This window comes from Leptosomus discolor, chromosome 3, assembly GCF_034619465.1.
Source record: "Leptosomus discolor isolate bLepDis1 chromosome 3, bLepDis1.hap2, whole genome shotgun sequence".
Classification (NCBI taxonomy): Eukaryota; Metazoa; Chordata; class Aves; order Leptosomiformes; family Leptosomidae; genus Leptosomus; species Leptosomus discolor.
The window spans coordinates 17,307,690-17,379,778 of NC_141393.1; the positions used below are offsets into that span (position 1 = coordinate 17,307,690).

At 38.5% G+C, this 72,089-nt stretch overlaps 1 protein-coding gene across 2 annotated transcripts; it reads left to right on the forward strand.

Moving 5' to 3' along the window:
- The first annotated feature begins 3,683 nt into the window (after window positions 1-3,683).
- DICER1 (dicer 1, ribonuclease III) lies at window positions 3,684-41,105 on the forward strand. 2 transcript variants are annotated; one of them, XM_086461923.1, is made up of 26 exons: window positions 3,684-3,827; window positions 4,688-4,850; window positions 5,273-5,403; window positions 6,543-6,677; window positions 7,406-7,566; window positions 8,894-9,062; window positions 11,096-11,568; window positions 15,450-15,582; window positions 16,634-16,876; window positions 16,975-17,129; window positions 18,729-18,861; window positions 19,357-19,432; window positions 20,559-20,698; window positions 23,085-23,264; window positions 24,104-24,317; window positions 24,699-24,852; window positions 27,085-27,267; window positions 27,589-27,694; window positions 27,791-27,966; window positions 28,222-29,005; window positions 30,446-30,601; window positions 34,463-35,345; window positions 37,390-37,658; window positions 40,244-40,406; window positions 40,509-40,584; window positions 40,863-41,105. In XM_086461923.1, exons 1-26 carry the CDS (start codon window positions 3,684-3,686, stop codon window positions 41,026-41,028), a joined length of 5,766 nt encoding a protein of 1,921 aa, XP_086318049.1. In that variant the 3' UTR covers window positions 41,029-41,105. The 2 variants fall into 2 exon arrangements, with proteins under 2 accessions (XP_086318049.1, XP_086318051.1); XM_086461925.1 differs by lacking the exon at window positions 11,096-11,568 and having other exon boundaries at window positions 8,894-9,061.
- Window positions 41,106-72,089: the final 30,984 nt, after the last annotated feature.

Here is a 72,089-nt window from a genome sequence, read left to right on the forward strand (position 1 = left end):
ATATACTTCAATACAAATAATACAAATGAAGGCCAGGACTAGGAAATTTTGGCACAGCAGGAAGTAGCATTGATGGTTTAGGGAGCATAACTTTTTCTTTTACCTGAGTTAGCATACAGTGGGAGGGAATTTAAGCTATTTCAAGTGTATTCTGTCTCATGTGAGCCTAAGTCTGTTATTTTGCTAATTAATTGTGCCGTTTCTCATAGCTGAATTCTCCCTTTTTTTTGGTCAGATTGCAGGGTAATAATGCTATGGTTGACAGTGGCAGGCAATGTTGTTTTGCTTGTGCTTACTTTTTAAGTTACAAATGTGCATGTATGTCATCTTTTGCACTTCAAAGGTGTTTTTTGAGAATGCTTTTTGATCTCGATGAGATGATTGTACTTTAGAGCAGGTCTTTCACTGAAGATATACAGAAACCAAAAGAACCATTTAGAGTATACATTGTTCACAGCTCTTCCAGATCAAGCTGGAACCACACGTAAGTATAAATCCCCTTGCTTCTTGCAGTGGGGTGGCTAACCTAGTATCACTGTCACAAAGTGTGTAGCAAATGAGATAATGTTTATTTGTGAATATTAGATCCTATGGTGGTATTTTATTAGCAGCCTTCTCAAGTTAGTTTTCTTCCCTTAATTCCCTGCTGGTTATGTGATACAGCTGTTTTACATGTTCCCAAAGTTGTATTTATGATTTGGAAAAGAAACACAAAATAAGTGGAATCATAAGCAAAGAGGGGGCACTGCTGATCTGAGGTGGTTTATAAAACTGAAGTGGCTGGGCTGAGATACAAAAATAATCGGGGAACTGGCTTTCGTTTTTATTATGCAAAAGGTTTGGTTTTTTTTTCCTCGTCCCTTCTAGCCTTGAGCAATTATAATGGCTGTGACCAGGTCTCCTTTTAAACAAAGGAAACACATGAGTTGCTGTATGGAAGTAGAGAAAAATGCCTGAGATCATTTCAACAAAATATTGTAGTCATGATAAAGACTTCTCTGTTCTTTGAAGGATTTTTTTGTATGTGTTGCCAACTAGGATGATACTCTTTGGAATGTGAAAAGAGAATAGGTATATTAAAGGGGAGCTTCATCTATAAGCTTGGGGGACGATGACACAGCTTTCCCTACGTTTTCTCCCTTCTCCCCTGCTCTCATACACCGAAGCTGTCAGTTCATACAAAAGCTTCACTTACGTTAGCTGTGCCCAGAGTTTCCAGATGCTTTCTGCCACTGTCTGGCGAAGGTTGTGTATCATGCTACTGTCCTTACTACGTGACTGATTTAATTTGATTAGTCAAATACTGATTAACATCAGTACATTTGATGTGCACATGCTCTGGAGATCAGAAGGTCAAGGATGACATGAATGTTTTTGTTTTATAACTGAAATGAATAACGATGTATTACTGATTTTGATGTGTGTAGACTGTGTTGTTTTCTATTTGCAAGTAAATAAAGCAATATCATATTGATCCATTTTATTTATTTAGATAATCTGAAAGACTTGGGCTGAAATGGTAGTTTAGGTTACAGAACTGAAAAAGTAAATGAGAAGATTTGCATGAGTTTGGAGATTGATTCAAAAGCAACTGAAAAAAAATCAGATAAACGGCCAAGAGCATTCTTTAGTATATCCTGTGAAAATATACATTTGTTCCTTTTTTTTTAAAAAAAAAAAAAAAACAACAAACATTTGAATATATCTCTTCTTTCTGGAGTTTTCTTACCCTCACAGTTTCTGTGAAGCTTAAATTAAAATACCAGACAAGATTCCAGCAATATCAACACAATTCTGTTAGTAAAGAAATGCCATTTTTGATGGAGGGGGAAGTACATTGATGGCTGAGCCAAAGACCAAGAAGTTACGTTTTACCCTCTTTCGCTAAGTAGCGTTTACTACTGAATGTTTGTCTTCAAAAGAGAAATCATTCTTTACAATGGAACAAAACAACATTACTTCTACTTAACCACGCTGTCCTTGAGGACTTCCCCTATACCTCTGGAAAAAACTGAGACAAAGCTTTATATCTGACTGCTTTCTGTAAAGTGGCATTACTTCTGCATGAATCTGCAAGAGGAGTGATCATTTAATTCAATGTATTGCGTTTTCCTTATTTTACAAGATATGCCTGAGATGGAAAACTAGAGAGAATTGGTTTGATCTCTTTTGTCAGAGCTTCCCCTAGTTATTTAATATTAGTTAAGTTAGAATAGAAATCAGTGTTTAGACATGGCCCAAATTATAGTATTTAATTTAAAAATGTGAATATACAACAAAACTGCAATGTTTTATTAGTTGAAGACTATGTTAAATAAAATTTTATCTTGGTATAAAAATAAATGAATACTCTTATTAAATTATAAGTACTGCTTTATTTGTAATCTCTCAAAGCAGTTATTTCTCATAAGCATTAGTGGTTGATATTTTTTATTAGATACCATATCATATTTTTCTCAGGTTTTTTTTTTTCCCTACTGTGTATTTGCTAAACTTAACCAGCTTTCCAGTTATACAGAAAATCAAGGACATTTCTATGCAATAGGATAATTAGCTTTTCTTTGTGTATTTCTAATGAATGATTAAATTTGAAAGCATTGTCGATTTTATGCATTTCTCATTTTGAGATTGATGCTAAAATGAATATAGAGCATCTAGGAATTTTGAGGAAAACTAACTTTTGAAAATACTGTATTGTTGAATAGGTTATATCTGGGGGGAAGTATTCAAAATTGCTTAGACTTGATGCAGTGTGTTTGTATTATACTTCAGTAACATTTTTCTATATCATCAGGCCTTAATCACTTTCGCTGGGTAAAGTAAAATTGATTATTTTTTTTTTTTAACTTTGACAATTCCTGACATATGGCAAACATTTTTTAAAAAACCCAGTGAGGTAGTAGGAAAGTGTTTTCCAGTGCATAATTGCCATCAAGTTGTGAATAGTTGGTTTATCAATTAGAATATTTTTCTGGAAATTGGTAGTTAACCTGATAAGGGTCCCTTTCCCCATTAGTCCTTATCAGAGTCATGAGCAATTTTTAATACCTCTGCGAGTTCCTTAAACAGATAACTGTATCAGAATATGTTGATTTGGAATACAGAGGTCCTTGTGTAGTTCCTGTTCTTTACCCACTGATTAGAATAAAGTTCCTGTTGCATGTGTGTACGTAAAGCTCTAATTGGTCGCAGGGACTTTCTGGGTGGAAAGAGAAATGGAAAATGTGATGCTTATTTATGCCCGTACTCTTGAAAATCAGTCTTTCTTTCTCGAAGTAAAGCTAAAACAGCTTTATTTTTTTTTAATTTGTTCTTAAAGATATTTTAAATGGGGTTCTGTCAGAATGTAAATGGAACTTTATTCTGAAAAGTATGTGAATAAATCCAAATGCCTAGAACGAACTTTGCCTCATAAAGTACAGCTCCTTTCAAATTTCTTTGGCACTTTGATAAACGCATATCTTTATGTGTAACAGTGCCTGTAAATTTAAAATTAATATTTTCTGCTGAAAATAGTATGAGATTTAGCAGTTACTGGAAGTAAAATCAAATAATGCCCTTTTCTTAGAATAAATTTTCACTTCTTGCTTTATATTATGACTGTATCTAATACTGTTTCTTTTTCTTCTCATAGTAGGCTGTGCTGGAACAAAAATGCAATGAAAGAAACACTGGATGAATGAATGAAGAGCCCTGCTTTGCAATCCCTCAGCATGGCGGGACTGCAGCTCATGACCCCTGCTTCCTCCCCAATGGGTCCATTTTTTGGACTACCATGGCAACAAGAAGCAATTCATGATAACATTTACACGCCAAGAAAATATCAGGTACTAGTATTAATACTAATACAGTAATATAAGAAAAAAGTACTATTAAATCTATTAACTTAATAGAAGAAGAACCAGAGCAGCTGGAGAAAGTGCAGTGTTTGTTATATCCTCCATTCTCTCTTCTCAGTTTGTTCTAACAAGTGAACTTTTGTGCTGAGTGTTCTCTTGCTGCTCTCTGCAAAATGCTGTTGGGGACAAATATAGTAAATATTACACTGTGCATCTCAATTGTATGCATGCGGTAGTGTCTCCTTCCCCCTCTGACTGTCTTCTACATGGTAAATCTTGATTTTTGGTCCACATACTGGTCAAAGCAGCTCAGTAATATCAGAAAACCCATCAGGGCACTCTTATTTTAATTTTGTTAAGGAAACCTATTTCTGAGTTGTAGAACTTAATTTCTCTCTGCAATGCAGAAGCACCTGAAAGATAGCATTTGGTTGTTGTTACTGAAAATCTTAGATCACCTTGAGCTAATACGCCTGCTTATTTGGCTGAGTTGATGTGTACAGTTAGATTTAAAAGCTCGAGCTTCTTTCTTCACACAATAGATCTAGCAGCAGAGTCATCTATTAAAAAGATATAGTTAGAAAGCTACTTAAAATAGCAGCAAATTGTGGTACTAGAAGGTTTTAGTGTAGGTGATGGGCTGTATATAGTGTGTATTAGTGGTTTGTTTTTTTTTTTTAAAGACTGTGACAATACATTGTTATGAAAGAGACGTATTCTGTGGCACTGGAAAGATCTCTGGGGATAATACTGACTTGTTTGTAGTTTGCTTACCACTTGTGTTATTTTTTTGTCAGCTTTTTCACTGCATTGCTGCGAGTAAGGACATTATTATTTTTTAAACCTAGGTTGAACTGCTTGAAGCAGCTTTGGATCATAATACAATAGTCTGCTTAAACACTGGCTCAGGGAAGACTTTTATTGCAGTACTACTCACTAAAGAGCTGTCCTATCAGATCAGGGGAGATTTCATTAAAAATGGAAAAAGAACTGTATTCTTGGTCAACTCAGGTAAGATGAAAAGTATACTAAGTTCCTAAACAAGCTGCTGATATTTTCATGGAATATTCCTTAATAGAAGCTGTGTGAAAGCAAAGTTGGGAGAAACTTTTGCATAAAGTCTTCAACAGCAAGGACGCTAAACTCATTAAAGAATGTGATACTTTTCATCTTTTGCTTATAATCCAACCTGTTTATGACATCTTATGTTTCCTGGTTTAAAATCAAGACATTGAATCTGAAGTGCAGTTCAGTTACCAATCTGTTTCCTTGCTGTGGTTTTACATGGAGGCAGTTGCTGTGTACACGTGATGCAACATTAGTCTAAGCTAGAGATCATGTGATGAAACATGGTGCCAGGTAATGTGACATGCATCTTGAAAATTAATATATGAAGTGACCTTTGTGATTGATATTTTTGTCTTTTTTCATAGCAAATCAAGTTGCTCAACAAGTGTCAGCTGTCAGGACTCATTCAGATCTTAAAGTGGGAGAGTATTCAAGTTTAGAGATAACTGAATCATGGACAAAAGAGAAGTGGAGTCAGGAGTTCTCTAAGCATCAGGTGATGTATTAAGTATAAACTATAAGTATAAGCACTATCTACAGTAAGTTAGGCTTGATCAGAAGTGATAATTTCTTCCAATTATACCTTTTTTCCTAACAGAAATTCAGCATATTAGTATTATTTTTATGTGAATTTTGAGGAGAAGCGTGTAGGGCTTCTCAGGTTGTTTTTAAGAAGCTGTCCTTTTAATCCTTTGTTTCCAGTCTCTGTGACTTTTGGTTCATGGTGATGATTGCAGAAGAAATTTTGAGTGTGCATAGTGTACTTAAATGCCATTTAAAGATGTTTAAATATTAGGTAATAAAAAAGATGGTAAAACTGAATGTTCTCTGGGGGTGCAGCACATTCTCTTTGATGTGCATTTGATATCTGCCTTTATGGGTATACAGTTTCTGTATAGTTTTCTTAGATGGAAAATCATTAACTTTAATGGTAACATTTTCCTTGGTGGTTCTTGGACCCTTTCTGTTATAAACTTTTTTCCCATGCTGAACTAAGTATCTTGCAGTAATGCAAATATTTGTAATTTCTGGGGTTTTCTCTCCAGCATCTAGTAGTGGCCTATGAAATATACTTGAGGAACTCTGACAAGTAAAAGAGTCATTATATGTAGTGGAGTTCAAAGTTAGCACAAAAATAGTGCATAATTTTATCAAGACGCTCAACTTTTTGTCTGTGATAATGTACAAGAAATGAGTTTTCCTTTAAAAAGAATTGTGGTAACATCCTGCTCTTCCATTACAGCTGCAGGTGGTTATGAGTTTATGAAGAATTATCTTTCTTGCCAGAGACATGATGATGGGACACATAAGGAACATTAACTTGTTACGGGTTTAATGTTCTGTGTTTGTTCTGCGTAGTCTGGCTGGTGTTGATATCATCTGCTTGTTGTATTCTTTTTTTTTTTTTTCCTAGGCACGTGACTAGAGATATATATAAAACCTTCAGACAGATTACTTTCTCAAGTAGAGAATGTTTTATTCTCTTTTGTCCTTACCTGGGGTATGTAGATGAGTAGGAGCTGATATTTGCTAATACTGTCTAGCAAGACCTGAAGAAGTCTTTCCTACTTCACCTTGACCTAAGACTGCTTGCACTTTCCTTATACTGACACTTTTTTTTTCTTTTCAATCTAGGTTCTGGTTATGACATGTCATGTTGCTTTGACAGTTTTGAGAAATGAATATTTATCCCTGTCAAATATTAATCTTCTGGTGTTTGATGAGTGCCATCTTGCAATCCAGGATCACCCATACCGTGAAATTATGAAGGTGGGTTTCAGTTGCATGAATGTTCTAATACTTGCCTGAGGAGGAGGAGTCAGGTGGGAGGGCTGGAGAAGGGGGAACTATTTAAAGCAGCTTTTGCTACCAAGGAAAAATATCAGTGAAACTGTAACATGTTCTGGGACTATGAAATTACTGTAACGAATTAAAACTTCAGTGATGATATAAAAAAATAGTGTATGTACTGTATTTTACAGTGGAGGTTAAAGAAAAATCTAACATTAAAAGAGAAGAGAAGCTAAATTTAGGGGAGTTTTGTAGGTTCACTGATAAAATATTTGAGTTTTGGAATGGGATGCACTAATCAGTTTTTATTGTTTTTAAAATACTGATTTCTAAAGATGTTTGTAGCACTCTTGGGATATTCTTGGCTCCATGTGGTATTGATATTTTAGTTTTTGCATGATGTGGAAGTATTATGTGTGTGTTTGTAAATGTGGCAAGGATATTCTGTGCAATGCTAATTGTTTATTTCTTTATATTTTTCCACATTGTAAATATTCACCTTTAAAGATGGTTGCTGTATAATGTAATTCAGTTCCTAGTTTGACTTGCCGTCAATAGAGTAGAAAATATTCATTCAACATTTGGTTCCTTTTTCCAACATCTACTATTGAAATACTAGTTTCCAACTGAGCATCTGAGTTTGCAGTCTGCTAGCTTGATGGTAGATTTGCAATAACTAAGGTATTTCATTATGTTTTACTTCACAGATCTGTGAGGATTATCCATCATGTCCTCGAATCTTGGGATTAACAGCTTCCATTTTAAATGGGAAATGTGATCCAGCTGAGTTAGAGGAGAAGATCCAGAAACTGGAGAAAATTTTAAAGAGCAATGCTGAAACTGCAACTGATTTGGTGGTCTTGGACAGGTATGTTGTACAATTATGGCTGTTAAACCAATGCCTGCATTTTCATTTTGGATAGAGGAACAAACCGGCAGAAATATTGGCTCTTTTAAATTTTAGCAAAGTTTGTGTGTGTGTGATGCCATTACTTCCATTTGAAGTGGGGAAGGAATGTTAAATTGCTTTTAGAGCAACCAGTGTTGAAGTACGTGTTTCCTTAAAGTTAGGTCAAAGGCTGATTTGCCTTGATATTCAGAGATTTTCTGTTGTTGTTTAAAAAACCAAAATAAACCAACAAAACAACTAAAAAACCCCAAAACCCAAGTGAACCAAAAACCCAACCAACAGAAAAAACAAAGCAAACCAAAACCAACACACTACCAACCTAAAAAATTCACATTATTCGACACGTTTCTGAACTTGTAAAATGCACTGTCTAATGTTGGGAGAGTAACTGGTTCATGTTCAATGTATGCCATAATGATGCTATTTGATTTAGAAAAATGTTGCAACATCCGCAGTACAAGATGTTCTTAATGCTAGAAAAGTTGCATGATTTTTTTTTTTTCCTTCAGATAGTCTGGGTTTAGAGACTAATGAAAGACAGAGGGAGATGTGAGGAAGCAGTAGAAACAATATTGAAGTAGCAGAGCAAGTGTTTTCCTCTTGTGTTCTTACCAAATGTAGAATCCTGTGAATGATGATTTGTTGTAGAGGAGAATTAGTGTGACACGATTCATATGTAGCATGTTTTTCTTGCACCAGCTGCACTGTGTTGTGTGAACTGAATTTCAAAGTCAGATATGGTTATTTCATGTTCTGGAACAGATGTTTTGTGGGTGTATTTTTTGAATGCATTTTTCTGAACTTGTGTGAACCATCTGCTTTTAAGAATTTCTCACTCGTAGCTCTGCTGTTTAAGAAGGGTAATTACTTGTGTAAGTGTGTTTAGGTAGACCTGATTGACATTATGTTGATTGTATGTTTGGCATACTAAGAGTACACTCTAGAAAACCAGAAGTGAAGGTGGTGGTCAAGTAAATCCAATCTACTTTGCTTAAGATTTCCTTGAATTTGACATTAAGATAGTGATACTATTCTCTTTCTTTAGGGACTGTATTAGAAAGACCAGTATTTTAGAATGAAGTGTGTGGGGTGGTGGAGGTTTGTTTTTTTTTTTTTACTTGAAGTATTTAACTGTGTAACTATTCATCATTATTAATTCATGGTGGGGAAAGAAATGTACTTGAATACATTTCATGTTGCTGCTATTTACTGTATAACCTTAACAGGCTGAAATAGCTCTGACTTTCAGAAGTTGTGTTTAACTTGGTCTTTGCCCTCAATTAAGATATACTTCTCAGCCATGTGAGATTGTTGTAGACTGTGGACCATATACTGACAAAAGTGGGTTGTATGGAAGATTACTAAAGGAACTGGATGAAGTGCTTACTTTTCTAAATGACTGCAACATATCTGTACATTCAAAAGAAAGAGATTCTACCTTAATTTCGAAGCAGGTAAGGACATTAAGCTATGTGAAAAACCTGGGGAATAGAAATCTTACTACTGTTTTTCTTTGCCATGTATGTTACATTACTGAACCTTTCTAAGCTAGCCATCCTAGATTGTCTGAGCAAAAAGACTTCTTTCATAAATGAGTGAGGCTAGAATGTCAACCATTGAGTAGAACTTCATCTAGTTTGAGATTCAAATTTGCTTAAGGCAGTAAATTCTGCAACCTAATGTGGGTCGTTATTTCTGAAGTCAGGAATTTGATGTCTTTGTGATCTCCTGTGACCTTTGAATAATTCAGTACAGAAGTAGTAATGCCTCAGGAAGTATTTGGAAAAACTGTACCCAGGTGTATAAAAAGATGATAAAGTAAGAATTCAGGCAAAAATTCCAGCCATAGATCTATAATTTCTGTAATTTATTTTAGAACAATATTGGACTAATGCCACACCTTGCTGAAATGGAGTTTGAACCTCAAGCTTATCCCTAACTTTCTATGTGTTTGCCCTTATATTGTCATGCGAGACGGCAGAGTAGAGCCCGGAAGGCATGGTGTATTGAGCAGGGACCTGTCACACGTGAGGTCCAGGCAGCTGCTTTTCCCTCTTGGGCTTTGTGGTTTGGAGTTGCCCCCTGAGGTACAACTATGTAGGTATGTAAGAAAGAAGTCAGTAATGAGTCACATTTCTATAATATTCCGTGAGGAAGTTGGAGAACGTATTTCTTTGTTCAACGCGAAGCATTCCAGTTTCTGTTAACATTCACAGAAACAAGGCACTCTGACGCTGTCCAGAAAGAGCTAATTTGGGACAGAGGGAAGGATGATACATTAGGCAGCCTATCACAGCTGCATGGTAAAAGAAAGTCCTGGTTACTTCTGTGCTAAACTTAAAATATAATAGGCTAAAATATATAAGGAATGCTGGCAGGTGGGGGCAATCCCAGGATTTGCACAGTCCAGAAGAGTAGATTAGCTGCTATGCTTCTTATGCACATAACCCTCTGTGCTTGTTTTCTGATCCAGTAGCTCTCTAAGAAGACGGAGGCACTTGTATTAAGAAAAACAAATCAGTTTTCAGCCTGAGGTGTCTTTTGTCTTGGCACTGGAAAGCATCAAGCCGCTATGTGCAGTTAAAATTAGTTTAGATAAATTTTGCCCTTAAGTCTTGCAGCTAACTTAAGGGAGTAAAGCAGCAACTGAAAACTGAAAAATCATCCTGACTGTTGTTACAGTTCTAATGTAGTTCTTCTGTTGTAATAGTACATCTAAACCCTGAGTCTCTTTAATAGTGTTATCAATGTACCCCACTTCTGTGTTCCTATTTTATGGTTTGACCACTTGACTTTTCAGGAGGAATCAACTTGCCATCAGATAAGATGTTGATGGTACTCCCTGAGTAGGGTATATTTGTCTCTGTTCTTTCTATTCCACGCATAGAAACCCCTCATTTTTTTTCCTTTGAGAGGTTAGACTTGCTAAGATTACTTTAAGGCCACTGTACAACTTTCTGGTTAGTTACTTTTGAAACCATGGCAAGTAATCAGTAACAAATACAGTAAAAATGCCCAGTAAAACATTTATTTTATTAGTTCTATGTTAAATATAAAGGATGATAGTTTCTGCATTATCTAGCTGCCTCAGGTAGTATTCTCCTTTTTAGCATAATTATCTTAAGGTCACTTCAAATTACAATTCCACAAAATTGTAAAATACTTTTTTTTTTTTAGTGTCTTTTTTTGAGTTTCACAAATGTACAAATACTTTTTTTTTTAGTGTCTTTTTTTGAGTTTCAGAAATGTACAAAGTTCAAAATGTAGTTGTAGTAATTTGGGGGGCGGGGGGAAACTTGCTCCGTTAGCAACACCAAAGTTCCCAAGGTCATCTAAATAACAGAAGCAGACTTCTAAATATGTTTATAATAGAACAATTGTCATAATCCTTGCAAAGATTGTGCTACATGAGAAACAAGATCCCAGTCTTAAATGAATAGTTCGTGAATGTACTCTTTGAACTGATATTTGAATTCATGTGTTGTAGATATTGTCAGACTGTCGAGCTGTGTTGGTTGTTCTGGGACCCTGGTGTGCAGATAAGGTAGCTGGGATGATGGTGAGAGAGCTACAGAAGTATATCAAACACGAACAAGAGGAGCTGCACAGGAAATTTTTATTGTTTACAGACACTTTCCTAAGGAAAATACATGCACTCTGTGAAGAGCACTTCTCGCCTGCCTCACTTGACCTGAAATTTGTAACCCCAAAAGTAATAAAGCTGCTTGAAATCTTGCGCAAATATAAACCATACGAACGGCAGCAGTTTGAAAGTGTTGAATGGTATAACAATAGGAATCAGGATAATTACGTATCTTGGAGTGATTCTGAAGATGATGATGAGGATGAAGAAATTGAGGAGAAAGAGAAGCCAGAGACTAATTTCCCATCTCCCTTTACTAATATTTTATGTGGAATTATTTTTGTGGAAAGAAGATACACAGCAGTTGTTCTAAATAGGTAAAGCTTTTTATTTAAAAAAAAAAAAAAAAAAAAGAAAGGCAGACTCAGCTGCCAGCACATGGATGTTAATATCGTGAATATGTAGGGGATTGTCTTCTATATTCAGAATCTGTTTTAAAGTTGGTTTAGGAGATCATGCTGGATCTGTGTGAAGAATAACAAAAAAAACCAAATTCAGGCTGTGTGTATACGGGGTGGTGGGAAGAGCATGTGTCTTTTAAAATTGTACTCAAGGGCTTGTTTTGGACCCAAGTTTGTAATTTGATTCCTTTAGAAAGCAAAATGTGAAATACTGTACTTCACCTGTAAAGTAGCCATATACTGATTTGTCTTAATCAGTCTTCAGATTTGCAATAGATGCTGGAAACTTCTCTAACCTTCTGAGTGCAGTACTTATGGAAAGTTTACCATTACCTTACTAAATCACGTTATTAGATGATCCAAGTCTAGGGAAAATCAAATTTGCCCTTGCACAAATGTTTCTTTAAGATTTACCAGTACTATTTAACAGTTGGTGTTTATAAAACACCCATTCAGTGAAACACTAAGCTTACAGTCTGTAACAAGAAAAATGAGCCCTGGCATATTTGCCAAGATATACTATGCAATACGCTATCCTTATCAATTTCTTAGCAGTTCTTACTCCTGAATGTGATCCGTGTTAGTTGTACATAACACTTAATTATTAAATGCTATTTGTGATAAACCATAAATGACATCTGATTTATTCACCTATCTTGATTTTGGGGTTTTGGTAGAGTTTTTTGATAGTGTGCTAAATGTCCTGTGCAATTTGTTAATTGTGTTCCGGGTACCTATGAATCTGACCCTTCTTTTATTACGTTTTTGCATGAGTCAGTGGTATGAGTGCCTAATACATTCTTTGGTCTATAGACTTGCCTATGAACTTCATCTTTTTTCTTTGCCTTTTTTGCATTTTTAAATATGTTTACATAAATATGCATTATGAGGCAAACTAAGCCATTCAGTGAAATGAGCAACAGATTCTGATAAGTTTTTGCTGAGCTGAAATGAGTATTTCCTTAGCCTACAGAGAATGAACAGAACTGTGAAATTTCTTCATTCTGTTATGAATGTGATTTAGATTATACTATTTTTTTCCACTTGTAGACTGATTTATGCACTATACTGTATTCTAACTGGTGTTGAACCTGACAGAATATGATGTCTAAATCAAATAGATAACCAAATTCTGCCATCTTTAAGCTTTAGGCACCTTTGGTACAAGTTATTGGCAGCAAAAAAACCCCACAAAAAACAAAAACCAAAAAAAACCCAAAAACCAACCAAACAAAAAACAACCAAACTATAGCTTTTTATCTACTTCTGAGTCCTAGCTAGCAGACTCCCAAAATGCTCCTTTACCTTGTGTAACGTACCTGGCCTCAAAATACCTGAATGATCAGCAGACCTGATAACTCAGAGTGGAGAACCTCGCTGTAGACTCACTTCAATGGAGTGGATTTAGTTCAAGGGCCTCTGCTGATTGTAGCTATGCTTATGCTGTACATATAGGTGGAAAGAGTGTCTTCTGAATAAGGAAGTCATGAGTGTTTGAATTAGTATATCAAAACCACTCGAGCTTGCAGTAATCCAGTATGGATCGTTATACAGAACTAAGTTAAAGCAGAAGTATATTTTTTTCTTAAAATATGTTTGTTATGCTAGTATTTAGAGACTAGCATCCCATTTTACGAAGTCCATGATGACCAAGAAAGGGCAAAATTCATGGCATGTGTTATACTTTTTGGGAGAAATGGGTAGGAATTTTCTCTGAAGCAGTAAATGGAGCTAATCTCTTTAGAGGACTTTAGCAACAGCCATATATTGTAAATACTACGAATTAGGGGAAAAAAAAATAAAAACACCCAAAAATCTCAGCTCACTCTTTGATTATTATTATACACAAATGATGAACTGCCTCACTTGCTGTTTTATTTGATGTGTACAGTTAAGTTCTGGTGCCTGTAAGCTCCTTTTCAGAAGAGAAAACATTTTCTAAAGCCCAGTTTCCTTCTATTTTCATTGCAGTGCTTCTCAGCTTCCTTAGAGGGATCTGAAAGCAGAAGTTTTTGTATTTATTTGAGAAAAAACACTAGTTACTACCACTAATAATAGTTTTTTTAACCACAAGTTTGAAGTCTTGAATGTTTCTCAAGAACTTGAAGATGTGCACAGTGAAATGTTTATTGAGATGTTTTTAATTGTCCATTTCTGTAAGTGAGATACAGTAAGAATGTTTGAGATGTTTAGTAGGTACTCAGACTGAAGCTATGTGACTTGACAGAAATGCCGTGTGGAAAAAGAAATATTAAAAAAAATAATTAGGGGTTTTGTCCAGTTATTAACTCGTACTTTCTTACTATGTCTGTCTCAAGAGCCTAGACTCCATACAGAAACATGAATCTGTTTAGCCTTGAACTAGCAAACCACATGCATTTTAGTACAGGAGGATCCTTCTAGTCTGTTTCCGTAAGGGTAGCGAGCTGTTTGCCACTTTTCCATTCGCTTACCTGTATTCCCTACCCATTCCAGTTTTAACAGATTGCAAAGGAAGGAGGTCTTCAAGGTGTTTTATGTTCCCATAAATCTTGTTTAAAACAGTGATGAGGTAAAGGGGAGAGACTTAGTTATCCAAGGGTAGAAATGGCAGGGAGAACTTTGCCATTTTCCATCTGGTTTGTCGGCAGCTCACTGGGCAGGTGATAGGCACGTAGCTGGCGACTGGCACAGCACTGATCTTGTATGTGAGGCGGAACTGCTAGAGATGTAATTGGGACAGGTGTGAGTTACTGTTGGAGATATAGAGAGGCAGCCCATCCTTTGGATATGAGGAGCACCTGGTAATGGGTGTGGTGGATGTGCTGTGAGCAGGTTGGTACTGGACAGCTGTAGTGAGATACGCAAGGGATGTAATTTTTTTAACATATGATCCCTTATTTTTATTGGCTGTGCTGCTCAAAAACCTGTTATGGTTGAGAAATCCCAAGTTCTGTCCATGCTGAAAACAGGTCAACTAAGAATGCTACAGCATAATTACTTTGATTGCACAATGTAATTATGCTTTAAATTTATAAATGCAGAGTTCTAGATTCAGTGCATTATTTATACGAGCAGTCTTCTACCTTGTCTGTGAAATCAACATGCTGCAGAGGCCAGCCTATTCTGCTCCTGTAACCTAAAGAAGGATGTGGGGAAATAAACTGAGAGCATGGATGATCCTCACCTCCCTGTTCAGTGTTCCTTTTAAAGAACTGGATTAAGTCCTCCAGTTGTAGATACATTTGGGTTAATTTCAAAAGTAGTAAACATCTCACTGGCTAGGCTGAGCATCACTCTTCAGAATAACAGGTCAACATTTTGTCACTAGTATACCTGAACAGAATATGAATTTTAATATTAAGGAGAATAACAATCTATGTTTTAACCTAAAAATTAACACCTTATATTGAGGAAATACACTTTCTTGAGGGAGTAGTTACAGGTCTGTCTTCTAAAATCGGTCATAATTTACAGAAAGTGAGGTTAACTAAGGCGGTTGTGAGTAGGGTGCCTTAACAACAGGGAGCCTTAGAGTAATAGTTTGTTTTTAAAATACCTGGTTTTACCATGATAGATCTGAAATGTGTGAAGCATGCACACTCATGCTGTGCGTGTATGCAGTCTGTCTTTTATTATCCTTAGAGGTTTTCACTAAAACTAGTGTTTTTAGAGAAGACCAAGGTCAGTTTATGTCTTAATATGACATAATTGTTGTGCTTCCATCGTTTCTTTTAATGTAGGTCTGTCTTGCAAACAAAGATTGCCTTCCATTTTCTGGATTGTGTGACTTCTAAAAATGCACATAATATTTTTAGGTTGATAAAAGAAGCTGGCAAGCAAGACCCGGAACTGGCTTACATCAGTAGCAATTTTATAACTGGACATGGCATTGGCAAGAACCAGCCTCGTAACAAGCAGATGGAAGTAGAATTCAGAAAACAGGAAGAGGTAACTTCAAGAAAAATAGTTGAAACTAGCAGTACCTTCAGAACCTTTTGTTTTCTTCTCTCTTTTCTTCTTTGTGGTTTTTTTTTTTTTTTTTATGTGTGTATCTTAAAAAGAAGACAAACCAACAGGCAGAGACAGTCACTGGAAGTTCAGGGAATACCCTTGGTTTAACAAATATGCATACTTATTGCGGATACAGATGTTTTTCATTTAAAAAAAAAAAAAAAAAAACAAAAACGAACACCAAAACCCAAACATGATTGGAGACATTACTATGTCACATTACACAAACAGAAATTAAAACATGTAAAATCATGTTTATGTCTAGTCAGATCATCAACCATGTAATTATTCTGCATGGGGTTAGTAGTAGTACAGTAATACTGTAAAGAAAATCAAGGTGCCTGACATTTTCAACAGTTAAGCTGGTTTTAATATTTATGTTTGTTAAAAGCTAGTTTGGTAAATCGTTAAATTATATAAGTTGTTAAATTATATAATTCCATAATTTTGACCTCACTTAAAGCATGTAAAGTATTTTGAAAGCAAATGCATTTATCCTTTACCCCTTGCTGGTTTGTCCTTCTGACCTCCCCCTGTCCCCCCCCTGCCCCCCTCAGCCTTTCCTTAGTATTGTTTAGTAGTTAGTATAAATATCAGAAGTACCAGCTCTAGAATATGCTCCACCCCTGAAGATGTTTTCAACCTCAGAAATAGTTGGAAAAGATGCCGTCCTGAAAGCAGCGGTTTTTTGTACTGCAACTGAAAAATTGTAAATAAATAGGTGGGATCCTCTGCGTTGCTGTGCTAACTTCTTGGACTCATGTAATTCCACGTATAAGATTTGATTCCTAGAAATCTGCCTATTCTGATAAACAGTCTTGCTGTGTTTCTGGAAAGATGTTTTGTTTTAATACTTTTATATCTGCATACTTAGACAAGTTTTTGCCATGTCTGATCCACTCTTCTTTTTATTATTCCTTTTGATGAATCTGATGATGGAAACAGATGTCAGATTAATCTCTCAAATTTGTCTTCGTTACCTTTGCAGGTTCTTAGAAAATTTCGAGCACACGAGACCAACTTACTTATTGCTACTAGTATTGTAGAAGAGGGTGTTGACATACCAAAATGCAACTTGGTGGTGCGTTTTGATTTACCCACAGAATACCGTTCCTATGTACAGTCAAAAGGGAGAGCTAGAGCACCAATTTCCAATTATATTATGTTAGCAGATACAGACAAAATCAAAAGTTTTGAAGAAGATCTTAAGACATACAAAGCAATTGAGAAGGTATGAGGTCAAAGGAACGTGCCTGGTTTTGTTAAGTGTGTCATAGTATTTTTTAAGATAAACACCTCTCATCATGTTCTGTTTTTGAAATCTTTAAGATCCTCAGAAACAAATGCTCAAAATCTGTTGATACCAATGAAACTGAAACTGAACCCATTGTTGATGATGATGATGTATTTCCACCCTATGTGTTGAGGCCAGATGAGAACAGTCCGAGAGTTACTATTAACACTGCTATTGGACACATAAATAGGTAAGAGGTATATTCACTTCTTACTGCTTGTCTTTGAATAAAAACTTTCTTAGTCTGTCTTGCAACATAGAAGCATAGGCTGGGGCATTGTACACGTTTTCTCTTAGGAATCTTGACAGGCTCTTGTCTCCTAAAGAAAGTGGTCACAGCAGTTTGAAAGGATAATTTGCTTTTTGTCTCTTTATCCTGCAGAGGTTCTAGCTCTGATAGTAAATTTAGCGAAATCAGTTCCTGTTTAATTAAAAGCTGTCCTGAAAACATTCTGTTTCAGGGTGGTTAGTAAGATCATTTTTTTGGTTTTTCTTTGTTCTTGACAAGCTAGCTTTAAAAATAAAGTGGCATGTTAAAACTGTAGTAAAATCTTCAAGTTGTAATACTCACATTTGTAATAGCAATCTGTTGTCATGTTTAAAAACAAACATAGTAAATAACCTGAACATAATACAAGTCCACAAGACAGAATGGTATGCTTCCAAGGGAACTAGCTAATTATCATCTTTATAAGGCCATGGCAATTAGAGTTGATACTCAGTGACAGGAAAAGGTAGATGTTACGACATTTTTAGAAAAGACAAGGAAGACTATCCAGGATGCTTATGGACTGGTTAATTTTTAACTTAGTCATCCGGAATATTATGGACCAAGTACTTATGGAAGCACTTTCCAGGCACATAGAGAAAAAGGGTTGGCAGAGCCAACGGAGTTTTATTGAGGGCAGTTTTTGCCTTGACCAACCTTGTTGTCTCCTATGTGATGAAGTGATGGACTCTGAGCAGGGAAAAAGCAGTGGAAGTTATTTACTTAAGTAAAGCTTTTAATGTGATTGCCATAGTACCTTAGTAGCCAAATTCTTGAGATGCAGACCACTTCAGTGGACTGCCTGGTAAATAAAACCTGGTGAAGCAGTCTGATTCGAAGGGTGTAATGATAGATGGTTCAAAGCCTAGCTGGCAGCTGGTTATACGTGGTATTACTCATGAGCTGTTAGGAGGTCCAGTACAGTTTAACGTCAGCACATTTGCATTTGATAGAGAGTTGGGAGAGGGGGAAGTGACTGCGGTGGAAAAAAGGCTATCATTCAGAGGGGGAACCATGACAAATGGGAATTCGTTATTCCTCCTATGGCAAATAGGAGGAATAGGACAACAGTAAACTCAGGAGATTAAACAAAGACAAATGCAAACTCTGGGACTTGAGGTAGAATAGTCTTGTGCATCATTACAACCTTGGAACCACCTTCACAGAATCACAGAATGGTAGGAGTTGGAAGGGACCTCTGGAGATCATCTGGTCCAACTCCCCCGCCAAAGCAGGTTAGCCTAGAGCAGGTCACACAGGAGCACGTCCAGATGGGTTTTGAATATCTCCAGAGAAGGAGAGTGCGCACCTTGCTGGACACCAGCTTTGTACTAAAGAACTTGGAGGTCTTCTGCTCAGTAGTTAGTTGAATATGAGTCAACAGTGTACCCTTGCAGTGCTCAGTGTGGCCTGAAATCATCTTCTGTAGCCCTTACACCAGTAAGGCAACATTCCACTGAAATGTGTTCGGGTTTCAACTTTTCAGATTTTGATGACTTGTAAAATGTTTTGTCAACTTAGGTACTGCGCTAGATTACCAAGTGATCCATTTACACACCTAGCTCCCAAGTGTAAAACCCGAGAACTTCCTGATCATACGTTTTACTCTACTCTGTACCTGCCAATCAACTCACCTCTACGAGCTTCAATTGTTGTAGGTATTTGGGGAAGCATGGAAATAAGTGAATATGTTGATATAGATGTCTGTGATGTTTCTAGAATTAGTTTCATTGCTGTTAATGAAAAATCACTTTTTCTCTTCCTGTATTGTGCACTGTAACTAGATCAATGCTTATTTCTGTTATAATCTGTTTTCCAGCAGTTACTGTTTATTCCAAAGGCAAAAATATTTATAAATTCTTCCCAATGCCTCGTTTTTTTGCACATTTATGTATCAGTTGTAGGAAAACGTCCTTTATTGGTTTTGATCAATAGTATGTTGAGTTCTTGTAATTTTGGCTTCTGGAAAAATTATGTGGAATTATGTGAAAAAAAGCATAAGCCTGAATATCTTCACAAACCTGTCATGAATGTATTTTTTTTTTTAAGTTTTGCTTATCTAATATGTTTGTGTTAAACTAATTAACCATGTATAATAAGTAATGTACTGATGAACTGAAGTTTTTAAGAATTATTTAAATGTTTGTAGGGTCCTCCAATGAGTTGTGCAAGACTGGCTGAGAGAGTTGTAGCTCTTATTTGCTGTGAAAAACTGCACAAAATTGGTAAGAGCTGGAAAAGCAGTAAAGTGTGTTTTATAATTGTGAAATTGAACATGGTATGGATATTATGCATATACATGCATGTCTGCTGCAGCCATCTACTATAGCTTCCTTTCTCTTGCCTTGTTTTGTGATATGATCATGTACTTACTAATTTAGCTTACACCCTGTAAGCTAAAGTTAAATTTTCCAGGAGAATCTTGATATTTAATGTATTTTGTCCTAGGCAGCAAATGCAACATTAATACAAGACACACAGATTTTGACATTGAATATGCTTAATAAAGGGGAAAAACAAGACAGTAGTCTTAATCTCTAGAAGATGATGAATATAGGTCAGGGACTACATCCTGCAGCAAAAAAATAACCTGGTTCTTAAAGTAAATTGTAACAAATTAAGATATAAAATACACAGCCCTAAATTTATTGTATCCTCTACTGTGTCACAAGTCATGTTCCAAAAACAGCACATCGCAGGATTACTTCAGCTCTGTTGTCTCTAGTAAGTGTAAGGGAGCGCATTCTTTATTGTGGAATGTTTTAAAGATAATTCCATGTTATGGGTGCTTTGATGAAGTACAGAAGTATTTCTGTATCTTTTAAGCAAAAAAATTGTAGGTCTGGGATTTTTATTTTTTTCCTGAGTTAAACATTTTGATCACTGAATTCATACCAATGAAAGTATCCAAGAATAACGCCATGATGGCTCAACTCAGCGTTGAGAGTGCACATTCAACAGTAGTAATTCCTGTTTGAGAATGATACAGAAATATAACTGTGCCCGCTTTCTTGGCATAATGCCATGTTGAGGGATTTTTAAAGCAGTATTTCAGTCACTGGTGGTTTTTTATGGGCAAAAAGTGTATTTTTCTTTGATATTTTCATTATAGAATTCAATTTTTTAAATAAAATTTCAGAGGTTTTTACTATAAGAATTTTTTTTTCAGAAATTTACCCTTTATCACTCTTTCCCAAAAGTTGCACTTTCAGAGCCTTGCAGTAGTAAGTGTATTTTAAAAACTTAGGTGAGCTGTTTTCATGAGCGGTCACATCTACTGTGTAGTATCTGAAGGAACCAAGATTTGATTGATTATAGAGCTGTTTCTTTATACTCTTTCATAATATTCAGGTGAACTGGATGATCATTTGATGCCAGTTGGTAAAGAAACGGTTAAATATGAGGAGGAGCTTGATTTACATGATGAAGAAGAAACCAGTGTTCCAGGAAGGCCAGGCTCTACAAAAAGAAGACAGTGCTATCCTAAAGCTGTTAGTATCACTCACTTCTGTCCACTTCTCTGATCAAATGCTTTATGTACTGATAAGACAAAATTGGCAACTCATAATCTAATCTGATTTCAGTCTTTTACAACAAGTCTTGCATTTGTAGTGGAAATATTTTGCAGTTTTAACTATGGAAACTTGCATTATTACTTGCATGAGCTTATGGGACCATACGCTTTGGAAGCATGCCTGTGGTTCAAGGAATGTACATTTTTCTGTAAAGCTTGTTGACTGTGTTTGCCTAGTATAGAAATAACTGGGAGGAAGATTTGTCCTGCATTTGCAATCTAGTAAATATACTACAGCAAAGAAAGAATTACTGGCTTTCTAGACAAATAATGGAAGATTGAAGGAGATGCCCAGGGGCTCAAAGTTACCTGCCAGGTGCTAAACACAAATTTTATTTATCTTTTTTTTCCAGACGTTTGGTTTAGTTTAGCGACTTTACTGATCAAACACAGGATTTCATAATTTTTTGTTTCAATCTTAGAATATCAAATACATGTATATGTAATATTTTTTATTTTTAAAATAGTTTTAAATATTATGCTTAATACACTAAAGGTGTCACATAAGGTATTTACTGTAGTTCTGCATTAGTAAGTAACTTATCCGTGGTTCTGTTATGACAGATTTCAGCCACATCAGTTTGTAGAATTGGATTTAGATAGTATTTATAGGGGAACAGCAAATAACTTTAAAAAGTAAGAGAAAATGGAGAAAAAAAGTGTTGTCAGAACATTTTGCAACTACTCCAGCACCTTTCTTTTTCCCCTGCAGTTGTTACAGGGTCCGTCTAAGGTCCTTTCAATAGGACAAATAACTGGTTCAGAACAGATTGCATGGTAGCTTCTGATAATCTTTGCATTTCACAGAGAAACCGGTAGCCTTTGGTCATGTGTAGGAATGTCAACATATACACTTGCAGTAATAGGGTACAGTGCTTGGTGTACGTTCGTATGCAGCCTCAGTTATGGTGATAGCCCTTAAATAATTCTGTTCTTGGCATCCCCCACATCCCCCCATTTTATTAGTAGTTTAAGTAATTGGTTATTAGGAAAGCTTAGGAAAGGATACTGTGGCATTACATAGTATATTAGAGAGAACAACAGATGAGAACCTTTTTCTTGCAAGACTTCACAAAAAGTTTGAATCTTTGCACAGTGTTTCTTGGTGCTTCTTGTTGCAAGTGCCTTTCTCAGTCCTCTTACCTCACTAGTGATGGAATAGGGGTGGCTCGTATAATGCATGAATGTTTTCTCTCATTCAGAGCAGTTGATTTGTCAAGTGATGCATCATTCTTTCTTCATTTTTTTAATAAAGAATCAAAGAATACTTTCTCTTGCTTTTGTATCAGCTTTTTATATCTGGAAAAGAAGCTTTGGCAAATGTTGAAGGTCTAGAAGATCCTTTTGGGCTTAATATAGTTATTAAACTTCTGAGTAGTTTTCCAATAAGCCAAGGCCATAGTTTTGGTATGGTATAACTTTAAAATCCAGGACTACATATATTGCAATTTAGTTTTAGATAAACAGGAGGATCATTTTTAAGACCTACAAAGTAATGAACTTGGACCAAACATAAACCACGGTTTCTTGAGGTCTATGGCAAATATGAGCAGCAGAGTTAAAAGTGCTTGTGGCTGTTTTGAGTATTTACATCTGCAAGCTAGAACTGTTACTAGAAAATGTCTATTGTGTAGTGCCTGGGCAAAGGGGCAATGTATCAAATTTTGTTTGTATGTTTGTCCTGAATATATAAAAAAAACTTTTGATACTTTTAAACAGTTCTGCTGGGGAAAAGAATCTGTGTTAATGAAGCTGTAAGTTCAGCCAAGCTTATAAGAAAATTGAATTACTGGGATGTGGGTTTTTTCTTGTGTGCACACACCTTTCTTTTTCTTTCCTTTTTTTTTCCCTCCATCCTTACTGTTAAGGTCCAAAGAACTTGGACATAAACTGTGCTCCAGCGTTACTGGGTTAAATAGGGAAGTTGGCATCAAAACTTCAGTCATATTTATGGTGAAGTACTTTCTGTGTTCTACGGTTAGACTTGTATTTCTAACACAGGAGTGGATACAGAGGAAGTAATGGAAGTTGACTCCTGGCAAATAGGAAGATCTGGAATCATTGTGCTCCATTGATGCAAGTGTATGGACACATCTCATGGCTGCCAGGCCAGTGTGTTGACCAAGCATTTTTGCTTAAGAAAGAAAACGTCACTTTAGTCCAGATTAATTTTTTTTTTTATTCCTCATTTTTAGCAATGCCGTTCCAAATAAATATGTGAATCCTTGTTCAAAGAATAGTCTTTAGGTCAATTTTGCTAATTTTTATCATAGTAATGTTTCTCTTTTTTATTTTATTTTTAGATTCCAGAATGTTTGAGGGATAGTTATCCCAAACCTGATCAGCCCTGTTACCTGTATGTAATAGGAATGGTGTTAACAACTCCTCTACCTGATGAGCTCAACTTCAGGAGACGAAAGCTATATCCTCCTGAGGATACAACACGATGTTTTGGCATATTGACAGCCAAACCTATACCTCAGGTAATTAATCTAGTTCCTTTCCTTAGTCTACGTGCCTTACAACCTGTCATTTTCCACTTACCTCCCCAAGACTGAAGATTTGGAAATGACTATATGTGCTGTTTGTATCAAGTAGCCTTCAGAAACTAAGCAGTAATATCCATCCAGTCCAGTGAGCACTTCATTTTCTTTCTTTAGTGATGGAACAATCTGTTCTACTTTTGTCAGCTTTTTATTTTACAATTTTATTTTTTATTATTTTGCAGTAGCAAATTCAAGACGTTCCTCCTTTTTTGTATGAGGTATGATAGGCGTGGCATATCAGCTACAGAGATGGCCTGCAGCACTACCTTATCCATGAGGGCTATGGTAACAAGTCCTCTCAGCATTACTAATCTGCAACAACAGAAAAAAAAGTCCACGTTAACTGAAATTGGCACCTCTTGCTTCAGAAAATTTTTAATAGAAAGGCATTTTCTGTAGATGAGACTTGTCCGAGGAAGATTTTTTCAAAGTCTATTTTCTGTTGTCGGCAGAAGAAAACATTTCAGGAATATTGCTGGTTTTCACGTTTCTTCTTCCGTGATGGAAGAGACTTCTAATTTCATTTGATCTTATATATAGAGAAGTGTAAAACCCAAGGGAGACTATTAAAAAAAAAAAAAAGGCACAAAAGGCACTCATTATTTATGCCTTCAAAATCTTACCTATAATTGAAGGTCATCAAAGGTCAAAGTTTTGATCCAGTTTGCTGTTGAGTCAGGCAAGCGCTACCTCAGCATCTGAACTAAACTGGTACTCTCTAGAGGAACCTACTCTGGATTTTCTCTCTTAATTTCTTTTGTTTTTTTCTTATTTAGATTCCTCACTTTCCTGTGTATACTCGCTCTGGAGAGGTTACAATATCTATCGAGCTTAAAAAATCTGGTTTTACTCTGTCTCTGCAAATGCTTGAGCTGATAACACGACTTCACCAGTACATTTTTTCACATATTCTTCGTCTTGAGAAACCTGCACTAGAGTTCAAACCCACAGAAGCTGATTCAGCCTATTGTGTTCTACCTCTTAATGTTGGTAAGAACAGAGCTCTTGTTTTTTAAATATTAACTTTGAATTGCTTTAGCAATGCATTTGTTAATATTTATGTTAAATTTCAGGTGTTAGCTGTAGAAATAATACCATATGTCGTAGTATGAAAATGTTAGCTATATTTTTATTACTCCTTCACAATTCTAAATTAGTTTTAACTTGGTGATGTGAGTTGATTTATAGTAGGTTTCAGCTGACTCCATAAGGGTCTGAAGTCGTATATATGTCGTCTTTAAAATTTTTTGGAAATACTCAAATATGTGTATAGAATAAGAAAAAAAAATTTGTAATTTACAACTTCCCAGAACAGTTCAGCCTGGAAAACTCTCCCCTGAATAACTGAGTTATGTGGTTTTGATTTTTAAGTTGATGACTCCAGCACTTTGGACATTGACTTTAAGTTTATGGAAGACATTGAGAAATCTGAGGCACGTACAGGCATTCCCAGTACACAGTATACAAAAGAAATGCCTTTTATTTTCAAGTTAGAAGATTACCAGGATGCAGTTATCATTCCACGGTGAGTACTGTATACATACGTCAGTTATATACCTATTATATTTATACAAACAGTTCTAACAGGGAATGTTGGTATCTGCAATAGAATTGCTTGTAAGAAAGATATGCTATTAATCTGAAGGTATCTGGTGGTGTCTCAAATATTTTTTAGTCAATATTTAATCTTATATAATAGGATTTAAGTATTTAGGTCTCTCAAGACTCATTACCTTTTTATTAGGAATAATAGAGTTCACCACAGAACGTAGTATTCTGATATTATGTGGTATTCTGATATTGAGACTTCATCAAGAAATGGCCTACTGAAACCAATTTTAATTTGGAAGATTGAGTGAGAGTCCTGTTCTCTGGTTACTTCTTATTCACACCAAAGGCCTACTAAAGGAAGATATGCTGTTGGTAGATGGAAAAATTAGTATGTGAAAAAGACTGGTTAAAAGAATCTTTCTGTTGACTGGCATTCAGAGGAGAAATTTACATCATTTTGTGTGTTGGATATGCAAAGGTTCTCCAGAATTGGTAGATTTTGTGGAGACTTAATTATTCCTGATGTCATGTTCGACATGATGTGAAAAAAGAAAATGGACTGACTGACTGTTGCTTGTACCTAGTATGTTGTAAACAGCAGTAGTTGCAGAATGTATGTGGAAGATAAATATTAGTACTTTGTTTTGGCCTCACCTGTGTTAGACTTTTTTTAAAAAATGTTTTCCTACCAGTGCTGATGAATACTGTGGTAAAAATACTAGTGTAAAAAGAAAGTGGTGATGGACCATGACTGTATGTAAGCGTTACTTAGAGTCATAGAATCATAGAATGTATTTGGTTGGAAGGGACCTCCAAAGGTCATCTAGTCCAACCCCCCTACAATAAGCAGGGACATCTCTAACTAGATCAGGTTGCTCAGAGCCCCATTGAGCCTGACCTTGAATGTCTCCAGGGATGGAGCTTCCCCTGCCTTGCTGGGCAACCTGTTCCAGTGATCCAGCACCCTCGTATTAAAGAGCTTTTTCCTAATGTCCAGCCTAAATCTACTGTTTTCTAGCTTAAAACCATTACCCCTCGTCCAGTTGCTACAAACCCTTGTGAACAGTTCTTCCACTGCCTTTTTGTAGGCCCCTTTCAGGTATTGAAAGGTCGCTATAAGGTCTCCCTGGAGCCTTTTATTCTCCAGGCTGAACAACCCCCACTCTCAGCCTGTTTTTGTAGGAGAGGTGCTCCAGCTCTCTGATCATTTTCATGGCCTTCCTCTGGACATGCTCCAACAGGTCCACGTCCTTCTTGTGTTGAGGGCTCCAGAGCTGGACGCAGTACTCCAGGTGGGGTCTCACCAGGGCAGAGTAGAGGGGAAGAATCACCTCTCTTGATCTGCTGGCCGCATTTCTTTTGATGCAGCCCAGGATGCTATTGCCCTTCTGGACTGCAATTGCACATTGGTGGCTCATGTCCAGCTTCTCATCCACCAGTACCCCCAAGTCTTTTTCCACAGGGCTGCCCTCTAGCATGTCGTCTCCCAGCCTGTGTTGATACTGGCAATTGCCCCGGCCCAGGTGCAGGGCCCTGCCCTTGGCCTTGTTGGACCTCCTGAGGTTCACCTGGGCCCACCTCTCCAGCTTGTCTAGGTCCTTCTGGGTGGCACCCTGTCCCTCTGGCATATCAACTGCACCACCCAGCTTGGTACCATCAGCAAACTTGCTGAGTGTGCACACAGGGCCACTGTCAGTATCGTTAATGAAGAGATTAAACAACTCTGGTACCAGTACAGATCCCTGAGGGACACCACTTGTCACCATTTTCCGTCTGATAATCGAGCCATTGACGACTACTCTCTGAATGCAACTATCCAGCCAATTCCTTGTCTACTGAACAGTCCACCCATGTGGTGGACTTCATGTGATCAGAGTTAGTTCTGTAGAAGTAGCTGATAGGTGGTGCAGATTAACACAGTTGCTGGACTTCAATGAAACTATGGTATTTCACCTGTCTGAGTCTGAAGATCTGGCCACAGTGCCTAAACCAGTATTATTTTTCCCCCTTCCCTCTCTTTTTTTTTCTTTTTTTTTTTTTTTTTTGATTGGGGGTGGGAGTGGGTTAGGTGGCTGAGTACATCTCTTTGAGAATTATTAGTTGCCACCAACCAAAAACCTCGAGTGATTTAGTGATTTATCACCTGACCGCATTAGAACATGAAGAACGCTCTAACATATGTCAAAATATTTTTATGGTTTTTTAGGTATCGGAATTTTGATCAGCCTCATCGATTCTATGTAGCTGATGTATACACTGATCTTACTCCACTCAGTAAATTCCCATCCCCTGAATATGAAACTTTTGCTGAATATTATAAAACAAAGTATAATCTTGACCTTACCAATCTCAACCAGCCACTGCTGGATGTGGACCACACATCTTCAAGGTAACAACAGTCACATTTGTGTCTGGTGTTTGTAGTTTGACAGTAAAGTACCTTATTTTGTTTTGTTTTTTAAATTATGGGATAAAGCTGAGGGCTTGTGTTTTCCACAATAATTACTGACTTTTTTTTTCTTGAGGAGTACTTATGCTATAACAACTGTGACTTGAGTCCATTTTTTTTTCCAGAGGTAACTATGTTGTCACTTCACAATGCATTGAGGTTGAATACTAAGAATAAGTCATCACTTTTAGAAAGTTTAGGCTAGTAAGCTTTATTCATTAATTGTGTACTTATATTAAAGTATTTTCATATGTTTTTTAGACTTAATCTTTTGACTCCTCGCCATTTGAATCAGAAGGGGAAAGCACTTCCACTAAGCAGTGCTGAGAAGAGGAAGGCAAAGTGGGAAAGTTTGCAGAATAAGCAGGTAAAATAGAAGTATCTAATTCAAGTTGCCTCTCTTAGCAGCAATCTGATGACTGCCTTTACAGGTAAAATTTTTCCCCCCCCCTCCTCTCTCCAGATACTAGTTCCAGAGCTCTGTGCTATACATCCTATTCCTGCATCATTGTGGAGAAAAGCAGTTTGCCTCCCCAGCATACTTTATCGCCTGCACTGCCTTTTGACGGCAGAAGAACTAAGAGCTCAAACAGCCACTGATGCTGGTGTAGGGGTTAAATCACTTCCTGCAGATTTCAGGCATGTATTTTTTCATTATGATATCTGATTTCATTGGAAGACAAGGTGGAAACTTAACCATTACTTCATGAATTTAAAACTGATACCTTTCATTTAACTCGTGTCCGTTTTCAGTGAAACATAGATTAAAAAGATGTGATTGTGAATACTGAAGTTAGATGGTGCAGTCTTTGTTCTTTTCAGAGTGTGCATGTAGACTCTTCATGTCTTGTGATGATATTATTTTGTTAATAAAATCAGCGTGTGTCTTTACAGATATCCTAACTTGGACTTCGGATGGAAAAAGTCTATTGACAGCAAATCTTTCATCTCTATTCCTAACTCTTCTTTAGTAGAGAATGAAAATTACTGTAAGCACAGCACAATTGTAGTCCCTGAAAATGCTGCACATCAAGGTGCTAATAGAACCTCTTCTATAGAAAACCATGACCAAATGTCTGTGAGTTACAGAACATTGCTCAATGAGTCACCCAGTAAACTCCAAATTGATGTCTCGGCAGAACTTGCAGCAATTAATGGTGTTTCTTACAATAAAAATCTTGCCAATGGCAATTGTGATTTAGTTAACAGAGACTTTTGCCAAGGAAATCAGCTGAATTACTGCAGGCAGGAAATACCTGTACAACCAACTACCTCATATCCCATTCAGAATTTATACAACAGTGAGAACCAGCCCAAGCCCAGCAATGAATGTACTCTACTGAGTAATAAATACCTTGATGGAAATGCTAACAGATCTACCTCAGATGGATGCCCCAAAATGGCAGTGACGACCAGTACTTCAAAAGCTATTAATCTTTCAAAAGACAGAGCAGATTCTGAAAAGAACCCTTCCAGTGGGTACTCCTCAAAAACTCTTGGTCCTAATCCTGGTCTCATTCTTCAAGCTTTGACTCTTTCAAATGCTAGTGATGGATTTAATCTGGAGCGGCTAGAAATGCTTGGTGATTCATTTTTAAAGCATGCCATCACTACATACTTGTTTTGCACTTACCCTGATGCTCATGAGGGACGGCTGTCATATATGAGAAGCAAAAAAGTAAGTGGTAACAGTCCAATGATATTATGTAAAAGGTATGCTGTAATAAGCTGTATATATAAAAATTTCACTAGAAGATTGAATGGCAGCGGGTTGATTTAATTCCACAGCTTTACTGATGACATATTGGGTAGCATGCATGTTAAGAGTAAAAATACAGGACTACAGGATTATTATTGTCATAACTGTGATTGATCGAAACTGCTTTATGCAGTTCATTTTGAAATCTAAACCAGCTGATTACCAGCCTAAGAAAGGACAGGAATTAATAGAATTAAAAGTTCTGGGTTAGTGAGGATGTTTGGTGGACTGAACCAAAGGTGTATTGAGTAGAAACTCTTTTAACAACAGTGCTTGAGTGAAGGATTGAGTTAGCAGCACAAAGCCTTAGGTTGCAGCTTTATTTGACTTTTCCTTTGTTTCCTCAATAAGTTACTTTCCTTAAACTTCAAAACTTTTAGCATGATCTTATGAGAACACTAAAAATGAAACATCAAAAAATCTTACAGAACTGTTGCATCAAAACTTACAAAAGTATTCTAAAGTAAATGTAAACATTAGGAAGCAGAGCCTTCAGTTCTACTGCTGCTGTTCCTAAATTCTGGAATAATCAATCATGTGCAAGTCTGTTTTGTTTGTTTTTTTCCCCCCACATAATGTAGTAACTAGAATTAAATGCTACTTCTAATAAAATGCATCACTCTGAGAATTAAATGATTGAGTAGTTTAATCTTGGAAAATAAGGAGGGCTAAATAACTTGCACAGTTCAAATAAAGGAAGTGGTTGAATATTCCAAGTTCAAATTTCAAGACACTGAAAACAAACATGGAAAGGGTGTTTAAAATGAGAAACTAAGATTAGAAGGTGATAGTTAAAAAGTAAAAGGAAGTATGTTTGGATATGTGAGAGGTGGGATTTTTCCCTTCCCTTTTAAAATATTTAAAAGAATTTTAGAGGCTATCAAAGTAACATCTGGATTATGTCTTAATATGATTTGTTATATGGAACTGTTTTAACACTTTCTATTGCCAAGCTTTAGGTCAATCTGCCCATAATAGCAATCATTTTTCATTCCAAATCTAGTCTGTTGATTATTAATACTGATAATTAATGACACTTGCACTGGTTATATTTACTGTTATTTTAAAAGTAGCAATAATTTTGTTTTGCAAAGATAGTTAAATATATTTGATAGATTAAATTGAAATTGTCACACGTAATATGCTTGTACTTAAAAAAGGAAAAAAAAAAAATATTGGTACATTGTTGTGAATTGGTTGTCCTATATTAAGAAAGCTGAACTCCCTTTTGAGAACAAGAGAAAATGCATAATGGTACAAGATCTGGCTTGACATCTAGAATTGTTTTGGTCCTTTTGCATTTTAATTGTTTTTATGTAAGTGTATGTCCAGAGGTTTATCAGAATGTTTTTCTTGAAGGTCAGCAACTGTAACTTGTATCGCCTCGGAAAAAAGAAAGGACTGCCTAGTCGTATGGTGGTATCGATTTTTGATCCCCCGGTCAATTGGCTTCCTCCTGGTTACATAGTAAACCAGGACAAGAGCAACACTGATAAGTGGGAGAAAGATGAAATGGTAAGACTTTATTTGACTGTGTTGAGGAATAGTTACTCACATGTCTGTATTCTCTCACCCCTGCCTCCTCCCACCCCCCAGATAATTTACTGTTTTCAGCAAAAAAAGTAAATCTGTATCTTTGCTTCCTTTCTAAAACTTCAATATAACTTACAGAAAATGAGAGGAAAACTGGTCCTGAATAGAACCTGAAGTAAGGAAATGTACTGAACATCATCCGATAAGGGGTGTATATTTTAATGAAAAAGCAGAGAAGAAAAACTTTTTTTGCTTGTAGTTTAGCATGCTGTCAGGAGTTTTTCTGAAATTTCTCTTGGAAACTTTAAACAGAATTACTATTACTGGTCTTGCTGTAATATGTATAGGTAGAAGACTTTTATAGAAATATGAAAAGGAGTTGCTGTTTTTTCATAGGGCTGAGGCAGAATGGAGATTAGAACTGGCTTGAGAAAATGTTCAGTATTGGTTGATGTTAGCTACACCATGGGTATGACTGAGAGCTACTTCTCATCCAAAATACAATGCTGGCTTAGACACCCTCATTGTCTGTCACCAAAAGCTTCAGAATGACAAATCATAATGAGGAATGATTCAAATTATTTTCTGACAAAACTCATTGTTGAGAGTGGAAGTGCATGTATAAGAAACATCACTGATCACAGCAGTCAGTAACATAATCTTTAAGTGTTTGAGACTGGTTCAGAGGTTAGGGGAAAGATTGGTGGAAGGATTTTTTTTCTTTTTCCCAGTTCTGAAGACCACACTTGGATTGTAGAACCAGCAGAGGGCACATGAGAGGACCGTTAGGTAGATGTACTGTGCAAATAAATGTTTATTGCAGAATAAAACAACCTGATTATTGTGGTTATGTATTGTGCCAAGATTTCATTTCAAAGACACTCTACTGCTATACCTTTCTAAAAATAAGATAGCACATTTGGGACAGGAGCTAATAATTGGTGTTAAAAAGCTTTCAGTTCCCCATAACTTCTCAGTGGCCTCTTCCTCTTTGCTGTCACTATTTATAAATAAAACACACAACTTCAGACCAAAATGCAGACAGCAATGCAACTAAGAAGTGTGGGTTTTGTTCCAAGTAGATATTTTGCTTTCTCAGATGTAAATTTCATTCTCCATCCATGGGCTGATGGTCTATATAAATGGGGCTAGAAATCTCTTATCATTATGACAAATCTATTACCAAAACAGCCTATTTTTTTGTGTTAAGGGGAAGCTTTACTAAGGGGAAGGATCTTCCTGTGTACATTTGATCAAATAGCTGATTTCCAAAAAGTGGAAAAGCTTTTGGAAAAAGCACTTACATGAATTTATCTTCAGCTTGTAGATGGCCATAACTTAATTCAGAATCAATCATGTGTTCTTTAAAAAAAAGGTTCGTTCTTCTGGGGTTCATTACTGGTTTACTTTTGAAATGTTGTCTAATATTTGTACAAGAAGCAATGTGCAGATAATTGTTAGGATAGTTCATGTAGCTGTCCTGCCAATTAAAATTAATTTTATTTTGGGAATCTTGTGGACAAAATTGTATTAAAAATTAAATTTATCATTTGTTTAATCTTTGTGAAAACAGACACCAAAATGTGTTTTGAATTGACCATATAGATGTGTTTCATTCAGCAAGTGTATCTTTATTTCAGTGACAGGTGTGAGAAGTGATGTGTAACACGAAAAAATCGGTACTAGCTCTAGTTGGGACTGATTAAAGTAGTCTTCTTTTGAGCATTATACTGCTACTAGTTTCCAAAATAACTGTTTCAAATAAAATTTAGCTATCTCTTTGTGATCGATTAGTTAGAAATCCCTGCTGTGTATATGTGAGATGGGTAATTACAGCAGCAGAAATTCTTTTAGCAGTATGTCTAAACTATGAATTTCTGTAGTCACTGTTTTCTCCTCTCCTGTCATTACTAAACCTGATTAAGCCTGCTCCATGCTGATGAGGAACATCATGATCTGTTTAAACCGTAGATGGTTTCAAGTCCTGCCTAACACACCTTGCAGCTGCCACCCATCCACACCTCTAGAGAGTTGTGCAGTTTGGCCCAAAGCGCGAGGTCCCCAGTGGTAGCATCTGGTTCACAGATTTTAGAGATTAAGTGGCTGAGACCTACAATATGACATTCATAGATTGCAGGGAGATACAGGCTCTTTCACTTGATTCAAAGTGGTGTTGGCTTTCAGGACCCAATCCAGAAAAGCACTTTGAATCTGATCTTGCTCCTATCAAATTCAGTGGCAGAATTCCTGCTGACATCAGTGGTGCTGGGTTGAGCCTGTGAATAGTCCTTTTGATGTAAGGAAGACTACTTGTGCGTTTAGCTAATATGTTTTAAGTGCTTTCCTGGATTGAGGCCATGGCAAATTGTACAGCACTGTATAGCTTGGGCATACCTGTGTTCAATTTAGAATTTACATCAGTCCATACCAATTTGCTCAGTATGAGCAGGGAAAAGATGTGAGACGTCATTAGTTTTCCTGTTGTGGGCATGTATGTGTTAGAAAACTGGTCACAACTTTAACTTTTCTTTTAGTTAAGGCCATAAGTATAGCCTGAAAATTGAAACTTAAAGCTATACTTACAGCCTTAAACAATAAAAAATAAACATATATAACATACATATATATAAAATAAACAAATATTTGTTTAAAGGATAATAATAAACAAATACGTATTTGTTTAAAGAAATATAAATATGTATGTATACATACAGATATGTATTTATATTCATAATAAACAGTATGTATTTGAAAGAAATAAGTACGTATATATACACATACAGATATGTATATATATTAATAAATAAATATGTATTTGTTTAAAGGATATGTATTACAGAAATGTGCCATTTTTTATGCTTTTCCATTTTTAGACCTGCTGTATTGAAATCCTGGTGATACTACATGCATGACAGACTAGAGAGATTTGATATTTGTTAAAATTAATAATTCTTAACTTGTACTGTGGTTCTTACAGAATCAAAAATTGGCCTATATCTAATGTCTAATAAGCAGCAAGATCAGTTATTGAGTCTCCAACACATGCAGTCAGGACTGTCACCCACATAAGCATTACATTCTTGCCAGCTAACTGGTATTGGACTCTCGGTTTTGATCTGTAATATAAAAATCACCTACACTGATTCACTGAACTTACTTTCTCCTGGTTTGCCAAGTAGACTGAATTAATTTGCAGCTAACTGTGTTTGAGAGCATAGATAAATGAATACTGCTGCTTCAAGTGATGATTATTGAAGAAAAAAGTAAAGAAGTTCTTACAGTTGTTGCATTGAATGTGTTTTCTGTTTGTGTGTCCCAAAATTGAGATTATCATGATTGTGACAATAGTAAACACTGCAAGTGCCTTAGTATTTTCCATAGAAGGATGTAGAAAGAATCTTCAAAATTACATTGATTCAACGTTTGTAATAGTTTTACTTAGCAGCTAGGGAAGGATGCACCCAAAACTATTTCTTGTACTTCTCTAAATTTGTTAATTTAGAATTCTTTCTTTTGTTTACTTCGGTGTACAAGTGTATAATGTTTAGTGGTTTTAAAGTTAATTGTATGTGCATCACATTCAAGTATAAGCGTGAGTTCCTATGAAATGCAGCGTGTGTTATATGTAGAACAAATGCTATTACAGGTTAGTAATAAAGGGTTTATATTCAGAGACAATTATTCAAGTCTTAAAATGCTGGTGTTAATTGAGGTTGTATTGTGCATCCAATCAGACAGTGTAATGAGGAATATTAAGAAAGCAGTCTAACATTAGAAAAAAGTTCTGGAATAAAAGTTTCTCATTTCCCTATTCAGTACCCTAATCTTTGTGTTCTTTCGTAGACAAAGGAGAACTTGTTGGCTAATGGTAAACTTGATGATTATGATGATGATGAAGAGGATGAAGACCTAATGTGGAGGTTACCCAAGGAAGAAACAGACTTTGAAGATGATTTTCTGGAGTATGATCAGGAGCATATCAAATTCATTGATAATATGCTAATGGGATCAGGGGCTTTTGTGAAGAAAATTTCGCTCTCTCACTTTTCAACCACTGATTCAAACTATGAATGGAAAGCACCCAAAAAGTCGTCCCTGGGTAATGTTCAGTTTTCATCAGATTTTGATGATTTTGACTATAGCTCTTGGGATGCTATGTGCTATCTGGATCCTAGCAAGGCTGTTGAAGAGGATGATTTTGTAGTGGGCTTCTGGAATCCATCAGAAGAAAACTGTGGTGTTGATGCAGGAAAACAGTCTATCTCATATGACTTGCATACAGAGCAGTGTATTGCTGACAAAAGCATTGCGGACTGTGTGGAAGCCCTGTTGGGCTGCTATCTGACCAGCTGTGGTGAAAGAGCTGCTCAGCTTTTCCTGTGTTCTTTGGGGCTGAAGGTGCTCCCTGTAATTAAAAAGACTGATTGGGAAAGCACTTTGTGTGCTACCAGAGAGAATTGTAACAGTGAGCAGAAAAATCTTTCACCAAACTCTGTTTCTGCTTCTGTAGCTAATTCAGAGCCTTCTCTGTATAAAGACCTGGAGTATGGCTGTTTGAAGATTCCACCGAGGTGTATGTTTGATCACCCAGATGCTGAAAAAACCCTAAATCACCTTATTTCTGGTTTTGAAAACTTTGAGAAGAAAATAAACTACAGTTTTAAGAACAAGGCTTACCTTCTTCAGGCATTTACTCATGCCTCGTACCATTATAATACCATTACTGGTAAGTTGTCTTAAAGAAACTGTGGGGGATTTTTTTCCCCATATGAAATATGCAAGAGAAGCAGTGTATGTTGTGTTCTCATACATAGTCTTTTTTTTGACCTCACGCATTACTTTAAGAAGCCAATAGTCTCTGAATACAAAATCTTGGGGAAAAAAAAAATCTTGCCTCTTACTTAGTGGGGAATACTTGTTGAAGCTGTATCTCAATGGTTATTTGTATTTTGACTTGATACAGATGGAAGATTTACTGAAGCCTAACCAAGTTTTGGGAAAGAGCAGCATTTTTCATCTCTGATGCTGTATCACTAGTTGTGTATGACTGACATTAGATTCTCATTTGGCTGAAATAAGTTCTTGTAGAACTCTGGAAAATTGCAGTGTACTTCTAGAAGTAGCGATCAAGTTTTGCAAATATATTTAGCAAATTTGTCCCATAATTTAATATAAATAATATTACCCTTTGACTGTACTTCTGAAGGTTAAAAGTAGACTATACAGCTTGCATTAGCTGAATAGCCTATGGGCTAGCAAAATATGGAGACTTCCGATTGAAGTTGTGAATTGGAAGGATTAATTTAAGTCTAGGCATTTTATTGAGTAAATATTTAAAGTCAAAGTTTGAAGCAACAGACTAAATATTAATTTCAGGTTAACTGCCTAATGTTTCTGTACGCTATCTCAAAAGATTTTCTGGCAGTACAGATTTTTATTTCTGTAATCTTCTTGAATTACTTTTGCTTATACTAATTAATTTAGTATTCATTCATTCTGAAACTTTAAATATTTTCCTCTGATAATATGCAATTAAAAACAAACCATGGTAAAATTCCAGCCCTATTTGAAGTGAATGGCAAATTCCTGTGCGGTCAGCAGTCTGAATTTTTCCCCCATAGTGAATTGGTTCCTTATTCCAAGGAGTAAGAAAGCTCTGCTTTAATTAGAGAAATAAGTCATTTTGAAATGTTAGTACATTGAGAAACAGTTCTGAAAAAACACTGAAACACTCCTTTGGTTTTTCATTCTAGGTAATATTACCCTTATATATATTTACTTTTTACAAATATTTCACAAAACGTACAGAAGGTAGATGATTCCTTTTAATATATATGTCTAACAAATAGAAACCTTGAGGCATAGTGTCTAGATGAAATTATGTTGTTGGCAGCAGAAACTTTTGATTCCATTTCTGTTTATCAAGTAAGGCAACTGTGAATTCCTGTTACCTGTCTTAAGGAGTAGGTAGTAGTTGAAATCTGGCGGCATCTTATGTTCAGCTGCTATAAAAGCAACTTAGTACTAGCCATTTCATTCTCATGTTACTTTTGTAGTAATTTTGTCTTCCTTCCTTGTCTGCCCACCTATCCCTGTTTGCTTTCAAAGAGGGTTTTTTGCTTTTGTTTATATTCTAAAACTAGACCTCCATAACTCTCCATTCCCATGTCCCCCATCAGTTTTCCAAACAGCAAAGTCTTGGCAATTTCAGTTTCCAGTTTAAAAGATGCATTTTTAATGGGAATCTTTGTTCAGTGCTTTTTGAGAAATCTAAGTTTGCGGCAAACTAGATAAAAAAAAATCTCAGATTGTATGTTCTCCCTGCTTTTAACACATTGATTTCTTTATTATTGTGGGAGGTTTAATTGTTATCATTTTCAGATCAGCCTGCTGGTAGAATCTCTTGATTTTACTTTTTTAATGTTTCTCAGCACAATGTGAAGATCTTGAGTAAAGCATTAATTAATTATAAAGACAAGTGTTTTGCTAGCCTGAGCAGCTAACATTTGGTTCAAAAGTGGCTTTTGATTGGTTATTAGATATAACTTCTGGATTTTTCTGATTATTTTTTTTTAATATAATTCAGTAACAATCTCTTCAAACACATAGATACCTGTTTTAAAAAACAGATTGTCTTCTCTGAGCATTGGTTAGTTTGTGGAATTTGCATGGCAGTGTACCAAACCTCTTATCCAGAAAGGCCTGGAAAGAATGTGTGTGTTAAACTTAATTGTGGTGTTGTACATTCTTTTATTTCCAACGCTTTTAAGATTGTTACCAGCGCTTAGAATTCCTGGGAGATGCAATTTTGGACTACCTCATAACCAAGCACCTTTATGAAGACCCACGGCAACACTCTCCAGGAGTTCTTACTGACCTACGATCTGCTCTAGTCAATAATACCATTTTTGCATCACTAGCTGTAAAGTATGACTACCATAAGTACTTCAAAGCTGTCTCTCCTGAACTGTTTCATGTTATTGATGACTTTGTGCAGTTTCAGATGGAAAAGAATGAAATGCAAGGAATGGATTCTGAGGTTAGTAGAAGTAGAAATGTGTTCAGTATCTGATTTGAAGCATGTAACTGGATTTCTTAGTGTGATGCACATTTTTATGTTTTAGTTTCATGCATGCAGCAGCCAAAGAAGCAGGCTTCCAGTAATAAAGCGTGCAATATTCAAAGTAAAATACAATACTTCAGAAAGTATAAAGTCAATAAGAACACTCAGAAAATAATGAAATTGAAACCAGTCTGCTTCCAGATTTTTCTGTGGTTTTTCAGTCACTATTTTGCTTTTGTGTTGTTGTTAGAACAAGGAGGGGGGGGGAGGGCGACACACCCACACACTTAACATTACTTTCTTCATTGACTAATTGGAAGCACTGCTATACCATAAAATTGTGATGAAGAGTTACTAAGTCACATAATGCTGACTCAGGATAGGATATCCATGCAACATCATGAACAATACTACCTTGGCACAATACTGGGACTACTTAATGTAGCACGCTGACAGAGATTTCCACTGTTTTTCTTATGATTTCTGGTGGAGCAGGTGTTACTGCACTGTACTCAAGTGTGTTTGACATGCTCCTAGAGGCTTTATATCTGCTAGCCAGGGAAACTTTATATGCATCTTTCAAAAAAGCCACCTGAAAAATAGTTTAACTGAAGACCTGCAAACACCGATCATGTCTGTGCTATGCAGGAAAGCTAACAATAATGAATATACATTTGCTGGAGAATGGACTAAACCTAATTCATTTTGATAAGTATGAGAGCAAGGGCCTTGTGAGTCAAATTCTAATGAGTGTCCTGCAAGAGATGGACTTTCTCTTTATCCCTCCTTCAAAAGTGTTATCTAATGGATATCCCTAATACTTTGTCTTCTGAAAACCTGTGACCTGTCTCTTATAAAATACTCTGTCTGAGAATACTCTAGTGCTAAATAAACATGTTATCTTTGTCTTTGGTAATTTCCTCCTTCTGATAAACAATTTAAAAGCTTGGGAATCAAAATACTTCAGTTACGTGTAGGTGTTTGCAGCCCTTGCACACTGTTGCAGAGTGAAATCCATACATTTTATGGGAAGATTCAGGAAACATTGACTAAGAAATTTGTCACTGAAATTTAGATAATATAAATTATTTTCCATCAGAGAACTGGTATCTGCCTTGTTTTCTTCACAATATGAGTGAAAATACCGAAAACTTATTTTAAGAGCTCGTAGTAGTGATTTTTAGCTTTGTTCAGTTTTTGCTAGTATGCAAAAAGATTGCCTGGAAACTTCCACCGAAGTTGTAACCAAACTGTGTGATAGCTGTTTCAAATAAAATTCTTGTTTCGCTCTCCCTACGCCTGCTCCCTATCTTGGTCTGGCACTGAATTACTGAAACTCTTATTTCATCAGAGTTAATGCAAGAGTCTTTGTTTCTGCAGTTCATGCCAGCTAGACTGGTTTCCATGTGTGTCTCCACATCATCTGCTTTTCTTTCTTCAGATCTCACTCCTGAAACATCTGTTGTCCCTTGCTTTATAGCTCTTAGTTTCTCTCTCCTGTTATTTCGGTATAACTCAAAAGTGCTTCAGTTTGCGTTTGGTATGAAATACGCTATTCAAAATAGTTGAATTTGGTTTTTAATATGAGAATTCCTGTTTGGAGTGTGTACAAACCAGGTCTGACTTCTTGTTTGATTTATTTTAGGTAGAAATATTGGGTAGGACTAGTTTATGAAGTAGTATGGGGACTCTTGAGAGGACTGAATCTGGTTTTAAACCCCAAATAGGGGCCAAATGGAATGAAAGGGTAGCTGCTGGGAGGAAAGGACTAACAAACTTACTTCTCTTTAGGCAGAGGAGAGTAATGGTCAAAAACTTTGTTTTCAGGTTGCTTTGTTTGGACTTAGGTGGATGTATACTGTATGTATTTGAGGTATTTTTAGTAAAGGATAAGGTTAACTCAAGACCTTTAAGACATACACTGAAAGCTTAATAGTAATGATAATAGACTATTGACTTAAATTAGTAGCATAGAAGGAAACACTGCCTGCTACATTTAAAAACCACCTAAGCGTGCCTGTTAGCTCAGTCTGATGCTGCTGGTTATCAGTTCTTAATGGCTAATTTACTAATGCTTGTCTTCTGGGGTAAATGAGGTAAGGAAATGTACATCCAACTTGCACCCAGAGATTGGACTTAACAGATTTTAAAATCACTTTCTAGGACATGTTTAATGTATGAACTCTTCCTTTGTTTTGAGTAGCTTTCGAGTAGTAATTAATAGAGCCAAGTCTGTTTCTTATTGGAAAAAACAGACCCATGGTGAAATCCTACAGAATTATTACAGGAGGAATTCACAAAGCATATAAGGTCTCTGTACACAACGGTGTTTGGCATTTTTTTTTCACATTTGAAAAATTATATATCCAGCAACTTGGTTTCATTGGGGAATAAAAGAACAATTTCATTGTGGAAAGTTGTTGATGGAAAAACTTTTAGGATGTAAGAGAGCTTACATTTCTGAAGATCTTTGTTTTATTTTAAAAGAAGCAATTGTTTCTCTCTTCTCCTCCCCTTCTCTCTCCCTCCCTCCACCTTGTTTTTTTTTTAATTGCAAACAGCTCAGAAGATCTGAAGAAGATGAAGAAAAAGAGGAAGACATTGAAGTACCAAAGGCCATGGGGGATATATTTGAGTCCCTTGCTGGTGCCATTTATATGGATAGTGGAATGTCTTTGGAAATGGTTTGGCAAGTGTACTATCCAATGATGAGGCCATTAATAGGTATTGCCAGCTTTCAGAAAAAAAAAAAAAAAAAAATTAAGTGCCATCTTCTATGAAAAGAACAAAACTAATTTTTTTTTTAATTTTTTTTTTTCCAAATAGAAAAATTTTCTGCTAATGTGCCCCGTTCCCCAGTGCGAGAGCTGCTGGAGATGGAGCCAGAGACAGCCAAATTTAGGTAAGAATACACAGTGCCACAAAATGGTTTTAAGCTGTGCTTCATAAACTACTGATGATTTTTAAATGTCACGAATTACTTTTAATTTCTTTTGCACTAAGCAGCTAGCATGATTACTGTGTTCGCTGATTTTTATTTTTTTTCCTTGATAACTTTCTGAGAAAAGAAATTATTTCTTTTTAACTGTACTGCTTTAACTTTTGTAGAAAAGAGAATGTAGTCTCTTATTTCACATTATCTTGGTAGGTAGTAAGTAATTCTTGTGTATATTTTTGCAGTCCTGCAGAAAGAACTTACGATGGAAAGGTCAGAGTAACAGTGGAAGTTGTAGGAAAGGGAAAATTTAAAGGTGTTGGCAGAAGCTACAGGATTGCCAAATCTGCAGCTGCGAGAAGAGCACTACGAAGCCTCAAAGCAAATCAACCTCAGGTCCCAAACAGCTGAGACTCCTCTGAAAAATAAATAAAATGGTGGAAAAAAACCCCCACATACAAATAAAGCAAATTTTTGAAACTGTTGATGTTGAGAGGAACAAATTGGAAGACAGAATTTAAAGTTTGTTTGATAACAGAATAGATAACAAAACATTTAACATGTATAAAATTTTGGAACTAATTGTAGTTATAGTTTTTTGCGCAAACACAATCTTGTCTTCTTTCCTCACTTCTGCTTTGTTTAATCACGAGAGTGCTTTAATGATGACATTTAGCAAGTGTTCAGAATAATTGTTGTCAGGTCTTTTTGGTTTACTTTTATTGTCAGTACAGCTTTGCTTAGTGTTAGAAGGCCAGGGAGCTTATGCCTAATACAGTTGCTAGATTTATATATAGTAACCTTGAAATTCTTCTATCTGTGCACTAGTGCCAGTCATAAAGCAGTTGATAAACTGTACTGGATGATTTGGTATAAGAAAGAATAAGTGTGCCAGTATTCTCCTTTTTCTTTATTTTTTTTTTCTTTTTTTTCCCTCTCCGTGCCATCTTCTTACATTAAGGTGGCATTCCCAATCATTATTGCACTTATTTGTTAGGGACAGATTTTAATTGAAATGGCTGGCATACTGGTAGAATGAAACTTCAGTTTCCTTATGCCACACAGTCTTGCATAAAAAAAGGTTCTTGCCTTAAAAATAAATAAACCCTCATTAATAATCTTTAATTTCTGATCTTTTTTGGAACAAACTGTTTTACATTCCCTTCATTTTGTTATGCATTTTACAGTGATACAGCTCTATATTTACAGTACAACTCATTACTATAGCTGTGATGTATTACAGGATTATAATAGAAACTGTATTCATATGTATGTAATTAGGTTATTTTTAACAATTCTGAGGAGATGGTTAGTCTACAGGTTTTTTTTATACCATAAACAAAATATGGTCTTTGGCTAAAATTCCGATTTTACACAAACCTGCAAGCTAGATAGTTCCAATACTGGAAACAGTAATGAATAATTGCACAGTGCAAACTGTCACTCTAACAAAATAACCTTAGACATATCACACCTAAAATATGCTGCAGATTTTATAGTCAATTGGTTACATATTTAACAAACAGAGCACCTTTACACTTAGAGATATTTCCACGTAAATTTCTTACTGTACTTTTCAGAGTTGCATGCATGTTTCACCTACCAAAGCTGTGCTGTTAAATAACATGAAAGTTGATGTTTGAGATATAACTGCCGTACTTTTGATACATCTGTGATTTAGGTCCTTAATTTAGAGAAACTAGCTCATTGGTGTTTTGGTCTACTGGGGGTGGGGGGGAAATCATACTTTTATTTTTTAGGCTTTGCCTATACTTCTTTAATTAGATTTTTTTGTAGGCACTCTTCACTTAAATACCTCAGTTCTTTTCTTTTCTTTTCCTTCTTTTTTTGCATGCATTGTTTTTTTTTTCTGTTTTGGTGCTATGTTTATATATTATGCTTGAAATTTTAATTTTTTGCACTGTAACTATAATACCTCTTAATTTACCTTTTAAAAAAAGCTGTGGGTCTCGTATTCCCACCAATATCAGTAGAGGTTTGCTGCAATTTTGCCCTGTTAATTATGCTTGAAGTTTGAGAAAGCAGAGCAAGGTGTTTTAACGTTTTCCAGCAGAATAGTTTGAACTTGATGCTGTGTCTTATGTATTAAATTACAAATAAATACTGTATTTCCTGCTTTTAAACCCTATTTCTTTCTTCACAAATGCACACTAAAACAAAACAAAAACTGTCAGCTCTTGCTTTCTTAACAAAAAAAATAAATGCCTTGTTGACAAGGGTTAGACATTAAGCTTTTCTGAAATACAGTTTTCAAAAGTTCGTATATTTTCTATCTCAGTCATTTTTCATTCTGCAAAAAGGACATTCTTGTATTTGAAAGCAGCGTTGTTGTAGTAGTAGAATTAAAATACTAGCTTCTAAAAATTTCTAGCATTTGTTTGGTACTTCGGTCATGAAAATACAACAGGGAAGTACAAGACCTGCAAGTCTTGATGTGTATAAAACAAATGCAAATGAGATGGAACAGTAAAAGCATGCAGTCTAAATTTTCAAAGGGAAATTGCTTTGAGTTAGCTGTTTAAAAAGAAGAAAAGTCACCAATTTAAGTTACAGCTTTTACTTCGTGGACAGGAGTGAGGTTTCTTACAGAAAATACATGATTGTTAATATTAACAGTTCTGTGTTTCTGGCCAGATGTCAATCAGCAGATAAAATCAGACCATCTAGAAAGTCTTAAGTAGTTTTAACTGCATTATGAAAGACTAAAATATAACTTAGTCTTCGAACACCTGAAGTTTCTTACGGATTGTTACAAGGTGATAGATTCTCAGGGGTTTCAGGTAATTAGCAGTAAAGTGCTACGGAGTGTTTTGGTGCAAAGAAAATTAACTGAACTTGCTCTGTGTTTCAGAATAGTTTAATGATCACTTTCTTACTAGATAAAGCATATGAATTGGAAATCTGAAATGTGTAGTGGCTGACTATAAAGTAGTTTCTGCTGCTGATGCAGTGTTTTAAATGCTTTTTAAATGCTTTTTAAATGCTTTTTAAATGCATTTTAAATGCGTTTTAAACACTTCAAATGCATTTTAAATGCCGTAATTTTTTCCAGTGTGACCTCATTGAAATGTTTTTTTATCCTTTGAGATAGAAAATTCATATTAGTTTCCATGTTATACATCTGTGTGTTTTACCCTACAGTTGATATGGTTTTGATATTGGACAGTGTATGCTATTAAAGACCTAAATCTGATCATTTGAAGGTTGGGATAGAAATCACTTGACATGCTATAAGCACAAGTGTAAGTGGACTGTTGCAACCCATCTTCAAAAGCAACCACACAGGCTCATCATAAATAGTGTGGGGGTTAGTTGGCATGAACCTTGTTTTTTTTATCTAAGTCCTGTTATACTGTACTTTAAACAGTCCTCCTAACTATGCTGCGTTTTTATTTTTATGGCTTTTTTTTGCGCTGTTCTGTTCATGTAGCACAAATAAGCATTGCACTTGGTACCATGCTTTACCTCATTTCAAGGAAAAAATGCTTAACAGAGAGGAAAAATGTGGTTTGGCCTTGCTGCTGTTCTGATTTACTGAATTTGAAAAAGATAATTATAATGCCTGCAATGTGTCATTTACTTGCACAACTTAAATAGGTCATTTGTAATGTCTGTGGCATTTTTACTGTATGGAAAAATACAACAAAGATGTGTAACAACTCTTGATTGTATTTTAAAGCTATTGTTTTTTTCCTACATCATTTTACTGTTATGTGAAGTAATTAAAATTAGAATGACCTCCGACACTCCAGTAATTATCTCTGAACAAACCAGCGTGTTACGCATATAATGTAGTTTTTGCGAGAAGACAGCCCTAGTAATTTGGTCAACCTCAACTAAATCTGTGCTCAGTCTGAATATTGAGTGCCCAGTAACGACTTCTGAAGTGTTTGTTCAGCTTGATGCTGCTAAAGTCCGTACAGAAAAAAAGCCTACTATTTTTAAGTCTCATTACACAATAGTACGTTGTGACTGCAGAGTACAGAACTTGGACAAGAACCAATTTCCGTGCTGGGGAGGAGTGTAGTGGTGGCTCAGGGATGAGGTGCCAGATCCTCAGCAGGTGCAAATTGATGTGGTATCATTTTATCAATGGAACTGCATTCTTTTACATACCTGAAGATCTTGTGCTTATATGTATGTTGCGGAGTTTGGGGGTTTCCTCCTTGTAAGCAAATACAGAACTATAAACTGGAAGATGTGGGATTTATGTTACTGCATATGACATAGCTGTGCTACATGCATTTATCTGTACAGAAAGTGAAATTTTTATATCCCGGTCACAGCAGCACACGTAATCCAAAAATGAGAAATAGCATCGTGGTCTGCCGTGGTACCACACTTGCCTCTGACAGTATTCTGGGTTAGTATGTGTTGGGTGGGGTTCCCTACAAAAACATTCTCATGGAAATCTTTGTATTTATTACATGAGTGACGGGAGAAGGATTTTGATTTTTGGTACTTAATTGCTGACATTGATCCTTTTCCAATTGCTCTGATTGTCAAGAAGTTAAAGTTAATTTCTTTACTTTCATATTAGGTTTAAAACACTACAGTTCATGACCATGAAATGTAATCCTAAGTATCAACTGTAACTCAATCTGAATTTTGTTAGCAAGTATCTAGAGGTCATTGTAGTATACTCCACTAGCAGTTAAAATTAACTTCTGCAAAGCTAACTACATTTCTTAAAAATAAATTCTATCCAATAAAGTCCTTGGATTTTTTTCCCCTCTTTTATTTGAATGGCAACCACAGACTACTTTAATTGCTTTGTAGATGCACTCAGAATTTACTGCAGCAGCAAGTTGGAGAGAAAAATGTTTGTGAACAAGAATTGGAAATTGCAGGCATTTGTATTGTAAATAGTTGACTGAAAAGATGGTTAAAATCAAGTAGAATGAATAACAAATATAATTTGATGGACAATAAAATATTTACCATCACATGCTGCAGCTGTCTTTAAGGGACATAAAATGTAATTCATTCATACTGTAATCATGCTGCAGAAGTTTGCAATCTGCACCTTATGGATCACAATTACCTTTAATAGTTTTTTGTAATAATTGTAGCTGAGTATATCTCCAATAAAGTTATGGTCTGTTCACCTTGTATTGTCTTTATGCTTTTGTTTTTGGTTCCTCTTAATCTTTCCATAAATCTTCTAGAGTGAACAAAATACTACTTTTCAGTCTCAGTCTAAATAAAAAAAAAATATTTTGTGAAAACATTATTTCTTGACCTTGTTTAAAGACAAGTCTGCTTGTCTGCTTCCTCTGATGAATGAACTGTCTTCATAGCTATGTGAAGACTCTTAAGGGACACTCAGGTTAAAAATGATGGTGTACATGCTACAATTGATCTGTGTTGACCATTATACCTGCAAAATTTCTGTTGGAGCTGGGAGGCCCCAGAGCACAAGGGCTCAGTCACCCAGGTTTGCATGATTTGGCACGTTTTAAGAATAATGTGTTTATATTGCCTAATAGTCTCAACGTTAGTAACACTGGTTTTAATTATTTTTTCCATTTATTTTCTGTTACCGTTTCACTTATCCTGAATGTTGAAAGCATGTTTATGGAGTGTTCTGACTGGCACAGCAGTGTCACATCTGTATTTTACGGAGACGAGACAGGCCTGCCAGTCAAAGATCAGGAGTCTGTCTTTTTGAAAACTTCCCAGTGCAGCAGTCAGTTTCTTGGCATCTGCAACAGGTGGCTTCTACTACACATTTTGTCTTAGGTTATAGGGAAAAGCGCTGAACTGCTAGTAGGCATGGTGGTACCTTTTTCTGGGACTTGGAGGAGGGCCGAATCACCTTGCAACGGTGTCACTTTGCTCCTTGTCTCAGCTGTAGTGAAGTAAGCAGTTCTCAGCTGAGAATCCTGAGGAATCTTATGTGGCTTTCCGGCTCTTTTTTTCCACCTCTAGGTTCGACCCTGACAGTGATGGCACTGGTACGTGAGGCTCTTTAAGCTCCAATGTGTAGGCTAGTAAGCTGTGGTAGCAGATGACAGGACAGTGCCCCCCAGAAGTCTAGCAAGTGGGTCAAATCAGAAAACTTCTCAAATTTTCTACAGGAAAATAGGCCTGAAAATAATAATTAAAAAAAAGAAAAAAATAGTTGAAGATGCCATTCTCTTCCTGTTCATTGTGGAGGAATGAGGTGAGGGCTGGCCTTCTACACTTGAGTCTCAAAGGAAGTGGTCCATCTGTTGCTGGGTGTGAAGCATCCAGAGTTCTCCAGAAAGTCAAAGTGTAAAATCAATAAAGGTACTGCTTCAGATGCATGTGACTACATTTTTTTTGCCAGTATGGGAGCATCAGCTACTTACTGTAGATTTTGAGTACAGCTTATTAGCGATGGTGTTGAAACTGCATAGCATAAAGATCCATTTAGTTTTTTAAATTCAAGCTGCTCAGAATGCAGCAATGACTGCGTTCTTCGTGCCCCCTGAAGGAACATGGGGCTTGACTTGGGAAAAGGAATAATTAACTTTGGTAAAGCTATAACATTGAGACAGAAATTTTCTAGTTAGTTACCATTTGTCATCCTGACAGACCTCAGTGGCCGTTCTATATGAACTGAAAAGAGAATACCTCTATGTCTATCTGAAGAAGAGTTTACAGGTACGAGTTTCTCATCTCCTTGTTATAAGAATAAATGTGTTTCATAATTGCATCGAGCTAAGATAGGTATTTGGTTAGCTGCTATTCTTCTTAAGTAAAACTATATAGAAAAAGGAATTTGAGTGAAAACTGAGGGGAATAAGTTTTTGAATATGCTTACCCTGAAAGGAGGTAATAACAAAGCTAATCATAACTTCATGTCCAGAAACACAGGAGCAGATTAGGTGATTGGCTGGGCTTCCCATAACACTTCTGCTAGAGTCCAGGTGCAGGATCTGTTCCTTAGAGGAAATCTCCATGTCAGTGGACACAGGCAGTACTGACATGTAAGTGAGTTTTATTTTTCTCATAGCTGTGATTATGTCTGTTGTTATTGTAGAACGTGAACAATACTTTCATTTTGGTTGGTAAAATAAGCAAGGACCTTACATATGTTATAAAAACAGTATCATTTGCTTTGCAGCTTAAACGACTCCACTTACCTGGCTTAGATTTTTTTTTTAACATTATTTTTGTTACATATATTTTATTGGAAGCTTCATGCTAACTCTTAAATTGAAGTCATTTTCTTCCGTTAACTTGAAAATTTCCTGTTGTTTTGGGTTCCTGTCCAGCTCCCAGTGATGTCACTGGGAAGACATCCACTTGGGCTCTGTAATTTGTGTGGATTTGAACTGAAGACTAAAGTCCTTCGGATATAGTAAGTGTAAATTCCAGACGTCAAGTAAAAATTGAGAAATGTAGTGATGTACGAAGGTAGCCTCTTCTGGTTTGCTTCTATTTTTGGGGCTCTTAAGTAAAAAGGATGGCACGTTTGCCAGCTACATAGTTTTGAGGTAGCCCACCCACCTATTGAGGTGAATATCCAACTGCTTGCTAACACAATGCTTCAGCTAACTTCAGGTATGTGCTCTGCAGACAGCTGCATCTGGGCTAGCTCCCACCCATTTCTTCTGCTTTCAGTGGATCCACGTCAGCAGCTGCAGGGCACTGTTCAGTTTTCCTGCCCTTAGATCACCCTTTCAACATGAGGTGAGTTGAATGAGAGAGGGGTCCCTCCCTCCCCACCCAGGGTTCTCACTCAGCTGATGAGATGGATCCCACACTGCAGCTTGAAGCTGGAAATGTTCGTTCAGGGAAAGTGAAGGAGCAAGGAGAAGAGGAGATTTCATCTCGCTGCGGCATGGCCAGGGAGTCACTAGTTACTCCAGGGTCACGCTCATCTCTTGCCGAGGTGAGGATGATTCCCCGCTTTACTGCTGCTTGGCCTGAAGCAGGGGAGTGCGTATGAACTGTTGCAGCTGTTCCTGCATTTGTAATAAAATGATGCTAAGTGTGCAGACTTGCCTAACTCTGAAGCACTGAGCTGCAGGAGGGGACTGCAGGATTGACTATATATTCCTTTAAGAAAGCAGTATTCACAGAAGTACTTGTGGCACTTTGCCATCAATTTTAGGGTAAGGTTTTTAACTTTGCTTTATAAATGAGAACGTAACAGGGGAGCGGCACTCTGATTGTCTATTGCACAACTACTAGTGTTAGCACAAGCACCAGTGAACCCAGATATCATTAAGCATAGACATCTGCTTCTGTGTTCTTGTACCAACCATTTTTGCTTTCATGTATTCACTTTCCAGTCACCTGAATTTAGGCAAGATGCTGGTGTCAGAACAAAACCTTCCCTGCGTTCAGTCAAGCCTTAGTATCTTCATAGCTAAGATTTTTCCTATTCTTACACATCTAGAGCAATTAGTAGTATTTTGCAGCACTGATTTTAAGCTAAAAAAAATATTGTTTTCAGGGTGATTCTGGCTGGAATAGCAGGGCATTTCGTTCCTGCCAGCAACACTCATCACCTTCCTCCCAGCTTTACATAGTACATGTGCTCCAGGCAAAAGAGATCTCATTATACAAACAAGCATGGCACAGGCAGCCGTATTCCTTGCCTCGCCAACTGGCTGCTGTACAGGGCTGTGCCAGCAAAAACCTCGCTTAAAATAAGGGCAAAAGTTCCTAAGACTCTGCCTGAACATTTGGGTTGAAGTTGCTGGTGGTGGAGATGTGAAGGGATCTGTGGAAGTAACCATTTTTTTTCCGGGACAAAATGCCTTTGCTGGTCTTTAAAAATTTGCCCTTTCTGTGGAATCTATCACCTAGAATGGTTCCTGCACTGAGCACTGAGCACAGCCTGCCATGAAGGGCTGAATTCCCAGAGTGCTGCTGTCCCCAGCAGGTACAGCAAGGCAGAGGAGAAGGGCAGTTCAGACCTCCCGGCACACCTTGCAAAGCTGCATCAAGCACCCATCCTTGTGTGTGTGCATTGCAAGGGTACTCCCTATTTTACTCAACATTTGGTTAGCCCCTAAATTAGTGTAAAATAACTATACACCAACCTCTGTGGAAGATTTCTTGTAAAGTAATGTTGGTTTATTGGTAGTTTAGTTAAGGTGAAAGGTTACTTAATGCAGCAGCTAAATAAATCACAACAGAGCCTGTGGCACATGGGCTGCAGGAACTAAACCAAACATGAGAATATGATCTATGCTAGATGTATAGCAGCTGCTTTTTGTATAGGATATGATGTGTTGATGTGTGTCGGAAAATAACAGAAACTGCAACGTCTGAGGCAAGGAGTGATGGGGGACCTGCAACACCGCGGGTGTATCAACAGGTAGAGAAAGTTTTAGGCTGGAAGTATTTCAGAAAAAATGTCAAGATTCAGAGTCACTTCAAATAGAGAAAGGAAGAGGAAGAGGTCTGGGCAACTCGGGTCTCAAGTCAACTCCTCAGAAAGGGGTGGGCATCGTGGAGGAGGGCTGGGCGATGGTGGAAATGGGCAGAGCCAAAGTTCGTTTATTCCAGTATCAGGTTTTAAGGTGACAGCAGGACTTGTCGGAGGGACTGAGAAGAGCCCAACTGAAGTAGAGCCTTACAAGAAGCAGAGGTTGAGCTTCACCACTGGGTACTGCAGAAGTCGCTTACCAGTTTTTGCCACTTCCAATAAAATTTAAGCTCCCTGAACTTAGTCCTCTGCAGTCCAGGGGCCATCTTGCCCTGAACATTGCCTCCTTCTGTAACAGTTTAGAGTTTGTGACTCTTTGCTTGTCAATCCTGTGAGGACTCCATGTCTTAACTGCAATAGTGAAAACTCTGCCTTGCATCCGAAGCAAGATTGTGGTAAGAAAAGGCATGGTCTGTCTGCTGTGCCAACAGTAAAAGTACAGTTTCTGTGTCAGCCATGCCATAGTCAGCAGGCACAGTAGGGTTGTGTTTGATAGGTGGGAAACCGGTTTTGCTGTTAGAGATAAGACTGTAGTTGTGGCCTTCTGGCATCACTCAGCTTAAAATCCCCTGCTGTTTTTCACCTTGTTGTGGTTGCTTGCTCGCATTAAGAGCTACATTTCCTCATCCCCTACACTGGCACAGTCTTCTGTCTTTTTTGAAAAAGCATCTCTGCCTTGAGCCCTCACCAAGATGACACGTCTCCTCAAACTAGGGAGAAGCGATTGCAGCTTAGGGTTTTGGTTGTCTGGTTGAGGCCTAATGCCCATTGGTGGTGATTTTGAGGGGACAGTTTTAAGCTTTTAGCTGATTTTCTTGTAAAGCTAGATCTAACCAGTCTAACCTGGTGTCCTGAAGTTGATTCCTCACTGCAATCAAAGAGGTTCTGGTAGGGTCCTGAGTGAGACTGGGCAGGAGAGATTAGGAGCTGATGTGAAGCCATGGGAGACTACTTTGAAAATCATGACAAGTACAAAAAAGCAGGTGAAGCTATGATTGCAGTCAACTGGGGAACACAAACATTTTTCAGCCATGTAGATGCCAGCAGTCTTCGACAGCCAAGTTCTAACTGGGTCAATGGCCTAGCCATAAACCCATACATCTGCCTGATTTTTCTCTAATGTTGCATCATTTTTGGAAAATTTCACCTAGTTGCCCACCACAGAGGTCTCTGGTCAGTGGGTTCCCATTGTCCTGTGGTTTTCTGGAAGTGCAGCTGGGGCTATCTTTGGGGAATCTGAGCAATGCAGCAGGATGATACTGGAGGTAGATGCTCTGGCTCGACTCCCTCAGCAGCTAGGGGCTGCACCATGGGGAGGCTCGTCCATTCCCTGACCCACTGCCTGAGGGTTGGAGTCAAAGGCTGCAGTGTGGCCCTACAGTCAGGTCTGCTCACCAGTGGTGGTTACCGCAAGGGTACCCCGAAACAGCACATGTCCTGCCACGGCTGCCTATGCACCTCCCTCGCCTGCAACTGGGGTTATGCCTTTTATATTGTGCTCCTGAGACTTTGGTATAATTTTCTCTGCTCCCCATCCCCAACCATCTCTCTCGACTGTCAGTGTTTATAACTGCTGTGCACAATTACCCTCCTCCTCCAATCCCCACTCCACCCCAGAGGCAGCTGTATTTCCACGGTGAATGAAGCAATTCCTGTACATACAATTTTAAAGTGCTTCAGGACCCTTTGGGAGACAAGGTGCTATTGTACAAGTACAAGATATTATTAAAACAGGAATCCGTGTAATGGGTGATAAATTTTGATACTGTATGTTTAATATAATATGACGGTTGTAAATCCAGTGAATTATCATAGGTATTTGCTGTGCAGTGTGTTTATGAATTGTTTGGGCAGGAGTTTTTCAAGTCCCAGTTTTTCACACGAATCATGAATTATAAGACAATTTAATAATATTCCTTGCTAGACTCCAATATGCCACAATTAGCTGCAGAAATGTTATCACTTGATGGCTGAGCTTGGTTGCTGATCAAGTTCATGTATAAGAAGCTAAATGAGAAAAGCAGCACAGAGAAAAGAGCTCTGCAGAAGTAAACTTTTTAGATCCGTCTTTGATCTCTTACAAGCACATATCTTTTAAAGCTGCAGAAATCAATAGTTTCGGTATTGTCCAATTGTATTTTACATGTGCTTCCATATAGGTTAGAAGCAGTTTATTTTGATTGCAATGATGAAATAGTTCTCTAGAAGTTTTTATTCAATAGTTATACTATTAATATTTATTGATGTGAAGGTATATCTGTACTGCACATGTTATTTGAATCAAACTTTGCTGGATAGTTTTTAAATCAAATCCAAAATAATGTAGTTCAGGATTACATAGAGTTGGAATTTCTTATTTTTATTTTTTACTGACTTCCACATAAAAAAAGAATTATAAGACCTCAAAAAAATATTTCCCTTCTCTGAAGAGAGAAGTGCTCTATTTCACTCTTCCGTCTGCTTTTGTACTACGAGCTGAATCTCATCCCGAGCTGATGTACACCAAGCAGCACAGCAGTAAACTATCTAGAGGTAAGGCCAGGTAGAGGTTTTAAAACTTAATGACTGAAGAACACATCTTCTCCATCACTGTAGGATTTGTGAGTGTAAACTGGGCTGTCATTAGTTTTCTTAAAGCCTGTTGGTGTTGTTTTTTGGGGCGTGGAGCCCGTTGATTTTCACGTAGGTGTTCGCAGTTCGGGGGCATTTTCCACGACTTATGCACCTCTGTAGCCACTGCTGGCACCTTCCAGATGAGTGAGGCCCAGGGCCAGGTTTCAGAGGTGCTGCACTCCCACTGCTCCAGCTGGTGCCCAGGGTGGCTGAAGGTGCTGGGTGTCACTGCCTGCCTCTCCAAGTCCTGTCCCACCATGGCTCATGTCTCCCTGAGCGCCCAGGAGCTCAGCACCACTGTGATCAGGCCCATCATAGCTCAGCACCACCATGATCAAGCCCATCATTGAGCATAGCTGGATCTCACTTGCATGACGTCACAAGCTGGTAGCTCAGATGGAGGTTTACTTAAACATTTTCTTTGCCCTTGACTGGCGTACAGAAGGCGTCTGCAGCCCCCACCCCCCCCCCCCTCCCCGCACCATGCCTTGTGTATGTGTAAAAGCTGTCCTTGGCCCCAGACGATATGTTTGCATTTCATAATTAATGCTGAACTCAACTTGAGGCAGATACCAAAGGACGATTTTTTAAACAGATGTTGCAGGTCACTTGTAAGTTATTTGTCAAATAAGTTTCAGAGCACAAGCCGCTGCTTTTGCCATTGTAACCGAAGGCGTATGCTGTTCAGCAGCAGTAATTACAAAGCCAGGGCAACGCAGGGAAAATTCATCTTGTTTAAAAGTGTTTTAGTGTCACCAAACAGCTTGCTATGCCATTAGACTAGTTTTGCTAGACACGTTCAAGTTGAGGGTTTTAATTTGTTTGAAGTATTCTCTAAAACAGAATTATGTTGGAGTTTACATAAAATGAGAGAATGACATGAAAAGTTTTAACTTAAGCAGCAAAATATAAAGGCTAATCTTATTTAAAAGTAATATGTGTGTCTTGATTGAGTGCCCAGATACACTCAACTGGGACATTTTAGTGGAATCGGTTCTAAGCTGTTACACTGAGTTATACAGAGTAGGTTTTCCTGAGCTCACATTGCCAGACCTGAAATACTCTTGTGGCTGCATTTAATAAAGAAACGAAAGTCTTGGGTAAGGGGATATGATTTTTTATGACAGAAGGAATGCAAATAACTTTTAGTCTCATTGCCTAGACCGGGTTTGGTCTGATTTGATGGAGTTTAATAATGACTTATAACCTGTGCTGACAATGTGCAGACCCGCACAACGTCATTTAACTCATTTATTCTGCTTGCTGTAAAAACAAAGAGATGGCAAATAAATATATGGAAAGTTCATTGTTTGTCAGAGGGCCCAAGCCAAAAGTTTTCAGTGACCTTTTAAAATATGGTCCCAGGCTAGTACTAAAATGTCTGTCACTCAGCGCACACACTTGCACAATTTGGCCTTTTAACCCGTGCATCTTGTTTTTCTCTCTTTCAACTGGTTGTATGAATTTCAAATCAGCTGCAGCTATTTAAGTTTTTGCATTGGAGGATTACTGTAAATTGCAGTCTGACAATTACAATGTACAGCGCACAGGAGAGTTATTAATGGATAGGCCTACTGATGGCCTTTCAGCGCTGACGAGGGCCTGGTGTTCCTCACCCGTAATTAGATCCAGTGGTCGGGGTCTGCGCAGATGAGGCAGGGGAGGGGGTCGGCCACGGAGCGCCGCTTTATCAGAGGAAGATATCAATTGATCAGAGATAGTTACTATCGGCGACGTCTAAATCTCTAATTCACCTTCTTCTTAATGACTTGTATTGGCTTAAGAAGCTAAGTTATCTGACAGCACGGAGCTCGGCTGACAAAGCCGCGCAGGTGGTTTTAATAGAGGTTTTCTGTTGCTTGAGATTTCACTAAAGACGGAGCAACAGTTCAACAGACACAACAGAGGCCAGTAAAAAACCCCAGTCTGCTGCTCTGCTTGCCGAGGATACCAGCGGGGCTCAGGCTGAAGCAAACCACCGCTCCCATTTACGCAGAGCTTTTTTCCTTTGCAAACCTTGCACAAGGGTTTTCTCTGAGGTTTCAGTATTTATTTTAAGGAATGAATCTTATGTGGGCATGAATTATATTTGACAAATGAAAACCCTCGGCGGGGGGGGATATTTACTTTTTCTTTTTATTGCCCTATGAAAAACATTTTCCAGAACGTAATGTTCCTAAAAAATTAAATGTGCTTTTTAATACTAAGAGTCCAACAGCCAGGAAGAACCAGTAAGCTTTATAAAAGTTGAAGACAATGGTCATTTACCATTGATAAATCCAGAAAATAAACTGACTGCAAGCCAAATGCTTAGATTAGATATAGCATCACGAACAAAAATTTCATTTTTTTTAATGAAGTAACCCAAGAAGCAACCGTTTTGAGCTTAGATTATCACAGTGTAAATCCAATAAGAGATGGGCACCTAACTCCCTGAGGCACTGCTGATCCAGCCCTGATCCTTTCTAGAAGAATTACAACCACCTGCCGGGAAGCTTTCCATGCAGTAAAGCTTGTAGCCAATCTGATGTTCACAGTAATTCTCAGAGGTTTTTTATTATTATTATTCAGATTATGTATACACATGGCAAATACAGGTTTGAGTCTGTTAAGGCTTTTTTTTCAGGGTAAACGTTTGTTTAAAACCTTGTTCCAATCTCTTAACACATATTGAAGTAAAAGGTAATTGAGTAGATCACTGGCATAGGCAGAACTTTCTGTTGTTGTTCTTGAGGGAGAGCTCAACAGAAAAGCAGGTTTGTAAGACTTGCATTCTAGCCTTGAGTAGAAACATATTTATCAGTACAAAACGTGCTTTTTAAAGCTGTTCTGGAACTAGCAAAACTGATGGGCCTGTCTTTTGGTTTCACTACCAGATTTGTGACCTCACTTCCGATGCTACTTCTGGGTTGGCATCACGGTTTCTGCTTGTGAGCACTAATTTGCCATTTGCACTTCCACTGGACTTGCAACCCGTCTCTGTAAGCTATGGCTTTGCAGCTTCTAGGTCAGGGACCACCGGCCCGAAGTGTTAGGAATAAATACACCGTGCACTTGTAGCATGCTGTTGTCTCAAGATCTCAAAGTTCCTTTGAAACTTGCTAATTATGGTTTATAAAGCTCTGAGTGTTATCCCTGTCAGAGGAGAAAACAAAGGCAGAGGGAAATAAGTAACTCTCCCAAAAGCAAAAAAAGTGTTAAATGGTTCTTTAGGTGCTTTGCCCAGCCAGGGACATAGACTGAGCGAGGGCATGAATTGAAATCCTGATCCTTTGACGATGGTGAGAGACCCATTGCCTTCAGTTTTGTCAGGAGCTCACTGGCACATTTTTTGCTTTGCGTGAGGGGGGCGCCCAGGTCACGGAGGAGTTACCACATAATTATAAAATTTCCTCATTAAAATGAGAGCTGTCATTTTGGAACTGACTGAGCTAGCTAGCTGGGGTGTCAGTGTCATCCTGAATTTAACTTGGATGTACCAGCAGAAAGCTAACTGGAGAATGGTGCTGAGGTGGAGGGCTATTTCTATGTACTGTGAAGCAAAGAAAATGCATGATGATAGCAGTCATCTTCAACCCAAAATGTACCTGTTCTGCCATGCCCAATGAGGGATGTCCAACAATTCCTTTTTGGAACAAGTGTGTATGTCAGCTGTTTCTTATAAAACATGTTTTATAATAACATATAACATACTGACATCTTTGGATGCTATTATTTATTCACAAATGACCATCAAAGGTGAGGGCAACAAGCAATGTGGCTCTACAAGATCACAGTGTACTAGAGAAAGGGTTTTTCCTCTTACTCCATGTCTTGTGTGAGCTGCAGTTGTTGGTGTTCGGGCTGGCCTGAGTCTCCACCATGCTGTCTGCAACTGAACTTCTAACTGAGGAAGATTTTGGCACCAAGAACCAAGCACAATCCTTTCTCTTGCTGTAAGTCTATCTTTTTTACTATTTAATTTTCTTATAAGTATGGGTTGGAATGTTTCAATTACTTTATTTGACTTCACCTGTGTTCAAGGACTTGCCGAAAGAATCATTTTGGATGCAAAGAGTAAATCTTGATCACTCAGTCCTCGAAGGTGATAGTTTTGGCACGTTTTGAGCGTTCAAAGCAGGGAGCTACATTCTTTGCTCTTGTAAAAATGGGAACCACTGCCGTCTCAGTTGAGCTCTGTTCATTACACAGAGAAGATAGGGCCCAACGTTTTGCTCTATAATGGTTTCCATAAGAGACATCTCAGCTCAATCTGTGTGGTGTGAATAATCGCCAAGCTGTTAGCAATTTTGAGCAAGCCTGTTAGCACCATGATCTGATCAGCTGACTTTTGCAGAGACATTGCTGAGCCGTTCTGTTGCCCACAGCTGCATTGCTCTTGCAGTTCACATCTTCCTACATGTCAGTGTAATGTGGGAGCTGCTGGTCTTGGGTGACTCTTCCCCCTTTTGCTGGCCAATGATGATTGTGTCCCACCATGTAATATTTCAATTCAAACATGCTTATTCAGTTCAAAGACTTGGAAGGTATTTGCTTTCCTGATTAATGCCTGTTAGCTAATGACATTGGGGTAAGCTGGTCAAAAGCAGGTACATGGTAGGTGACCTTATTCTACCTGTGTGCCCACAAACCAGGACAAAAATACGATTTTTTGTGCATTAGAACATGTATCTATACCTCATGCTTCTTCCCCAAGTAAAAAAGTTTACTAATTCAATCTTTAGTGTATATGTATTTTTATATATATATATACACACACTATATATATATATATGTGTGTATATGACTTGCCTGTATATGACTTGTGTGTCAAGCCACCTGACGACAAAGCAAACAGCCAGCTCCACAGCTTCTGACGTGAAGCACTGCTGCAAAAACCATTATAATGAATAACTGACTTCTGTCTTAATGGTGCCTTCATCTTTTTATTCCTTTTTAAAACACAGTCTGTTTTGACTGCTTTGCTATACTGTTAACAGACAGATACACTCAAAATGTTGGCAGTTATGTTCAAGGCTGGATTAATATAGGTTTGTTATTTTACTAGCATATCCAAAGGCAAATACTCCTACTGGACTCCACCCTTCAGCTGTGAAGCAGGTTGTAAATCACTCCCTTTTTTGTTGTTTTTAAGTAGTTTAGGGGCTTTAAAATGGTATTTAACATTATTACAGTCTGCTTGAATACTGTGCAATTTCTAACTATTTCTTCTTTTTTATGTTCACTTTTCTGCCACTCAGAAACTTCTAAAGAAAACAATGCAGTCACTACTAATGCCATTCTTAATGACTGCTCTCCCCCAAGTATTTAGATACCATAATTTTTAACTTGCTAAAACCCCCCAAATTTACAGAAGGAAAGAATGAAATTCAGGTTTTTGGACTTATTCCCTTTGTCTTTGAGGTTGGAATGGGTAAATTTGTCCTTACTTCTTTCCCTAGGAAGACTCCAGTAGGTGCACAGCCAGCTGTCCTTGTCCTCATGCTGCCCTCCCTAATGTAGCAATAAGACTATGGAAAAAAATATTCTGCATCTGGAAATATGGAAGGAAATGGCTACTAAGTCAGGAGCCAGCAGTTCTGATGGGAGCACGGGATCAGCCGCATCCATCAAGCACTCCGTGACCTGTGAAAATCATATCCTAAAATATCCCTGTTCATTTGTTTCTATTTTGGAATTGTGGTGTCTGGGTTTATTCCATTTCCTCCAAGTCAGAGCAATGTACTCTGAATGCTGAAGGAAGCTGTTGTTTGAGCCGATCTTCTTAGATTTTTGAGTGATTCTAAAAATAGGGCCCTCCTATCCATTAAGATAAGTCTGAAACACTGGTGACATTAAGCACAGCTAATAGCTTTGGTGTTGTGGTCTCAAAAAAAATGTCCATCCTGTCTAGCAGGGACATTGCGTCTGTCTGGTCTCCCAGACCTGGGTGAGAGGCTCCAGTCTATCAACTGTCTCCTCCTACCATGTCCTAGCATCTACTGTCCCCAGAGGGAAGGACTCAGTGAACATACAACGTTTCAGAGCCCTTGTGATAAAGCTTGTGTACCCTGGAAGACAAATCTACTTCTACCTCACCTTGCCCTCTTTTAAATTCGTGTCCCTGAAACCCCCTGTGCTGTTTGTTTTCAGTTTCTTTGCCAGGCTCCCTTTATCTGGCCTCCTGCTGGATCTCAGGTCCTGCCCCTGTGCCGGGGAGCGTGTGTGGGACTAACGTGGTGCGTGCTGGGGCACGCTCAGCCTCACTGATGGACTGGCATCTGTGTGCAATATGCTGTGCAAACCCAAGGCTACTGGCTATGTTGGAAGTATGTTTAGAGCTTCCCAAATGTAAGGACTGAAATGTGAAAAAAAATTACGATTTTTCAGTCCCTGTAAGCTAACTGCTGTGTAGACTGACATCCAGCCTTGCTTTCCTGCCCTCCCCTTCCCTCCCAGATCTGTGTTCGAGCTGCTGCCCCAGCACCGGCAGTGGTGTTTGCAGACTGCACACTGAGCTGGGTGAGGGAGCTATCCCCGTCGCAGTGTATCTTTGGGTATTCTTCTGTTTCATGGTCATGTTAGCTTTCAGTTAGTTCAAGTTCCTCACCTGACCTACTGCATAACTTCAGGAGCACTGGCATCAACAGGAGGGAGAAGGCAGGGCCACTGAGGGGGGGGGAAGCACGGGCTGACATCAACATCTCCTTCCCCCAGTTGCTAGCTGCTGCAAGACAGCTAGCTGTGTGCCTCCAACCCATGTCTCCCACCACACCAACCACAGGAGCATCACCAGGACCAGCTCCTGACCTGGTGCTCAGGTTACCCAGCAAGCCAATGTGTCTGCATGCGGCCATGCCGTCCCAGCACAAAGAAAGTGTTGGAAATGGATGAAGATGCGTGGGAGAGGGAGACCTGGGCCACTGCTCATGGGAGCAGCTGGTGGCTGGGTCAGACTAGGTGTGGTGTGAAACGAAGCCGGTGCAGAGACATGGATCAAAGCATCAACTCAGCGTGTTCATGTCAGACACAGCAAGCATTTAGCAATTTACTTTGGTGGTGAGATAGAAGAGGTTTACTTAATACTTCTGGAAGTTATCAGACTGTGTGCTGTGGCTCACTCCTGCTCACCTCCTTCCCCATCTGCTATGCATACACACACGCACGCACGCACACACACACGCGTGCGCGCACACACACGCACACACACACTGACTTCTTTGTTGGCATGGAAAAATGCTCCACGGGGAGCTGCACATCCCAGAACGTGCTCTGTTTGCGTCTAGAATCGTGATGGATCACTGTGGGGAACCTTAAATCTCTGCAGCTCTCAGACGTCTATCAAAAATGGGGGCAGCTGGAGTATGCTCCATTTAACGCAAACTACATGCATAGCTGGATTCCTCACCACCTTGTCAATGCCACCCCCAACTGCCAAGGTCTGAGAACCCTTGAGTCTACTGAAACCAAAGGGAGGTGAGGATTTTCTTTGACTTGGATGCAGGTTTTTTAAAGGGAACTTGGGAAATAATTAACACATAATTAACCTGTGGAACTTTCTGCCAGGAAGTATTACTGAGGCCAACCGCTCTGCAGGGTTAGGAATTTATATGAATAATAAGAGGTCCAAAGTGGAAAAGGTATCAGCCTTCAAAGTAGGGAGGACATCATTAACCAAAATGAGTTAAAGAGATGGTTTTCTTATGGATAAATTATTTCCTAGTGGCTTATTATGGGATGTCTTGCGCCTTCCTGTGAAGCCTCTGGGAATAGCTACTGATGAAGACAGTAGAGCACTGGTCTGATCCACTCTGGCAAGCATGTTTCCTATTAAATGTTCAGTATTGCAGATGTTGAGCTCTTGAGCTAATAGAGCAGCCCTCACCCTGGTTCCTACTGTGCTCCAGGAAATAATTGCTTGTTCGACCAATTTAAAAAATATATCTTCCTTGATCCCAGATCTGTCACTCTTGTAGATTGTCATTATTTGAATGATTCATTGTCACTGCATCTCACTGGCAAGTTGTTCATTAGAAATGAAAAAATACATATGGAGGACTCCAGTCTCTTTGAGGAGTGAACCACATAAGGGTGAGACATAAAACTGTCAGAACGGGTCAGACTGAAAGGCCAAACTGCCCAGGATACACCTCTGCAGTGGTCTAAAAGTGTCTGAGGAAAGAATATAAGTAACGGAGTAAGCGTAAAGCTATCCTTCCTGGTAGACCATCTGATTGTGGCACTTCATGTCTAGTGGACTCCTGGAGCTTGATGCTGCACCCCCACTGCAGTGCTTAATAGCCACTGAAGTTTTTTAATTCCTTCTTGAACACTTTTTGTATTTTGGCCTCCACTACCTGCTGTGGCAGTGACATCCATTGTTGTAATTACACCCTGTGTGAAAAGGTGCCTCTTTTTAGTTGCTCTGAGCTTGCTTGGCCCACTCCCATTGGGGGGACAAGAATGAACAGTCATCCCCACAAGTTATTACGGCCCCAGGGACATCTCTTATACCTTCTACCTCCTGCCTCCTACCAGCTTATCATCCAGCAGATCCTGAGATATCTCACAGCCTCTGGTTGCTCCCTTACTCCCCTCTTCCAAAGAAGAGCTGAAGCACCTCTTCTGAGATGGGCTCAGCAAGAAAAACTGAGGCTTGGAAATATTTATCTCTGTTTTGCACCCTGTCCCCAAAGCAGTAGGTTTGATGTCCTTTTCTCCTTGTCCTTGCAACAGATCTAAGCTTTCGCTACCTACCTTCTCTGTAGCATTTGTGATTTTATATTCTGCTGTATCTCCTTATCCTCTCCACTCCCAACACGCTTAGTCATTTTTCAGTCAAAGTACCTTTTCCACTGACCGCTTCCATGTGTGAGAGTTTAATACATCCTTGTATTTTACTGCCCTTGATGGACTTTTCTCCAATATGCTTGTTGCCTTCCCCTTTTTCAGTTCTGCTTCATCCTGCTAGAGACTGGGCAGCCGAAACAGCATCAGGGATTCACGATGTGGGGGGCACTGTGCATTTACACAGTGGGGCAGAGAGAGCTGTAGTTGCATTCTTCTAACTCTAAGATCATGTTTGCTCTTTAGACCACTGTGAATCCTGAAGCTGATGCTCTGTTTGAAGACAAACAGCAATGAGACCCAGCTCTATTTCTGAAATAGTTTTTGAGCCTGCTTAAGCAGCACAGCTCCAGGAACATCTTGAGACAACTCCTTGTGGGTATTTTCTCTCCACTGGGGAAATGGAAAATGATTCTTCCAGATTTTCGACAAGAATGAAACTATGCTCATATTGGATCAGAGCAGAAATGCGTCTTGCCCACAGCCCTGTCTCTCTGATAGTGGCTTGTGGATGCTTAGGGAAAGAACCAGGTGTTATACTGTGATATTTTTCTGTACATACTTTCCATATTATGCCAATCTGTGGCTTGGAAACTTCTTGGCCAGGAGGCTACATATGTTTTGGTTCTCACAGTCCTTGGGACCCTTTCCTCTGTTGACTTTCAAATGGATTTTTGATACCTTTTATTTCAGCCATTTATCAACTTGTAAGAGGAACTTACCCTTATCTTCGAAGAGCCTAGGTCTAAAGAAAAGCGGGTAAGGACTCTCGGTTTCTGACCTTTTTTTGAAGCTCCGGATTCATTCATCTGACAGCCTCAGTAGCTGTTGGCATAATTTCTTTGAAAATTATATTTTTCTAATATAGTCTCCTTGTCCATTTGTCTACCCACGTCAGAAACCCAAGGGGCTGCAACTCAAGAAAGACCTCCAACCTAGCTGAAACTACCAGCTTCAGAGAATTTCGAGACCACAGTGAGGCATGCAGCTCTCGATGGGTTATTCAACCTTCTGCTGCTTTGATGGCACTGTTATCAGTACCCAGCAAGCCAGCTGAAAGCTAGCTCTGCTGCCTGCTCAAGTTGCAGTCACACCTCCAGGTTGCAGTATAGACACCCCTTCTGTCTGAGAGTGTTACACTACATGATTTCTTCCAGTTATAATAAATTTACAGTGAAATATTAAACACTGGCATATACAATTTTTTTGGCAAAAAGAAGCAGAAGTTGGAGTCTGAATTTAAAACTGTAATGCAACAAGTGAACATGCAGATTTATGAGCTTAACAAACACATACAACTTTTGAGACATGCCTAGCAGACATCATGCTTTTAAAATGTCACAGTTCATGTAGCTGTCACTTCAAACACTAAGGAAACTGGCACACCCAAAGTGCTAGCAAGCTCTGGCTGGACAGTAACAAGACTCAGAGGTCTAAAATTCAAAAACTGTCCAAGAAAATGTATAACTTCTTAAAGATCTCATGCTGAATGTGTTATACCACACTCCAGTTTGTAAAGAAATGGTTGTCTGATCAGCTAAATAGAAATGAGATGTTTCCACCACACCTTCAGTAGAGGAAACAGAACTGTTTGTAATGGAGCAGCTTCCACAGGGAGCGTTATGAGCCCTGCTGATTGAGGAATGTCTTCTATGAGGTTTGCTCGCCTTTCTCTGGCAGATGTCTAATCAGTGACGCTGACATGTTTTATGCAGTGGCCCATCTGAATGTCACTGATGAATAGGATGTATTCTAGTTCTGCAGTTATCAAAAGCCTCATTTCAGTTCACAAGTCAGATAATTTTTCTTTCTGTTGCAGCATTTTAGTAATGTCAGCTTGGAAATCTTATTGCAGCCTGTTTCGGCAAATGAGGTACACTGACCTAATTGAGACCTCTAGTATAAACGGACAAAACTCACTGGGTTTTGAGACCTACTGCCCTTCTCATCCTAACAGCAGCAGACAGACACCCCTATGGAAGCAGCTTTCTCCTGCTGAAATGCACCAAATCATTTGATAAATGAACCTTTTTCTTCTGGTGCTCCAGAAAGTAAAAATAAATATCAGAACCCAGAATACAAGAACACATACTATGAATTCCAAGCAGACTTCACTCTTCGAAGAAAAATGTTTGTGTTTGATTTTGGGAACTTAAAAATAAATATTTTCTGGTGAACTGAGAACTCTGGAGTAAATTTATTCTCTGCTAATAGGCTATTCTGCTGACGCACATCATTAAATAATCATAGATCAGATGTTTTAAATGTTATTTTCCATATACCTGGGTGTAGTTTTACAACCAGCCACCCCCTCCTCCTCATCCCAGAGACATTCTGCTTGTATTGGATCTTCCTCTCCTTTCCCGTAGGGTTAGTTGTCAGCCAGATCAACTCTCTCATCCAATTGACCTCAACCCCTTGAGTCCTGCTGTGAACATAGCAAGAGACAGGTACATGTGGCTGAGCACAAAGGAAAGAACATCTCATGCCCTTTCAGCTGCAGGCTCAATGTTACCTTTTTCAAACATCTAATGCAGCTGTTGGACACTAATTAGTGTGCTCATGACTACCTCATTCCACCAAATTCCTTGTTTCCCTCGATAGCTCCAGTCACACTTCCAAGCCAAAAGTTTCTATTGGATATGGTGGGACTTTGCACTTTGGCTTAGTTAAAGCACATAACAGAAGCACAGCTAACTCTCATCTCTAAACGTGAAACCGTGCATGAAGCCCATTAAGATGAACAGGTTTGTTGTTTTTGCCTCTTTCTTCTAAGAAGAGTTCCTTTTGTGAGGCAAATGGAAGTAAAATGGAAAGGAAGTACTCTTCCCTAGAGGGATGAAGAAGAAAAACAGAGAAGTCCATCAAAATCCTAGGACTAAAAAAAAAAAACAAAAAAAACAAAAGACAAGAAAAGAAAAGAAACAGTTCCTGCTTTGCCACCAAGGGACAACAGCAAAAATGAGTGTTGTCTTTCACTGTTGGCCAAGTTCCCTTTCTTGTCTCCTCTTAAAGAATTGAAGACAGCAGCAAGAACCATGATGCCATTGCAATTCTCAGGTTTACTGATCTCCATTCTTTCTTCTACCGAACTGCCAGGCTCCTCAAAAAAGGATTGTTAGCTTGTACATAAAATGACTGAAATAAGAGATTTTAATTAGATTCCAGACTTAGTATGGAGTTAAAGTATTGTCACAATAGCCTATTTTGTTTCGGAGATTTTTTTTTAAGAGGCAGCACAACTAAATAGAGCAAAAAGAAACTTCTTCAAGAAAATGAGGAAAAAAAGGCATCTCTAGTCTCTGTGTTATCAGTTCTTTTTTACTCAGAGTTTGCAACAGGCACCTCATGGGATACAATGCAGTATTTTTGAACAATACTACAGAAATATTTGCAGAGCAGAAGTTCTTGCTTTCATGGATAACTTTCTTCCCTTTTTGGTGGTCAAAGCTCCTTGCTCATGGCTACAGGTGGAGGGTTACTGCCTAAAATCCGGTAGCAATTTCATTAACTGGGGACAAAATGTACACAGTCTCAGCTGAACTTAAGGATTTGCCTTTGCTGAAGTAGTTATCAGGGGAGCCCATTACAGGCTTTTTAGCATCTTTCCAGTATTTAGGGCCAGTTTTCTAAGACTGAGTCCCACAGTTGGATCCTTGTGAACACAGCTGCCAAAACCATGAATTCTCCTTGTATGATCACACGTCCTGCGTGCCCTTCCCCTTCCAGTGCATGTGTATCGCAAGCCTCCTGCCTCCAGCCTTGCTGATTAGGTGTGTGGCTAGAGTTGACCGACTAGTTGGGATGATTTCTTTAATTACTCCACTGGGAAGATTAAACTATTTCCCTAGCTATGTCCAATGAGCTGGCCATGTATTTGACACCCTCTATTTACAAGGAGATGACAAGGCAAAACATTTGGTATAGGGTGTAATGGATGGATGGATTATGCAGAAATTTGGAGGCAGAATAAGCAACATATTTAAGAGAGGTACAAATGTGTAGAATGAAACTTGTGGATTAAAAGCCTGTGAGAGGTTTGAGTCCTTTTATTCTTGTGCTGTCCTAGATACCAACACAAGAATGAAATGAAAAAATGGCTCATTGAGAGTGCTTTGGGTTCATAGACTAGTTTGGGCTGTAAGGGATCTTTAAAGGTCACCTAGTCCAAACCCCCTGCAGCGAGCAGGGACATCTTCAGCTACATCAGGTTGCTCAGAACCCCGTCCAATCTGACCTTGAATGTTTCCAGGGATGGGGCTTCTACCACCTCTCTGGGCAGCCTGTGACAGTGTTTTACCAGCCTCATTGTAAAAATTTTCTTCCTTATATCCAGTCTAAATCTGCCCTCCTTTAGATTAAAACCATTATTCCTTGTCCTATCACAACAGGCCCTGCTAGAAGATTGCTGCCATCTTTCCTGTAGGCCCCCTTTAAGCACTGGAAGGCCCCTATAAGGTCTGCCCAGAGGCTTCTCTTCTCCAGGAAGAACAACCCCAGCTCTCTCAGCCTGTCCTCATAGAAGTGGTGCTCCAGCCTTCTGATCATTTTTGTGGCCGTCCTATGGACTTGCTCCAACAGGTCCATGTCTGTCTTGTACTGAAGACTCCAGAGCTGGACACAGTGCTGCAGGTGGGGTCTCACCAGAGCGGAGTAGAGGGGGAGAATCACCTCCCTGGAGTTCCTGGAGTAACTTCCCACAGACCAAGGGGTTTTGAAGCTGGCCTGAGGCAAGAAGGGAGACTTGTGAAGGGCAGGAGGTCCCTCAAATGCCAGTGGCCCTTGCGGTGTCACGATCAGTTTCTGGAGGATCTGAAGTCTCTTCTGACAGCCCCATGGGGTTCTGTGGTGGCTTGGCTGCTGGGGAGGTCAGGGTAGATGTTTGCACCTGCGCCTCCCAGCACTGAGTGCTGTGCTCACATCATACGCCTCGAAAATGTACAAAATAATCTGCTTCTCAAGGAAACTTTTGTCTTTGGCTAAAGGAATTCGTAAGAAAGACGCAGAGAAGGAAGGCCAAATGCCCAGTGGGGCAGCATGGTTTGGGCAGGCAGTGTGGTGACAGCCTCTCACCTGGGACACAACATGTGTGCCTGGGCAGATCTAGCAGTGGACATGGCCCTTGTTACATTCTGCTGGGAAATGTACGTTTGTCACCACAAGGCATTACATATTTAATATCTCAGAAGACTTTTATGACTTCCAAGGCCCATGTGTCATGAATGAGATGAAATGTTTTTCAAAGCGTAAAAAAACCCCATTAATCCCAGGGACAGAAGCCCTGGGTTTCTATATGGCTTGTATCATACATTTCTCCTGAGCCCAGAAGTCTGTGGTTTCTCTGGTTCATCCAGTAAGCCTTTATGAACTCTTGCTGGCCCAAAGGCTGTCTAGCAGAGTTTGGACATGCTTCACCAGGTGGAGAAGCTGCAGGTCCTTCTGGATGTGCCTACTGAAATTAATGCAGAAAGCTACCCACACTGTCTTGAGTTGTAAAGCTCTCTCATAATAAAAAAAATAGATTTATGGACAGGAGAAGCTTGTGTGGTATATTGGTAATAGCTTTCTCCTTGTAGAAATATATATTCAAAAAGATACAGAAATGTTGAGCTGTCAAAAAAGTGATTGAAGCAGCCACCTATTATCTTTCAGGAAAAAAATGTTCATTTGTCACAGACCGTCTTCTTTTGATGTGGTTATCCCCAGTTAGGCTAAAAGTGCCAGAATTACAATATAGTGTCTGCCAATTTAGCTTTACAATAACGTCATAATTATAGAGCAGGAAAATAGTATGTCTGGAAGGGTGTTAACTGAAGAGCAAGGGGCCATGTAAATAAACTTGACAATGATATAGAAAGGCAAGAAAAAGACACTACTGGATAATAGCATTATGGTGTGCAGGAGTTATTTACATGCAACCAGAGCTTGTCACAAATAATGAGAATTAGAGGAAAGCCCCTGCCCTTGCATGCCAAGCTCACCACGGAACCTCTTCGCCTCAAAGATGCAAACATGGGAGTTTAATTTTCTTTCTGTATTGCACAATGCAGAAAATTTAAAACTGTTGTCTTCTGACTGGTCCTAAAACACGGTCCCAGTGTCAGCCTCCACCTACCAGCTCTCCAGGCAAGTTACTCTTCAGAGGTCAATCGGCTCCAGAAAGAAGCAGGAAGGGGAATACAGGGCATGGGGAAGTGGTTTTTTTTTTGTGGAAACCACGGATTTTGGGTGGTGGTGGGACTCCAAAGAGCTTTAAGGCCTCATGGTAAAACCCACAAGAGTTAGCAACACTAGATACCACATTGGCCTTCCCTTCATCATCAAATAGTGCTTACAGGAAGATTAAACAAAACTTCCGTTGATTTCTATGGATTTCACAAGAGACCTTTATAGCTTCTGAAGGTCTTCAACCTCTTTTATGTGTAAAGAATACTAAATTGCAGCACAAAATCCTGCACCCTTTGCCTGCTTAAACTAACAGCTTCTGCAAGACACTTGTAGAGCTTGTTTACATGTGAGCCTGGTCTGCCTGTTTTCTGATGTAGTTTAACCTTGCTCTGAACAAATGCAAGCTTTCTCTGCTATAGCCTGTCTTGACCACAAGTTATGGTTAGTGCAGCTCTATTAATTATTAGAAAAGTAGATTACCATAGATACAACACTGTGCTAAGACACTACATTACTTTTAGCTTTCTCTGAACATGTGCAGGGTGAGCTGATGTTTGCCTGAAGAACACTGTGTAAATGTTCTTTTCCCCAAATTAAAAGGAGGGCTTGTACAGCATCCAGCAGAAGGTCCTGCTCTGTGACAAGGTCTTTTATCTGCACTGAAAAATAAACAAGGATCTTATCCGTAGCTAATAAATATCTTCAGGATTTGGCTCATAGAAATGATAAATGGGATAAGTCTGTCAGATTATGAGGTGTACATAAGATTTCTCAATTTTTTTTTTCTGACTGTGGCTGTATATTAATAGAGACACTATGCCAAAAGCTACCCAGTGTCATTATATCCAGTATATTGCATAATGCCCCACTTTGTCAGTAGGGGGAGAAAAAAAAAAAAAAGCAAATGTAAACAAACAATATTCCTCCTCTGCATGAAGGAAAGTAAATTTTTAGATGCCATGGGGACACAGAAAGCTTAAAAACTAGAAGCAAGCTCACTATTCAGGATTGAAGAGCAGGAGAGCAGGCAGCAGTTGCCCTGCATTTTTAAGTAAATCAATCACATGGATTATTTTTAAGCCATTGTCCTGATTTTGTGGGCTTGCACCGCTGTTCTTGCACAGGGAGGATGCATTCCACTGCCTGTTGCCCCCTCACTGGAATCACATTGCCTCCCTGTGGTTTTCCAGCAAACACTTGACATGGGGCACATAATATTGTGCACAGTTTCACATTTTGTTTCAAAGCAACGCAGCATCTGGGTATAAGGGGCAAAGAGAGCCTGTGTCAGCAGCCAGCAGATGCTCCCTGGATTACCACGGCCTGCGCAATGCGGTATGGTTGGGTTCTAACCTGCAGATGCGTCAGCAACATCCCACGTAACATCGTGCGGTGTTAAAACATGCTATGTGAGAAAAGCTCTACCACTCTCCTTAAGAGCCATTTCCCTGCTGAGCAAGTCTCACACTGACAGTATTCAGGAAAATTGCAGTTATCCAGTTCACCCTGTTAAGAACTGGTTTTGATCAAAATAGTCAATGCTCAACTGTAATGAAGGTTGCTGCTTCCACTGCTGGTGAAACACTGCCTGTAAGTGTATGCAGTAATGTGGCAGTAAAATGGCTGACTGTATTACTGAAGTTCAGCTTAGTGAGTGCTTTCACCACCCTACCTGGTCTCCTGTTCATGTCCCCATTCTATACAGTTCTTGCTCTCAACTATGTTGCCAAGACTGTCCATATGGGTGCTTTGGGCTTGAACAGAGTTAAATGACATGGGTAAGAGCAAAGTTTGAACATTAGTTTTTATCTGGGGAGCATACAAATTCAGCCTTCTACAGCTGTGCAACATTGAATCTCTTCCAATCTTCCCCTCTAGTCAGGTTTCATATCTCTGTCTAGGGATACGTAAATATTTCTGGATCTGGCTTTAAGTGATTAAGGTGCCTCAATACCATCTATTTTCTCTGAAACAGGACATATTCTTCACAAATTCTTCTTGCTGAGGTAACACAGCTGAGCATCCTGGTCCCATGCCTTCCCACAAAGGCGCCTCTCCATTATTTCACAAGATTTGGAGACCTTCTCATCTGCACTCCCTCCTGCTCCCCCCTGTGTTGCTCTGTTCATCCATCCTGGCAGCGTGCACTGAGCAGCAGTGTGGGGGACTGTATCCTTCCAGCCCCGCACAAGGCAGCTCTCTGGGTGGAGGCCTAAACCTCACATAAAGCAGGACCTTCCTGCCATGGGGGCCACCTCCTCTCCCCCTACTTTGCTGTTGCCCCTTCATCCCTCACTGCCTTTGGCTGGGACTGAAGCTGCCTGCCTGCCTGCTGGCCAGCCTTGCATTGGTGGGGCACCTCTCATTACTTGCTTGTTCGTAGGAGACCTTGAACACTCTACAGCAATGTGTGTCGTTCCTGGTGGTTTCATGCATTTGCAAACTGTGTAAGAACAGAGGTATGTCCGAGGCTCAAAAATGTCATTCAAGGAAACTGCAGGTGTGGGACGAACCAAGGTCTCAGAGATATTAGGGCTTCACATTAATGCCTCCTGGTGATGCACCCAGCAACTGAGAAGTCCTTTTCAGGTCCTGTGCTTCAAGAAAGGCTTGCCCTGCTTTATACCCTTCAAAAGCTGGCTGTATTATACATTAAAATGGCAAAAATACTTAGCTGGATCTCAGTTGTTAAATCTTCCTCGCCTGGCATCTTACTCAGATGTCTGAGCTCTTCCTTCCCTCCTCAGTTGCACTCCCATGACTTGGAGAAGTCAGGCATATGGGCACTTAAAAAAAATCCCATTAGGACTCTGTCTGCTTCTCCAGGCATTTAAATTCCTAAAAACTCTAGTCTGTTGTCACCTTAGCAAGTTTTATCTCTACACATTTCATCTATTTGAAGGAGCACCCAGAATTTGGGAGCACAGAAGTTGGTGGTGTCCCTGCGAATTCTCCAACCAAATAAGCTGGCTACCAAACATACTGAATAACTGAGAGAAAATTGACAACCTAATAGTATGGCTACTTTACATCCTTTTAATGGTTTCCTTTCATTTCCATTCGCTTGGAAAAAGCCCAACTAAATGGCAAAAATAAATGCCTATAGAGTCACTGGGCCTAACATATCCCTGATGCAAGGCCAATGAAGTTACTCTTGGGAAAAATTTAGCTATGTTTTAGGTATGCCTCTGTTTTCCATGTCAAAGGACTCACAGCTGATAGAAAGCACATCTCAGTACATTCACACCATCCATGAAATGAACCCATGTTTCATGTCGTTTAAATCTGAAGGCATAATGCATATTTCATATTTCACATTAAATAGCCCTCAGAACACTGTATCAGCCTATTTCTGTCTTTCATGATGCAATCACCCATGAAAGTTAACGGAGCTGGCCTTTTAGGGATTTCTGCCTCTTCAGGCATAACCCAGTGAATGCAGCAGAACCAGCTCAGAGGGATAAATGCCCCTTCCTTCCCCAGCACAGAGAGGTATAACTCAGAGAGCTGTGAAAAAAGATTCGAGATCAAAGCATCCCTCCCTGTGGAAGGGAGCATGAGGGCCATAGACAACAAGGTACGCACTAGAGCAGGACCAATGAGGTTTCCCTTTGGGCCAAGCACACGACAAAAGCAGTTTACAGTTACCTTTTTGTTCCCTCCTTATCGCACCCCCTCTCTGCTGTTATGAGCCTAGTGTGTCAGATCCCAAGGATCTATCCCAAAATATTTAGCTCATTTTGTACATATTACCTTCAAGTAATCATACACCACTGAGTCATACATCATGGGATTAACAATCCTACACATGGTATAAACAGAACCTAAATAAAATCCCAGAAAAAGGATATTGCCTTTTAAATAAGTCCTGACAGCTGTGGAAAATATTATGCCCCAATACAACCCTCCCATACGACATACATTAATATGAAGAGAACCCCAAACTGTTCCTCTGGATATTTTGTAAGGTTTTATTTTATTATGGATTGGACATATTGAAGTAAGACTATAATCTTATTGTGCTCTGACCTGTATTTTTACTGCACTGTATAAACAGCAGTTACTATGTTAGATGGAGAAATGTTTACAGAAAGAAGAAATAAAAACAAACGGATTTATTGTGTTGCAGAAATTTGAAACAGGGCTGAAAGGCTGCCCATGTGTTTTGTACTCGTAAGACCTTTCCCTGATGGAAACAGACAGCTTAGACATGACAGAAGCACAGAGAGGTCCTGTGCTATCAAAAATAAAATGTAATATCCGCACAGCACCGACTCTCTCCAGCCAGCCTTGCCTACAATCAAAGCCCTTGATACGGCTCTTGCTGTTGTCTGTTCACATACAGCAAGTTTGGGATCTAATTTTTTTAATAGATTTTGAAATTGTTTTTAAGTGCTAGTGAAAAGTGCCAGATTGACAGCTCTGGAGTCTG

Excerpts from the sequence above, each read along its gene's own strand:
- DICER1 (XM_086461923.1), top strand. The coding sequence starts at position 3,684 with ATGAAGAGCCCTGCTTTGCAATCCCTCAGCATGGCGGGACTGCAGCTC. Across the intron at positions 3,828-4,687 it reads ACACGCCAAGAAAATATCAG|GTTGAACTGCTTGAAGCAGC; the intron begins GTACTAGTATTA and ends TTTTAAACCTAG. Across the intron at positions 24,318-24,698 it reads TGTTCTACCTCTTAATGTTG|TTGATGACTCCAGCACTTTG; the intron begins GTAAGAACAGAG and ends TTGATTTTTAAG.